This window comes from Microcaecilia unicolor, chromosome 9 (assembly GCF_901765095.1).
Source record: "Microcaecilia unicolor chromosome 9, aMicUni1.1, whole genome shotgun sequence".
In the NCBI taxonomy this organism is placed as follows: domain Eukaryota; kingdom Metazoa; phylum Chordata; class Amphibia; order Gymnophiona; family Siphonopidae; genus Microcaecilia; species Microcaecilia unicolor.
In genome coordinates, this window is record NC_044039.1 from 26473489 (window position 1) to 26534436 (window position 60948).

The 60948-nt window shown below is 44.0% G+C and overlaps 1 protein-coding gene across 4 annotated transcripts; it reads left to right on the forward strand.

Moving 5' to 3' along the window:
- Positions 1 to 4792: 4792 nt before the first annotated feature.
- On the forward strand, positions 4793 to 56385 carry TMPO (thymopoietin). 4 transcript variants are annotated; one of them, XR_003943385.1, is made up of 9 exons: positions 4793 to 5228; positions 17964 to 18090; positions 30088 to 30246; positions 39672 to 39769; positions 46554 to 46694; positions 47924 to 48046; positions 48136 to 48225; positions 48415 to 48510; positions 55002 to 55088. XR_003943385.1 is itself a non-coding variant. In XM_030214954.1 (9 exons), exons 1-9 carry the CDS (start codon positions 4998 to 5000, stop codon positions 55300 to 55302), a joined length of 1362 nt encoding a protein of 453 aa, XP_030070814.1. In that variant the 5' UTR covers positions 4795 to 4997; the 3' UTR covers positions 55303 to 56385. The 4 variants fall into 4 exon arrangements, 1 of the variants encoding a protein (XP_030070814.1); XM_030214954.1 differs by having other exon boundaries at positions 4795 to 5228; positions 48136 to 48229; positions 48423 to 48510; positions 55002 to 56385; XR_003943386.1 differs by lacking the exon at positions 48136 to 48225 and having other exon boundaries at positions 4795 to 5228.
- Positions 56386 to 60948: the final 4563 nt, after the last annotated feature.

Genomic DNA, 60948 nt, shown 5'->3' on the forward strand with positions numbered 1-60948 from the left:
GCGTTCTTCTAGTACCGTGGCCAACACATCTGCCTTCTCACGCATCCGTCTGGTCGACTCCTTCCGGGCTTCAGTCTTCTCTTCTTGGTCACGGTATCCAAATACATGATCAGCTATAGCTTTCAGTTGGCTGATACTCATCCCTTCAAACCCCTCAGTTATCTGGAGCTTTCTTCGTATATCCGGTGCTGACTGACTGACAAAACTCATGACCACTGTAGGGAGGTTCTTGGAGTCTTCGGGATTTATTGGACTATGTCTTCTAAATGCTTCCATAAGTCGTTCAAGGAAATCCCCTGGACTCTCATCCTTCTGTTGGACTACATTGTGGATTTTTGCCATATTGGTAACCTTCTATTTTCCCTTCTTAAGGGCCGCCAGGTACGCCTGCTGGTACCGGCTTGGCCTTCAGCGGTTCGGTAGTCCCACGCAGGGGCAGCAGTAGGTGCTTCCGCCTGTAAGAGGTTCTGTAAGTTGGCATGGCCCGGGTTCGCGTCCCGGACAGCTTGCTCCATATTCTGTTGTAAGAGGCGGCGTTCTTCTGTGGTCAGAATGTGGGCGCTCAATTGTCTAAGGTCACCCCATGTCGGATTATAACTGTATATGATGCCTTCCACCAATTCTATCAGCTGTTCAGGTTTCTGGTCGTACGAAGGCCCATGTAATTTCCAGTTATACAAGTTGACACTGGAGAAGGGAACGTGGCTGTAAACGGTTGACTCGATGGGCTGGCCCCCTTCTGCTGCCGGGTTAGGGGTATAGGTGGTAGATTGCCGGACCGGGTATAGGTCAGTAATTCCCGCCCTTCGGCTGGAGGGGAGGGTGTTGCGTGGACTCGATTGGGGAAACCGAGTGATTTTCTTCACGACCCTTTGGCTCTTCCTCGAGGTTGCGGGGCCTGTTGACTCGGGCGAGCCTGGTCGGGATGCGTCTTCAGCGTCCGACTCTGACTCGGAGGCCTCGGCGTTATTCTGGCCCTCCGCCATGCCCGTAAGGTCGGGGTATATAGGGGCGTAGGGAGGGGGCGCAATATCATCTTCGTAAGCCTCCGTCGTAGCAAGTATCGGGGCCTTCGGACGCACTTTTTCGGGCAAATCCTGAACTTTCCCTCGGGTTTCCTTCAGGGGTCTCATTCTGGGAAGTGTGTTGGTAGCACGGGGCGTGGCCTCTATCTTAGTGGTAGTAGCACGGGGCGTGGCCTCTATGGCTTCGATGCTAGGGGCGGTCGGCCTTGTGGGGGCGGTCCCTGCAGCCTTCGGAACGGCAACGGTTGCCGGGGTTTGGAGAGTGAAGGCATGGGTCTGCAGGGCTTTAAGTTTAGTTTTCCGCCCCTTTCTCTGGTTTACCACCATGAGGGCGGCTTTTTCTACCTTATGTTGGGCCCAGTTCGGCGGGTTTCGGACTACATTCAACCACGCTTCTATATACGGTATGTCCTCGGGACAGCCTGGGTTTCCCTCAACTATAACGATATCCATCACTGCCGCCACCTTCTCATACTCAAATGACCCCTCCGGAGGCCATTCGGCAATCCCCAGCCCAGGCCACATAAATTGACATCGCTGTATCATCCCGGCCCTACTACATTTATCTTGGTCGAACACTTCGCTAAAGTGCTCCGTCATTAAATCTAGAGGTGTGGATCCACCCCCGCCCATCCTAACCTGAGTGCCAAAGGATAGGAGACAGACAAAGGGGGAAAAGGATGGTGGAGGAGTAAGGGGTCTCGTTCCACCAGACACGGAAGGGTCAACACTCGGCCTGACCGGAACGCGGTCGCCCGGTCCGGAAATGCAAGCCCACTCACACACTTTCATACGCCACAAGAAACCCTCCCGTTCGGTTTCTTCGCCAAGCCTAGTGAGTTTCGGGACCTAGTCCGTATTAGTCACTGGCTAAAAGAGGGTGATCATGCCTCTTCTTCGGTCCTTACTGGGCCGGTCACTACGTTGAGTATACTCGCCTGTCCGCCGGGGTCGCAGGCCGCGCCGTCGGTGCGCTTCTCTCCGGAGTCGGAAAGGTGCCTTGCCAGAACCACGCAGCCCCCTTTCCAGCCAGCCGGAATTGATCGACCCTCCTCCGGGAGATGGACACTGAAATCAGCGGTGGCCACTCACCACCTTCTCGGGAGGGGATCGATGACCCGGCCCGACTGCAATGGGGGAGGGGAAAGAATATAATCCGATTTTCCCTTTTGTAAATCTCTCCTGGCTGGCTCGCCAATGAAACAGGCTAAGTGAATCAGGAGACAAAAGGCCAAATTGGTTCCAAAGCAATGCAACTTTATTGCTAGCAATGAACAGCACTGAGTTCTCTCAGGATACTGTGTGTCATAAATCATCTGACACTTACATTTATACTTCCCTGCGGGGCCTGCGCATTAGGCCCCTTATACATCACAGTGGACATGCGCAGTAAACACTTGTAGTTCTTACAGTACACATTTGTAGTTCACAGTACATACACACGTCATAATACTGAAATGATACTGGCAAGGGAAACGAAACTTAGTATCTTGCTGTACACACAATGCTCCTTTCTAGCAAAGGAGATAAGGTTCGTTAGGCTCAGAGATGCAGGTTGGGGGGGTGACGACACCCTCCAAGGCCATCTAGTCATGTGGCACCTACGTGCAAGCTGGTTTCTGTGCAAGCCTTGCTTATTACTGTTACAAGCTATTTACCTAATACACCTGCATCCCGTCTTATACTAATAGGCAGCAAGCAGCACAAGCTGACAAGTTGTAGTTAAGGCACAGTACAAGAGAGCTTAAATGTCCAATACATTCAAGTATGGAGTATGCCAAAAAGGCAGAAACAGAGGTAGTATACACAAGGTAAAGTCCATCAGTATGCACAAAGCTTGAGGTTGTTCTGTTGGTCCAGTAGTATCCAGTGTTCCACTCCTACAATAATGCAACTGTAGCCACCAATGTAGCCGCAGTTGCTAGTTCGGTATCAGAAGTCTCAAGCAAGAGAGAGACATTAATCGAAGCTTCGGGTTGAGAGGTTCCTTTCCCAGGAATATAATAAACCATAGTCATTGGTGGCAAATTCTTTTCGGAAATTAGTAAATTTTCACGCATATAGCGTTTCAGCATATCCATAGGAGTAACATTTTGAAGTCTAGGAAAGTTGATAAATCTTAGGTTATGATTTTTAGTGTAATTATCAAAGATTTCCATTTTATCTCTAAGACTCGTCAAATCTTTCACCATAGTAGGTTGTAGCGTTTCAAGCTTCATAATTATCTGATCCAAATTAGCAAATTTCCCATTCAAGTCTTTAATCTGTTCCTCTTGTACCCCCAAATTGCTTTCCAAAGATTTAACTTTAGGCTGAAGGTCATTTATCTGCTTAAGGAAAACTTGTCCTAGATTGGAAACCAAATCCCACAAAGCTTCTGTCACATCTTTTGGTCTAGTCATAAATTCTTTAGGTAGTTCAAACCTTACAGGCTGGTCTCGGTCCTCACTCTGCCCCTCTGCTTCTCTCCCCTCAGTTTGCGACGTTTCCACGAGCAAACTGCTCTCCAGTCCCACCTCTGTAGTAAGGGAGGCTTCGATTCGGCGATCTTCTGGGCCCCTAACCTCTGCGGGAGTGGACCCCGTCGAATCCAAGAGGAAAGAGCTGGCGCCTATCGGCTGGGGAGGAGGAGTCGTTCGGCGGGGCTAAGGGTCACTTCAAAGCCAGAGAGCGCCGAAGTCTCCGTTTCGCCGGCGCACACCTCTGGAAGCAAACCGCCGTCTCGGTGAACTCCCTGCGATCTCAAATATCGATCCATCGGACCAGGTAATGAGGGAGTTAGCGGGGAAGCCCTACCCGCTAATCTCCCTCTTCGTTTCGGCATTTTTTGGGAGCGTGAGTCGCAGCAACCTAACAGCTTGCGGCCATCTTGGATCTACATATTATTTTACTCTTAACTCCAATTATTGCTAACTAGGTTTCACTGAATAAAATGAGTAGAGAGGTGTGGTAGCTGTGTTAGTCCACTTTTAAAGGTAATCAATAGAAATAAAACAAAATAAAACATGGAAAAGAAAATGACACCTTTTTTATTGGACATAACTTAATACATTTCTTGCCCTTCTTCATCAGGTCGGAAATAAGCAAATGTTGGTAGATGACAGTATATATAAGTGAAACATCAAAGCATTTCAGTGCCAGTCTAACAGGAAGGGGTGGATGGGTGAGAGACGGGTAGATATGCATGGAGACAAACCATAAAGTTGTAATGCTCTGTTTGTCTCCATGCATATCTACAACATTTGCTTTAAAAAGGTATCATCTTATTTTCTTTTCCATGTTTTATTTCTAGGGATTACTGAATAAAATAAAACCTGTGGTAAAATAACACATCTTATCGGTAACTCACATTGATTAACTACATCCCTTCGTGACGAATTCCTTGTGATTCTACCAAAGTTCATAAACTTAGGTGATAATACCTTCGGGGACTGGGAAATACCTAACGTAACTCGCTTTGAACTAGAAAGCAAGCGTGAATTTAAAACAAGTGTATCTAAAGTGTCCTAAAACCGGAAAGGTTTTTGCGCCTTCTTTTAGTATCTGAAACTAAATCCCATCTCCAGTCCCAGCCAATTCCAGGAGTCAGGACGAAGTACAGCCAGACCCACAAATAGCCGCGAGGGAAAAGCTAGACGCATGCGCATTTCCGTCCATTTAAATACACAGCCTCCTCCACCCCATGCTCCCGCCGTCTCCGCGGCCACCTTGCGTAGTCGTCATTTTTTTTTTTTTTTAAACTGTAACTGAACCAATCCGAGGCGGCCTTCATTTTGTCAGTATCCAATAGCGTGCCGCGTTGCTAGACGGTGCGCCGAACTCGGCCCCGCTTGTTTCTGTAGAGCGGTGTGTGTGGGGAGTTTGGACTTGTCTTTTGGCCCGTTGTTGTTGTTTTTTTTTCCCCTCGCCGGATTTGTGCCTTGTTGGCCAGGATAGCGGTGTTGAAGAGCGGCGGAGAAGGGGGGGCAGGAGATGCCGGACTTCTTGGAAAACCCGTCGGTGCTGACCAAAGATAAGTTGAAGACCCAGCTGGTGGCCAACAATGTGAGCCTGCCGGCGGGCGAGCAACGCAAGGACGTGTACGTGAAGCTCTACTTGGAGCACCTCACTCCCCGCAACCGCATTAAGAACCGCAACCCGGACTTCTCCAGCGACGAGGAGCGCGAGGCCACCCCGCTCCCCAGCAGGAACAGACCGGGCAGGGTAAGGATGAGCTGAGCTCGCTGTTGTTGAACCTCTGCCCTGTCTTTACTCACTGGGCTGGCAGCAGCGGCTGTTTATGAGTGGCGGCGCTCGAGGAGGAGGCGGGTCCCCGTCCTCGTGTCTCAGTGACTTCTGTCCATGGTGCTCACGGGAGAGCAATAACAAGAGAGAGAGAGAGCCCGGGGTCCCGGTGTTCCCCCGTCTTTCTGGCCTTGCTCCGTTTCCGTTGTTTTGCACCGTGGCGGAGTCTGGGCCGTCCCTTGGTCGCAACCGTAGCTCAGGTCTTTAAATCTTTAAAAAAAGGCTTTTATGGAGAAAGAGCGGAAATATTTTATTCATTTAGTTTTCCGTTGTCACTTGTGAATTTGGGAAATAAAAAACGTGCGATGGTGACGTTTTTGGTCCGTTCTTTTTCTGGGTCTCAACTCTTGCGTAGATACGGCGGTAACACAAAGCGGCGTCTTTCGCAAATATAATTTTCAGCGCTTGGGTTTTTTTTTGGTTTGTAATTGGGGTGCAGTATGAATAAAAATGGCATTGTTTTTCTTCTAACTATTTAGTAAGAGTAACGTGCAAGAAGCGTGGTGGTTTGCTCAATTTATTGTGGGAAGTGGGGCAGGGGTTTTTTTTATTCGCATTGTATCAGTTTCCCGCTTTAAATAGAGATTGTACTGGAGAGCGCCCGCTGCAGGTAGAAACTATGTTGCTATTTGACGTTTAAATTTCGAGAAAAACAAAACAAAACCTTAATCCCGCCTTTTTACAATCGCGATTTGTAACATTGTTGAAGCAAAACTAGCAAAAGCAACATTATTTAAAAAAGAAACGTCAGTAGTTGATAACGTTGCTTTTATTCAAACTATAGCTTTACACTGTTGCCTTTTTTTTTTCAAATGGAGTGCTCTGGAATGAGGGTGCATACCACAAAGTAGAGGGAATAGGTTTAGGAGTAATCTAAGGGTGGTGGAGGCGTGGAATGGCCTCCCGGTGGAGGTGGTGAAGTCTAGGACTGTGCCAGAATTTAAAAAGGCATGGGATAAGCATGTGGGATCGCTTAGGAACAGGAAGAATTAGGGGTTGCAGACTGGATGGGTCATATGGCCTTTATCTGCCCTCATGTTTCTGTTTCTTCTAATGTAAAGCTTTTCTTTTACACCCAATCATATTTTGCAAGCCCAGTTTTCTAAGGAAAGAAATATGTTTATGTAGTCTCCTAGTCTGATTTTCTTTCCCGAAGTTTTGTGACATGACTATTACGCAGTCTTGCTGCCAGAGGTTCTGTTTTCTTAGTTCTTACAAATAAAGATAACAGCATAGGAGCGACTAGCGTTTCAGAATTATTGGGGGTGCTAAACCCGATGGAAATCGCCTTTTCCCTGGACATAGTCAAGGAGTTTGTTCAATATTGGGGTGCTCAAGCACCCACAGCACCAATAGAGCTGGTTCCTATGGCTAAAATGTATTCTAATTCCGTTAGGTGTTTAGAAATAATAGTAATAAAACACACATTACTCCATACTTGCGTTTTTAATTTGCGATCTTTGGACTATTTTAGATGGTTTTTCTAGTTTGCTAAAAGAATGCAGAGGTATAATTTTATATTAGTGATAATCACTCACAGAATAGTAGTTTTAAGTTTTGTTTTGTTTTTTTTAATCCAGGAAATGCTTTGTCGCAGTACTTTATGATGTTTTGACCTTGCTAGATAGCCAAATGAATGTGAAGGAGATTTTAATTTAAAAAAAAAGTGGTTTAAAGATTTTTATGCTTATTTTAGTGTCAAAAAGTAACATGGCAAGTTGTCAGTAAGGTTTAATAGTTTATGCATATAGCAGAGCTTTTTTTATGAGAATTTGCTCACATGGGGGCCCTATTAATGAAAATTTGTGTCCGCTTAATAAGAAGCCTATTCCATATCAATCTGCTTCTTATCATTTAGCATGTGCTAACAGAATTAGCGCATGCTAAGTCTTAATAAAATAGCTGTATAGTAATTCTGTATGGTCAGTGTGGATAGTTTATACTAAGGAAAATTTGTGAACTATTGCCAGCCAACACACGAAGCAGATAGAATAAAGTCATACTGGCTGATGCTGAAAGCAATCGAAGCCGGAAGAAGAGGCTCCTGCCGGCTTAAATTGCCCGTTAGTGCCTAATCCACGATATTCAGCGGCACTAAATCAGGCAGTGTAGCTGAATATTACCTCTCACCAGTGCAAAAAAAGGGGAGAGGCAGGTCAGGGGAGTTATAGAGAGTGATGTTAAGGAGGAGCCCAGGGTTATGTGAGTGCCAGCACGAAATATTGGCCAGCACCCACATAACCTTTTGCCTAAAAAAGCCACCCAATCCTCCTCCTGCCTGGATTGGCCATTGGAAGCAGGATACAATGGTATCCTGGTATTTCATCCCAGAGTACTGATAGAACTGAAAAATGAGCTTGCTGAGCTATTGTTAGAAATATGTAATTTATCCTTAAAATCGAGCGTGGTACCGGAAGATTGGAGGGTGGCCAATGTAACACCGATTTTTTTAAAAAGGTTCCAGAGGAGATCTGGGAAATTATAGACTGATGAGTCTGACGTTGGTGCCAGAACAAAATTACAGAGCATATTCAAAAGCATGGATTAATGAGAAAAAGTCAACATGGATTTAGTGAAGGGAAATCTTGCCTCACCAATCTACATTTCTTTGAAGGGGTGAGCAAACATGTGGATAAAGGTGAGCTGGTTGATATTGTGTATCTGAATTTTCAGAAGGCGTTTGACAAAGTACCTCATGAAAGACTCCAGAGGAAATTGGAGAGTCATGGGATAGGAAGTAGTGTTCTATTGTGGATTAAAAACTGGTTAAAAGATAGAAAACGGAGAGTAAGGTTAAATGGTCAGTATTCTCAATGGAGAAGGGTAGTTAGTGGGGAACCCCAGGGGTCTGTGGTGGGAATGCTGCTTTTTAACATATTTATAAATGACCTAGAGATGGGAGTAACTAGTGAGGTAATTAAATTTGCTGATGACACAAAGTTATTCAAAGTCGTTAAATCGCGGGAGGATTGTGAAAAATTACAAGAGGACCTTACGAGACTGGGCGTCTAAATGGCAGATGACGTTTAATGTGAGCAAGTGCAAAGTGATGCATGTGGAAAGAGGAACCCGAATTATAGCTACGTCATGCAAGGTTCCACATTAGGAGTCACGGACCAAGAAATTGGACCGGAGAGAGAGAGTTTAATGGGAGATCTTTGACGAGCAGGTTGAAGTCCTCCAAATTGGAGGTGAGGGGGGGTAATTGTGTTTTTTTATAGAATGTTGGGAAACAGAGGGCCAGTTCTAGTGATTTTTGTTTTCTTTGACATGTTCTAGCACTATTGTGGACGTTCATAGAGAAGGGGAGAAAAGAGTCATAACCCCAAGATTAGGGGTTGAGAGGACTGGGAAGATTGCATTTTGTCCCCCTTCCTCAATTTCTGTGAATAAATAAGGGGAAGTGAGTTTGAAGGGGCAAAGATGAAGAGTTCTGCCTTGGCCATGTCTAATTGCAGTGGCAGACAAGCAGGCTGAGATTTTGACTTTTTCTGATGAATTGTTTTGATGTAGAGAGGTATAATGAAATCATGGGAGATCACAGTATCAAGAAAATGAATATATAAGGGGGGGAGCTTTCCTCGGACAGGGCTGACCCACAACAGATTTTAGGGGGATGACAGTGAACATTTTCGAAAGTGATCGCCGGCCATCTTCCGACACAAATCTGAAGATGGCCGGCGATCTCCTGAAACCGGCCAAATCGGTATAATCAAAAGCTGATTTTGGCCGGCTTCAACTGCTTTCCGTTGCGGAGCCGGAGAAATTTCAAGGGGGCGTGTCGGTAGGGTAGTGAAGGCGGGATGGGGCGTGCTCACGAGATGGCCGGCTTCGCCCGATAATAGAAAAAAAAAGCCAGGCTTGACGAGCATTTCGCCGGCTTTACTTGGTCCCTTTTTTTTCACGACCAGACTTCAAAAAGGAGCTCCAAATGACCATCCAAAGGAATCGGGGATGACCTCCCTTTACTCCCCCAGTAGTCACCAATCCCCTCTCACCCAAAAAAAAAATCCAAATGCTCGTCAGGGTCGTCCTAAATCAAAACTATTTTTGCTCGGCTTTTTCAGTAGTACCAGTGGGATTTGAACCGGCCACCTCTGGATTACAAGACTGGTGCTCTAACCAATTGGCCACAGTTCCACTTACTTGGGATGCCCCTCCCTTTTGATTATGCCCCTTCAGGGCTCTCTCAGCCAATCACAGACAGGGGTCTCTCTCAGCCAATCACAGCGCATTTAGCTGTCTGTGAGTGGATGAGAGAGACCCCTGTCTGTGATTGGCTGAGAGAGACCTGAAGGGGCATAATCAAAAGGGAGGGACATCCCAAGTAAGTGGAGCTGTGGCCAAGTGGCTAGAGCACCAGTCTTGTAATCCAGAGGTGGCCGGTTCAAATCCCACTGGTACTACTGAAAAAGCCTGAGCACTTGGATTTTTTTTCCACTTTTTTGAAGCCGGCCATCTGTAAACCCGACGATCTCAACATTTGACCTAAATGTTGAGATTTAGCCGGCCCTAACCGTATTATCGAAAGAAAAGATGGCCGGCCATCTTTTTTGATAATACGGTTGTCACCGCCCCTTTGATTATGGCCCTCTAGGTGAGACATCAAAAATGTGATGGGAGAGATACAAAGTATATAAGAATTGCCATACTGGGACAGACCGAAGGTCCATCAAGCCCAGCATCCTGTTTCCAACAGTGGCCAATCCAGGTTACATGTAACATAGTAGATGATGGCAGAAAAGACCTGCACGGTCCATCCAGTCTGCCCAACAAGATAAACTCATATGTGCTACTTTTTGTGTATACCTTACCTTGATTTGTATCTGCCATTTTCAGGGCACAGACCGTAGAAGTCTTGCCCAGCACTAGCCCCGCCTCCCAACCACCAGCCCCACCTCCCCCCACCAGCTGTGCCACCCAATCAGGTACATATATGCTCTTGCATATATGCACCTGGTCCCAAAACAGTACAATACGTTTTATGCTGCTTACCCTAGAAATAAGCAGTAGATTTTCCCCGTCCATCTTAATAATGACTTATGCACTTTTTCCTTTAGGAAGCCATCCAAACCTTTTTAAACCCTGTTAAGCTAACTGTTTTTACTATATTCTCTGGCAATGAATTTCAGAGTTTAATCATACATTAAGTGATGGAAACATTTCTTTGATTCGTTTTAAATTTACTACTTCGTAGCTTCATTGCTTGCCCCTTAATCCTAGTATTTTTGGAAGGCGTAAACAAGCGATTCATGTCTACCCGCTCCACTCCACTCATTTTATAGACCTCTATCAATCTCCTCTCAGCCATCTTTTCTCCAAGCTGAAGAGCCCTAGCTACTTTAGTCTTTCCTCATAAGGAAGTCATCCCATCCCAAAATCTGAGAGCAAAGTATCAGTAGTTTTAATATTTTAATTTGGGTTGTTTTATTGGGGGATTGGTTTTGAGAGAGTGTGCTTTTCTATCTAATTTTTGGAGGTTTTTTCTGTTTATATTTTACTATTGTACACTGCTGTGGTGGTATTGTTTTAAGCCAAGAGGTATATTAAAATGAACTGTATGTTAAAAAAAAAAATCAGATTTAGCCTTGAACGATCATCAGAGACTTTTTGCAAGAGCTTTTTCTGTGGAATGTAAAAGGCAAGAAATTGGAATGGACCAAGAATGGTTCTGAGAGGGTCAAGACAGCAGAGACTAATGATGCATTCAAAAGTTTAGATGTAAAGGGGATCGAGGAGGTGTGATGCTGGTAACCAAGGCAAATAGGATCTAGTGAGGGATTTCTTAGTCTGATCACAACATGTTGAGGCATTAGAAAGCAGGGCTTTTGCACCTGCTCCTTATTTGAGATCCATATAGTTTCATTAAAAAAAGAAAGAAAGCAGGGACTTTATGCTCTTGCATATATGTGTGTGTGTGTTGCAGAGCTACCTCCATAGTAGCGCGCCTCCCAGATCTGCACCACAATTAAGCTGAATGTAATCTTGAGCCGCGCAGTGCAGGAAATTTCGGAAGTTTCATGAGATTTCAAACCGTGTGACCAGCCTGAACTTTCTGCACTGCGTGATTCAAGTGAATTGCTTTGCTGAGCTGGGATATGTTCTATTTGTGAGTCAGCTCTGCAGACAGCAAAGCAAGGGCAATAGGCGGCAAATGAGCACATTAAGGGGTGAATTCTATAAATCGCACCTAAAAAATTTTGTGGAAAAAAAGCTGCTTAAGTACTATTCTGTAAGCTGCGCCTAAAGGTAAGGGAGGTTTACAGAATAGCTCTTAAGTGCAGGGGTTGTGTGTAAATTTAGGCACGTCCATTTGCATCAACGAAAACATGGTGCAAATGCCCTGCTTAAATTTGTGTGGAACTCCCTTATTCTATAATTACGTATCTAACTGGAATCCATGCCCACACTCCACCCTGAAATGCCCATGACCTTCCCATTCCCATGTCCCTTTTTTCAGGATGTGCATAAGATTTGCAGCTAAATTTATTTGTATACATATTGATTTCAATTAGTGCCAATAATTGCTTGTTAAAGCCAATTATTGACCCTGCTGATTGGCTTGTTCAATTAAATTGAGCATGTACCCAAAATGTTATGTGCCATTTTTGGTGACTTTTATAGAATTAAGGGGTTGTTGCCTGGGAATGACACATGAGAGAGAACTACAGAGATGGGTAGAGGGGGATGCTATATGAGAGAGACTTGTGGGGGGACCCGGGCCATGCTGATATGTGAAATAGAACAGCAGTTGCCACTTTTTTTCCCTATCAAGGGGATGCTGTGAAACAGTTAAGAACTGTGTTCCTTCCCAAAGCATGCTTTTCTGCCAGTGATTTTGCAACTTAAAGTGCCGATTTAAAGTTTGCCCACAGACAGACATAGTAGGAAAAGAACCTTGGTAAATAACTTTCTAAAAGCTACTGCTAATCTGGGAAAAGATTGCTGCCCCCTCCTCCAAAATTTAATGGGGACATTATTGAAGGGGTGGGGAAGGAGAAGCGAGAGTGGCTGGCTACTAAACTTTTGTGCTATCTTCTAGATTTAATGAAAATTTATCGATGCCTAGTAGAAAGTGACAAGTAGTCACAGAGAGCATAATGTGGGGAAAGCCCATGTTTGTTTTCAAATTTATATCCCCCTTCATCCAATGTTCTGGACAGGTTATAGTAAAACATGATACAATAATTACACAGTACAATGTCACTGTGGCATCCCTTTAAAGCAACACATTCAGATGGCCCTGTGTCAATGAGAGCAGGCTCCTTTTTGGCCTGGGTAATCACAGTGTTCAGTCTTTGCTGCCCTAAGCATTTGCCTATGCTGCCTACTTAAGCCTACACTTGAGATGCAGGGAATAGAGCTGAGGAGCTGGTCAGCAGTGAAGTCAGATGAGTGGATAGTGCGTGTGAAAGAGGAGAGGTTGTTGGTGTGCCTCCTGATTTCAGGAAAGGATGGGAGGTGGATATGACCTTATCATGGAAATAGCCATAGTCTAGAAAGGGGTTGGGGGAGGGGAGGGGGACAGAGGCCATTTGAAGAAGGAAGTGAGTATGGCAAAGAAGCTGTTGGGATCAGAGATGGACATAATAGTGTTGGCAAATGGAACAGCAGACTGGAATGAGGTCAACGTGGATTTGAAATGTATGAAGTCAGTGTGGGTATGGCATGTTAACCAGAATAGGTACAGAAGGAAGTAAAGTTGGGGTTTAGTGTGCATTACAGAATGAGTAAGAAGAGGGACAAGCATGTACAAAGTAGAACAGAGTATAGTAGAGATGTGTATGGACAGAATTTAAGGGGGGGGGGTTCAGACTTTTCTCAAATTTAGATTTTTTTTTTTTGGGTGGGTGGAGAGGTTGACATTTTGTTTTTAATAAGAATAAAAATTCAATCCTTGGTGTTCAGCTCCACCATCTTGATAAGTGGATTGTATTCCCCTCCTACCAGCAGATGGGAATAGAGACACTGACTTTTCCTGATGATATCTCTGGTGTAAGAGCTGGTATTCTGTGGACAACTCCAGTATTTTCTCTATCTGCAGCAGATGGTAGGTTGTGCTGGCCGATGTGCTTGGTTCCTGGCTTAGCTCCCAGCTGTGCAGGCTAGAATCAGAGGAGAAAGGACCTGATCCATCTTATGTCTCAAGCTTAGAAGTATTGCTGGTGTATATGGCAGATGCCTTATACCATTTGCCTGTCCAAACTGTAGGTTTATTTTAAAAATCTGTTCCAAAGACTCGACGCAATCCTGCGTTTTGGTGCTAACTAAGTCTGATTCAGGAGTCAAACAAGATAGCTCAGCCTCTGATGCCAAACAGGGGACAGTCATTTGGCTCTGCATGTGCCGTCTGGTTTAGTTTTCACTTTATAATACTGTACTTTGGATTCTGTAGCCAATTTGTGTTATCAGTGGCTGAAATGTCTTGTTTGACTCCTGAAGCAGGCACAGTTAGCGCCAAAACGCAGGACTGCATTGAGTCTTTGGAACTGATTTTTTGTATTAAGCTTAATTTTTGGAACTGATTTTTTAATAAACCTACCTCTTCTTTTTTTTTTTTTTTGTGCACTGTGTGTTTTATGGTTAGGGAGGCACTTTTGTTTGTCTTGTACCATTTGCTCCTTACCTTGGCCTGATACACTTCTTTTGCTGTAGACAGTGCATCGTCAACTGTGGTTGAGAAATTGATCTGACTCGGCTGGTTAACCACTTGCCCTGAAATGGCAGCTTCTCCAAAGGCAAGCAAGCTTGCTTATTCTCACAAGTGGGTAGACGCCGATCTGCGTTGCCCGGTCCGGCATTTATACCGTAGAAAAATCTAGAGCTTTGAGGAGCACGAGCTATGCACCGTGCATGTGCGAGTGCCTTCCTGCCCGCCGCGTGAACGCGACTCCTTCAGTTTCACTTTTTCCACGTGAGAAGCAGCTGCTTTTTGTGGTGTCTCCTCACATGCCCAGTTTAGAGCGATAGTGCTTATTTTTTTGAGTGCCTTCGGCTATTTTCACCTCATTTTGTTTTTCTTTTCAAAAAAAAAAAAAAAAAAACCTCCACTACCTTGCTAGTTTGTCCCACACTGTTCTTTGGCGTGGGCTGGTTTTAGGTCTGTCAGGGCGGGTTTCTTTTTTGTGCCTTTACCCCTTTTTTTCAGTAACCATCGCATGGCTTGATTTGGCCAGTGCAGTTTTTCCTTCCATTTCCACGAAGACTCCCAGTGGTTTCAAGCGTTGTACCCGGTGCAACCGGACCAACTCAGGGAAGGACACTCCTTAACTCAGTAAGGTTATTATGAATTTGCCTACTATTCAATCCCAAATGGAAATACTTTTTGCAATTGGGTAAATCTAACATTGGGGCATGCAAGGGAGGTAAAAATTTCTTGATTAAATCAAGGACTGCTTTATGGAGCAGCTGGTTCAGGAACCAAGAAGAGGGAGATCAATTCTAGATCTAGTCCTTAGAGGAACACATGATCTAGTACAGCAGGTAATGATGCTGGAGCTGCTTGACAACAGTGATCATAATATGATCAGATTTGACAAAAGCTCTGAAGTACACACAAGAAATCTACTATGTTAGCATTTAATTTTCAAAAAGAAGACTATGATGAACTGAGAAGAATGGTATATTTAAAAAAAAAAAAAAAAACCCTTAGAGGAGCAGCTGCAAAGGTCAAAAATGTACATCGGGCGTGGATGCTGTTCAAAAATATCATCCTGGAAGCTCAGACCAGATATATTCCATGTATTAAAAAAGGAGGAAGGAACGCCAAACAGCCAGCATGGTTGAAAAGTGAGGTGAAGGAAGCTATTAGAGTTAAAAGAAAATCCTTCAGAAAATGGAAGAAGGATCTGACTTAAAATGATAGGAAACACCATAAGAAATGGCAAGTCAAATGCAAAGCACTGATAAGGAAAGCAAAGAGAGACTTTGAAAAGAAAATTGTGTTGAAGGAAAAAAACACATAGTAAAAACATTTTTAGGTACATTAGAAGCAAGAAGCTGGCAAAAGAATCGGTTAGACCGCTAGATGACAAGAGGTGTAAAAGGGGCACTCAGGGAAGACAAGGCCTTAGCAGAGAAATTAAGTGAATTCTTTGTTTCAGCCTTCACCAAGGAAGATGTGGGAGAGGTACCAATGCCAGAAATGGTATTCAATGCTGACGAGTCAGAGAAACTGAATGAAATCTCTATAAATCTGAAGATGTAATGGAGCAATTTGACAAATTGAAGAGTAGCAAATCGCCCGGACCGGATGGAATACACCCCAGAGTACTGATAGAAATGAACTTGTTACTAATACATAATTTATTTTTTAAATCAAGCATGGTACTGGAAGATTGGAGAGTGGCCAATGTAACGCCAATTTTTTAAAAAGGTTTCAAGGTGATCTGGGAAATTATAGACTGGTAAACCTGATGTTGGGCAGAATGGTAGAAACTACAACAAAAAACATAATTACAGAGCATATACATAAGCATGGATTAATGGGACAAAGCCAACGCGGATTTAGTGACGAGAAATCTTGCCTCACCAATCTACTACATTTCTTTGAAGGGGTGAACAAACGTGGATAAAGGTGTGAGCCAGTTGATATTGTGTATCTGGATTTTTCAAAAGGCATTTGACACAATACCTCTTGAAAGACTCCTGAAGAAAATGTCAAGGGATATGAGGTAATGTCCTACTGTGGATTAAAAACTGGTTAAAAGATAGAAAATGGAAGTAGGGTTAAATGGTCAGTATTCTCAATGGAGAAGGGTAGATATTGGGGTTCCACAAGGGTCTCTGCTGGGACCACTGCTTTTTAACATTTATAAATGATGTAGAGATGGGAATAAGTTGAGTTAATTTTAATTTGCAGATGGCACAAAGTTATTCAAAGTTGTTGACTCGCAAGAGGGTTGTGAAAAATTACAAAAGGACCTTACGAGATTGGGACACTGGGCATCTAAATTGCTGGTGACATTTAATCTGAGCAAGGTCAAAGTGATGCATGTGGGAAAGAGGAACCCAAACTACAGCTATGTGATGCAAGGTTCCACGTTAGGATTTGCTGACCAGAAAAAGGATCTAGGTGTCATCATTGATACTTTGAAACCCTCTGCTCAGTGTTAAGCGGCGGCTAAGAAATCAAATAGAATGTTAGGAATTATTTAGGAAAGGAATGTAAAGCAAAAATGAGAATGTTATAATGCCTTTGTATTGCTGTGTGGTACAAAAATACTGTGTGCAATTCTGTTCGCCATGAACTAGAAAAGGTGCAGAAAAGTGTGACAAAAATAAAAAGAATAAGAAGACCTCACTATGAGAGAGCTAAAGCGGCTAGAGCTCTCAGCTTGGAGAAGAAATGGCTGAGGGGGAGATATGACAGAGGTCTATAAAATGAATGGAATGGGTGGATGTGAATCGCATGCTTACTCTTCCAAAAATATTAGGACTAGGGGACAAGCAATGAAGCTATTACGTAGTAAATTTAAAACAAATGGGAGACCATAATTTGTCACTCAATGTGTAACTAAACTCTGAAATTTGTTGCCAGAGAATGTGGTAAAAGCAATTAGCAGGGTTTAAAAAAAGGTTTGGACGGCTTCCTAAAAGAAAAGTCCATAAGCAATTATTAAGATGGGTTTGGGGAAAATCCACGGCTTATTCCTAGGATAAGCAGCATAAAATCTATTGTACTGTTTTGGGATCTTGCCAGGTACTCGTGGCCTAGATTGGCCACTGTTGGATACTGGGCTTGATAGACCTTCGCTCTGTCCCAGTATGGCAACACTTATGTTCTTATGTTCTAACTCATTGATAAAGTAAAGATGATACATTTTTGAAAAAAAATAAGTTTTTATATAAACTTAATATTAAAGTAAATTCTGTATATAAGAATATTTTATATTTCCCTTTCATCTTTTTTAACAATGAAATACTTAAGAATTTTTTGTTCAGCTATGAATTAGTGTTCAGTGCGTCACAGCAGAAAGGTTGAGCACTGCTCTAGATCAAAGCAGGCTATACAGTGGGCTTCTGCACATCTTTCCTCCATGGCCCATGTTGGGTTGCGTTACCTGGAGAATCGCCCTGCATCTGGGCCTGGTGATCCTAGTTGATCCATATTGGCTGAGGAGACCGTTGTATGTGGATCTGATCTACCACTTGGTGGATCAACCCCTCAAGCTTCCCAGGAGTGGGACTTTTTGCATCTGGATTCAGTTCTAATGGAGAGTCTCTCCCCCTTTGGTCTTATACTTGGCTCTTGAAAGACTTAGATGCAACGGTATTTACAATCTGTAATTATTACCTTGTTCAGGCATGGGAAGCATTCTATCTATTCTTTTTACTCAGAATGCAGCAAATGGCACACACTTAGCACTGCTCTGAATACTGTGTTATGGTTATTTGATACTGTGATTTCTTTAATAAAATCTTACTGAAACAAAAAAGTATGTATTTCACTTTTCTTGTTATAGAGAGTTTTGCACTATCCATTGCTAGCACGGGTGGCAGGCTTCTGATATTTTACTTTGTGTCCAGGCTTCTTATGTTGTACATTTCTTTATTCTATTTACATGTCTTTTCTCTTGAGCCTACGTAGCAAGAAATATTTGTCGCTAGACATGAGATCCAATAAGCCATCTCATGAATTTAATTTCTTCACAGAAAGCAACAAAGAAAACTGATAAACCCAGACCGGAGGAGATTGTTGATTCAGATATAGCCAAACTCAGTAATGAGGATCTCAAGGAACAACTTCTTAAATATGACGTGGTCCCTGGTCCTATTTTAGGTATGTTTCTAAAACTCTGCTGTTGATTCATTATATATTGGCTTGGTACACACATTATATGTACTTAAAGCTTGTGTCTAAGGTGTAAATATCCAAGAAACAAAAGGAAAATGAACTTTTGAATTCTAATTATAAATAAAATGTTTGTCTTATTGATATAAGGCACTAAAAAGATATATAGCAGGATCCTTGGTTTTCAGCAAACCTTGGCTACTGCTATGGAATTCCCACTGCAGCTGAAAAATTGTGAGAACCAAGTACAGGGTTAATGGGAGATGCACACACATGTTCATCCCCCTTCCCCTCTGCCCTCTGTGAATAGGATCTTCCTTCTCTCTCTCTCCTGCTCATACCTTTTACACTACTGATGAATCCCTAGACAAAGAAGAGTGCCATCCAGTCTGTGGTGAGGGGGAACTAGAGAATAAGCAATAATTTGAAGTGAAGAGGGGCAGTTAAGCAGTGGGGTATGAGACTAGCTGAAGAGTCATTTAAGTCCACATCACATTCTTTATCATCCTGCTAGACCAGCCTATACCAGTGGGTTATATCCCTGACCAGCATATGGAGTAGAGAAGTCGTTGCCAGTGATATCACTGATATAGTAACAGATGCAGCTTGGAGCTAGTCAGTATTTTCCTACATCCAGCAGATGGTGCAGGTTGGATTGCTGCAGATGGGCCTTTTTTTTTTTTTTTTTTTTTTTCACTCCACCAAACCCAGGTTACTGCCAGTAGGTGTTTGCATCACTCCTTGGTCTTTACTTCCCATGTAGAGTTCAAAGCAACTTACATTAAAAAACTGGGTACAATATGAAAGTTATGGGAATTATAACAGACATTAGTGATCACTGGAGATGAAGGCCTTAAATATCGGCTGACTGTTCAGAGTTGGCACCTGGTGTGTGATTTGTAAGACATGTGTTTTCGAATAGGTAGGCTTTGTCCTTTTCTCTCGGGTACGGTCCACGTGCCTCTTCTGGGTGAGTTTGGGTGGGGGGTCACCCCTCACGCTTGGTTCCTTTGCCTGCAGGATAGGACCCTGGAGAAGTTCACACAGCCCTTAAGGGGGCCACTGCCAGCTAGGGCTGAACATTTTCCCCTCCCTTCCACTCTGTTGCTTAGGTTGTTGATAAAGTTTACCAAAAAATAATAGAACTGAAAACAAAACCTTAGAACTGAGCCCACAAAGGGAAGTAGGTTGGGTTCTCAGTCTTTGGTGACTTTTAACTCACCCCAAAAGTACAAAGACTATGGGACACTTAAGGAAGTTATATGGAAATACTTTTAAAACAAATAGGAGGAAATATTTTTTCACTCAACGAATACTTAAGCTCTGGAATTCTTTGCCAGAGGAGGCGCTAACAGCGGTTAGCATATATGGGTTTAAAAAAGGTTTGCTCAGCTAGAGCACTCAATACAGCAAAGAGCCACATACAGCCAATCCAGGACGGGGGTACCTTAGGGTGTGCTTCCTTACCAAAATAGGATGCATCTGCTTGACTCGGGAGAGGGTCACCAAGCTGAAGTTTCAGAAACTGAAGTTTTGTGCTTAGATGATCTCTAGATCGTGGGACTACTTGCAGCTACTGGGACTGATGGCTACCATACTCGAGGTAGTCCTTTGGGCATAAGTACATATGTGTCCTGTTGGAATCTCAAGTCTCAGAACTTTGAGGCCCGTCTTCCACTGATGCTCTTCTTCCGACGGGAACTGAGCTAGTGGGATCACCCAGCTCGTCCCTTCAAAGGACTGGTCACAGATGCCAGTCTCAAGGGTTGGGGGGTTCTTTATCAGACCAGCACATTACAGGGCACCTGGTCACCGGTAGAGGCTGCTTAGACCATCATCTGGATGGGGTCACAGTGATTTTTGCCTGGCATTGCAGGGTTTATCTCCATTCGGGGGAAGGTGGTTCAGGTTTTATTTGACAACTGCGGCTTTTGTCAGCAGGTAGGGTGGAACCAGGAGTGAAGCAGTGGCACTGGAATTCCAATGACTTTGTAGCCGGGTAGGGAGAAAACCATCTCTTGGTGATGCATATTGCCAGGGTGGACGATGTCTGCTGCCATGCTCTGGGCCTAGGGGAGTGGACCCTGAACTAGTCAGCCTTTTAGCTAATTGTGGATCCCTGGGAGATGCCAGAGTTTGATCTGAGGGCATCTCTGGCAACACAAATTTCTTCAACCGCAGGTCTGCAAGAGGCTTCGTGCGGATTGATGCTGTGATGCAGGCTTGGCCGGCTCAAGTCCTTCTCTTTGTTTCTCTTTGGCAGTGGGCAGCCATGGGTGGGCCTAGGCCCACCTAGGAACACAGCAGCAGCAATGTGGCTGGTGGGGATCCCCAAGCCCCATCAGCTGAAGTCTCCTGGAATCTCTCACACCAGGAGGTGGGGGAGGGGGGTGTCTCTCAATTCCTCTCCCCTGACCCATCCTCCCTCCCCCTGGTACTTTTTAAATCCTTTATTTCTTCGCGGGCAGTGAGTAGGAGCACATTTCCCCTTCTTGCACTGGCTCGATCCTTTTCTCTGACATAGCTTCCTGTTCTCAGGACCCCAGGATGTTGCGTCAGACAGAAGGCTCTGAGCCAGCGCGAGCAAGGGGAATGAGTTGCTGTCCGCTGCCAGCAAAAACCTAGAGGATTTAAAGGTATTAGGGGGGAGGGGTTGGGGGAGTGGAGGTAAGTGGCCCATCCACAATGGGCTGAGTCCCACCCGTATTTGGGTGTCTGGCTACAACCCTGCTCCCTGGACCCTTGGTGGTCTGACTTTTATGGAGAGTGGTATAGGATCTATTCCCAATGATCTGTGTGTCACTGGAAAGGCTGAGTTGCCTGTGGTATACAAGTCTGATTCAGTTTCTTGCAGGGGAGCATCTCCCTTACTCAAGAGGGCAGGGCCTTCTCTGACAGGTACTGGTTGTCGTGTGATCAGGCTTTTTGGCCTGATTGTTGAGAGGACATATCTGAGGCTCAAAGGATACTCAGCATCGGTTATCAAAATGTTATTCCAGGCCAGGAAGTTCTCTACCTTTCCGGCATATGTGAGGGTGTGGAAAGCTTTTGAAGTGTGATGTGGTCAGAGGTTTACATAGAGGCATATTTTCAAAGCAGTTGGACTTACAAAGTTACATGGTAACCTATGGAACTTTTGTAAGTCTAAGTGCTTGGAAATGAGCCCCATAGTAGATGATGGCAGATAGATATGTATATTCCATCCAGTCTACATATGTAACCTATTTAAGCAGAAAGAAAGCTAAAATTTTATTTACCATATTTAATGTACTATCAGGCAAGACATTTAGAACTAAAAACCCCTTTAAAAAAAAGTCTCCCCCCCCCCCCCCGCATCCCTTTCAGCACAAGCGCATTGTGACCTCCCACTGGCCACCTTTTTAAATTTCAACTCTTGCACACAACGCTGCCTTCAGCGGTACATGCTTCAGGTATGCTCCACAGTGCACCCTCTGACGCGCCCCACCTTCGGCAACAGGAACTTGTCAGAAGGCGCACAATCTGGAGCAGTGTACTGCTGCAGAGCTGGTGCTGTGTTCAAGACACTTCAGCTTAAATGTACCACGGGGTGGTGGGGAGACAGCGGAGAGCGCATATTGGGTCTGTGTGTGTGAAGGTGGGGGCAGCAGAGAGGGCATGTTGGGTCTCTGTGTGCCCTGAAACGTAAAGGTTGAGAAATTGCAGTAGAAGACAAGTTGGAGGGTAGAGAGATGGACTCCTAAATGGACACTGCATCCATCTGGGAAGCTGCGGGTTTTTTCCTGCTGTAGTTTGTGTATGTTTGGAAGTATGTCACCAAATAGGATTATGTTTTAAGTCGAGTGACACTGGACAAAGTTGAACTATTGAGGGGAAATGGTTGACTTTCTCCGTTTACCGGGAGCACGCTTGATTGATTGAAGACCCTCCTGACTCCATTACGCTAAGTGCCTTTATTCTATTTATTCTATTTCAGTAGATTGTTTCTTTAAAACTATCGATACAGTATTCATGCACTTAAAGACTTTTGGTGCATGTGAGGTCATTGGAAACCAGTGACGGAGCTGACCAGTATACTGGTAGCCTATATTGGTGGAAGGAGTGTGCCGTAGGAAGGTTTGAACTGTATTATAGCACGGGGGTGCATTTGTAAGCATAAAAATTATATATAAAAATATATTAAGGAGTAGACCAGTGATTGAGATGTTTGTCCACCTTTTGTGTTGATTTATCTGGGTGAGTTTTTACTCTGAGGTCTCTCCTAATATTTGATTACATAGGCACTACCCTGATTTGGTGTACCACTGGGTCAACTTCTTCACTGAGAATATTTCCAGGATATTATACCCTGGTTAGCATTATTGGTGTTTATAATTTTTTACCAGAGGTAATTTGGGGATATTTAAAGTTTTTTTTTTTTAGTTTATGTGCAGCATGAGCCTTCATAGTCCCCATCAGACTTGGAGGGGGGATTTCTCCCACACCTCCGTAGCGTTCAATTGCAGGGGGTGAGTCCCAAGAGGGCCCCAAGCCTTTTTGGGTGCAGAATTTGGTGTAAATGGTCAAGCAGGCCCTGCAAGTGGAGGCTGGCTTCTTGCCTAATTGGGGGGGGGGGAGGGGCAAATGTCATAAGTGAGATATTTATTTATTTGTTACATTTGTATCCTACATTTTCCTACCTATTTGTAGGCTCAATATGGCTTACATAGTACCGGAGGGGCCTTTGTAGGCTCTGGTGTGAACAAATACAGGGTGATGTTGTGGTAAGATCATGTGGCACAGCCACATTAGGGAATTGGAGAACGGAAGAGTTGTGTTATGTCTATTACGTGCTTTAGTTTGGTTGTGTTGTGGAGATTAGGCATTTAAGTTGGATCGGTAGGGTTTGCCTTTTTACAGGTTGGTTTTTAGTGATTTCTGGAAATTTAGGTGGTCGTATGTTGTTTTCAAGGCTTTTAGTAATGCATTCCACAGTTGTGTGCTTATGTAGGAAAAACTAGATGTGTAAGTTGTTTTGTATTTAAGTCCTTTGCAACTTGGGTAGTGCAGATTTAGATAAGATCGTGTTGATTCGGATGTATTTCTAATTGGTAAGTCGATCAACTCTGTCATGTAACTCGGGGCTTCTCCATAGATTTTGTGAACCAGGGTGCAGTTTTTGAAGGTGATGCGTTCTTTGATTGGGAGCAGTGTAGTTTTTCGCAGAGGGGTTTTGCGCTTTCAAATCATGTTTTACCAAATATAAGCCTAGTTGCCGTGTTTTGAGTGGTCTGAAGTTTCTTTAAAGTTTGTTCTTTACATCGCGCATAAATTCCATTGCAGTAATCTAAGTGGTTTAGTACCATTGATTGTATCAGGTTGCGATATGTTTCCCTCGGGAAGAATTGCTTCACGCGTTTGAGTTTCCACATTGAGTGGAACATTTTCTTTGTTGTGGATGCCACTTGGCTCTCTAGTGTTAAGTTACGGTCCATTGTAACGCCGAGGATTTTCAAGCTGTCTGAGATAGGAAGGGTGTGATCTGGGGTGTTGATACTTGTGGGGATGTCCGCGCTGTGTTGGGATGAGACAATGAGTTTTTTTTCTTTATTGAGTTTTAGTTGAAATGCATTTGCCCATAAATCCATGATGATCAGGCCGAGCTTGATTTCGTTGGTGATTTCTTTGTTTGGTTTTGTAAGGAATGTATATTGTGACGTCGTCTGCATATATGAAAGGGTTAAGGCCATGGTTGGATAAGGACTTGGCAAGTGGGGTCATCATTAAGCGGTGATCCTTGCGGTACTCCACAGTCTGCTTTCCACGGTGATGATATGTTTGAATTTGATTTTACTTGATATGTTCTTGTGGTTAGGAAGCCCTTGATCCAGTTAAGTTCAGGATTGGTAGAAACATACTTATCTAGTAATCTTATTAATATATTATGGTTTACCATGTCGAATTGGAGGAGAAGGATGTTTTTGCCTGTTGCTATTTCCTGCTTGAATTTGGCTAGAAGAGTGAGTAATACTGTTTCCGTGATGCACGAGGGGGCGAAAGCCGTACTGTGATTTGTGTAATATTGAGAATTTGTTTATGTAATCTGTAAGTTGTTTGGTTACCATGCTTTCCATCAGTTTGACCACCAACGGGATAGATGCTACTGGACGGTAGTGGCGGTGAAGGCCCTCTCTGTAGGTTGGAGTTGCCTCTGGAGGATCCAAAGGATCTGTCAGATCCCCCACTCTTACATGGGCACTGAGTCTGAAGCCGAACCCTCGGGAAGAGGAGGAGGGGTGGTTCCATGTTTGGGTTATTTAGGCAGGAGGAGCTCTCCCACCTTATTGATTTGTCTTGAAGGTTCTCAGTCCCCCCCCCCCCCCCCCCCCCGGGCTCCCACCACTGATCCCTCCAAGGATTACCCTCTTCTGGTGGGTGGTGGGGCTCCCAAAGGATTTTCCACTTCATAAGGTGCTTTCATGCATGATAGTGGAGTGGGAGTCCCCGGATGGAGTTCTTCGGGAGGGGGGGAGGTGTTGCATTATACTTCTTTTCTCCCAAGGTGGGGATAGGAAGGAAGGTTGATGCCGGTAACTAAAGAGATTGCTGTGCCTGTACTGAGGACTCTGCTCTCTGCATGTTGCACAAGAAGAGGGTACAACAACAATTTAATCTGGTCTTTGCCTCTAAGACTGCAAGTGTGCAGGCTGCCATTTGCGGAGGACTAGGGGGCATAGGACTAGGGGGCATGCGATGAAACTACAGTGTAGTAAATTTAAAACAAATCGGAGAAAAGTTTTCTTCACCCAACGTGTAATTAAACTCTGGAATTCGTTGCCAGAGAAAGTGGTGAAGGCAGTTAGCTTAGCAGAGTTTAAAAAGGGGTTGGACGGTTTCCTAAAGGACAAGTCCATAAACCGCTACTAAACAGACTTGGAAAACTCCAAAATTCCAGGAATAACATGTATAGAATGTTTGTACGTTTGGGAAGCTTGCCAGGTGCCCTTGGCCTGGATTGGCCGCTGTCGTGGACAGGATGCTGGGCTCGATGGACCCTTGGTCTTTTCCCAGTATGGCATTACTTATGTACTTATGTACATGGCTAGGGTGATGCTGTGTTGCTGGAATTTCCCTGAGTTGAGCTGTAATCCTGACTGGAGTTGAGCACGGCCTTCCTAGCTGATGTTTTGTATGATGTGGTGCAGTTTTCTTCCCATTCTGTGGCCTCTGTGACTGCGCCACTGGAATGCAGATGCAGGTTCCAAGAAACTCTTCAGTCAGCTGCCCTTTCGGGGGCGGCTGATGTTTGAGGAGTATATGGGAGAAGCTCAGCCCTCCGGTTATAAGAGGTAAGACAGGGTTTCCCCAGTGGGAGTCATTTTCGAGCAGACAGGTGGCTGCAGGCACCAGTAGGTCTTTCAAACTGGGTTCCTTTTGAGGCCCTAAAAGGACAGGGGACTGTCTCCTCCAGTGATGCTCAAGGGCCCAGGCCTACCCAATAAGGGTACGTCAGGCCCCTCAGTGGCTTCTGTAGGAGGCAGGCTGTCTTTTCTGCCACAAGTGGACCCGCATCACCTTGGATCAGTGCATCCTGGAGGTAGTCAGGTTACGCCCCAGAGCTGGCCTCCCATTCCCGATGCCTTCATGATTTCTTCTTATGGCTCAGAGTTAAGTGGCAGGCTGGTGCTCTTACCCTGCAGCATCTTCTAGAGGTGCAGCGAGTCCCACCAGCAGAGCAGGGTTTTGGGGCAGTATTCCATATATTTTGTGGTCCCAAAGAAAAGAGGGTCCTTTCGGCCTCTCTAGGTTCAGCATTTTCAGATGGAAACTCTGCTCTGTGATTGACTGACTCAGTTTGACTGGGCAAGTTTCTGACCTCACAGAGTTATATTTCCACGTTTCCCATTGTGGAGAATCAGAAGTGGTACCTCCATATTTGTGTGATGGAATACTGTGTTTTATGCTCCACACTTTGGGGTGGCCACAACATCCCATACCTTCTCCAAGATGATGGTAATGGCAGCTCACTTGTGCTGCCAGGGCATTTTGAGTCTATCCCTGTCTGGATGGATGGTTCAGGCTGAGTTAGTTGCAAATTCCAGGGTTACCACCTCTCAGGTCATTGGACTCCTGGAAAGATGGGCTTGGTGGTGAATAAAGTTGTTACCCCCTTCCCACCCAGGTCCTGAAATATCTGGGAGTCCAGTTTGACAAGGCCTGGGAGGGGTACAGTGTCCCTCCTGGAGGATTGCATGGCCAACTCCATACCCATAAGCACAGATTATACGAGCTTTGGGCTCCCAGAGCCTGAAACTACCTGCAACTTCTGGGTGCCATGGCAGTGAGACTGGAGGTGGTGCTTTGGGGCACAAGTGCATATGCAGGTCTTCAATTAGTACTCTTGTCTTGGTGGGCTCTGGTTTCTCAGGACTTCAGTTGCCAGCTGTCTGTCCCTTCCAGTACAAGGCACAGATTGAACTAATGGAAATAGTACTTGTCATCTTGGGGGGGGGGGGGGGGGGGTGAATGGTAGTTACCACCAATGAGTCTCCTCAGCTGGGTAGTCCACTTTCTTGGCTGAGTGGTACAGGGGACTTGGTCCCTGCTGGTAGTCTCATGGTTGATCAACTTCCTGGATACTCTGGCAGTGCACTTGGCTTTGCCAGAGTTCCTCCCTCTAATCTGGTCATAGGTAGTTCAAGTGATGGTGGACAATGTCACGACAGTGGCCTACATCAATAAGCAAGGTGGCACCAGGAGCTGGGCAGTGGCTTAGAAGATGGCAGACCTCTGCTGTTGGGTGGAAGTGAACCTGCAGGCCCTCTCAACGGTCTATATTACTGGCAAGGACCGTGTCCAGGTGGACTTTCTTAGCTGTTCTCTGTCAGATCCAGGGGAATGGGGATCTTGGGCAGGTGGCCTTTCAACTCATTTAGGACCATTGGGGACAGCCAATGTTCGATCTGATGTCTCAAGCAGCAGTGCCAAAGCGGAGCACTTCTTCAGTTGCAGGTGGAGGTGGCCTCATTGTGGAGAGATGCCCTTGTTCAGCTGTGGCTTGCAGAGAAGCCCTTGAATGTTTTTCTGCTGTGGCCTCTGGTAGGCCCGCTTCTGCACAGGATTGAGCGCCATCCCTATCCAAGTGCTCCTGGTGGCTCTGGATTTGCCTCGTCAGGCATCATATGTGGACCTGGTATGGCTAACTAATGTGGACGATCCACTCCCCCTTCTCAGTGGCTGCACTACTTTTAACATGGTCTATTGGAAATGGAAGATCTGGATCCCTTGTGGCTTATAGTACTGCCCTTGAGAGGCAGCACCTAGTGAAGAAAGGATTCTCACCCTCTAATCTCTGCCTTGCTTGAATTCCACAAGTCCTCCACTTCCCTAATCCATGTCAGAGTATGGAAGGTTTTCGAGGGCCGATGTGCCCGAGACTCACTGTCTCCCTGGAAGGTGCTGGTTTCCAGCATCCTGGGGGTTTTGCAGCAAGGTTTGGATCAAGGGTTAGTGAAGGTTCAGCTAGTAGCCCTCTCCAGCTTTCAGAGTAAGGGGCTTTTTCCTCGCTGCACTTGGGGATGTTGCTTGATTTTTGAAAGGGATTGCTTATTTGCATCCTCCAGTTTGGCCATCTCTTCCCTCATGGGATCTGAATTTGGTGATCACTGGGCTCTTTTGAATCCCTGAAGTTATCTTCGATTAAAGCTCACTAGCTCACTCTTGAGTGGTCTTGTAACAATTACCTCGGTTAGGAGAGCTTCATGCTCTATCTTGCTTTGTCTTATTAGGATCTATACCTCCTCCTTTTCAATAGATTTAGTGTCTATTCCCACTGATCCCTCCTTTCACATGAATCAGGAGGTGTGTTTGCCTCCTTTGTGGAAGGGAGATCTGGTGCTTTGGCTAGGAGGCATCACAATCTGGGCGTCTTCAGGGTACTGTTCCATTACTTGAAGGTAACAAGTTTTATCTCTCAGATTATCTTTGTTCTCTTCCATGGCCCTCAAAAGGGTCATCAGCATCGTGAGGTGGATCGAGGCTGTCTACATTTGTAGGCGTAAGAAAGTGCCAGCTGGGTTGAGAGCTCACTCAAGCTCAATTTGGCCTCCTGGGCGAAAGCCCGGTTGGTTTCTCCATGGTCACTACTTCATTACTTTGTGAAGCATTACAATTTGAATGTGCTGGTCAGAGCCCAGAGCTGCTATTAAGAGGATCTTGACCAGACTCAACCATTGAGTCTGCTAGGATACATCCTGCTTGTTCAGGCAAGTATGGCTCAGACAATAACAAAGATGAAGTCGTCATCCTTGCTATTTGTTTTCTTTTAGTTGGGCTGTAATGTCCTGGGACTGACCCTCGAAAAACTAAGGCCTGGGACTCTCAGGTTGTTCTGCTTTCTCTCCCGCACAGTTATTAAAAAAATAAATGAGAGAGATGAGTACCACATCTTGTGTTGATGCTTATTTTATAATAGCTGCAGTGGTTGATGGGGCATGGTGTGCTTTTACAAAAGGAACCTTCTGCTTTGGCAGATGCATACTGGAGTTTTCCCACTGAGCACCAGCAAGTTATACCAGTGAAGTCACTGGAAAAGGTTAGTTTCTTTACCTCCAACTGCTGGTAGAAGGGGGTGGCCCCTGCTTGTTCTGGATGCAATGGACCAACTAAACAAACCAGAGTAGACCAGGAGTCCAAAAGAATCTTTTAGAATAGATCTGACATGGTCATGTTTCGCCAAATAAGCTTCATCAGGAGTTTACTAAACTCTATGCAAAATGCAAAGAAAAATATAAATAATAGTTAAAATACAATCCAAATTATTGCACATGAACATGCAAAAATAAAATATACTCAAGGTAAAAATCTGAAAAGTAAGAATAACATTTTTAAAAATGTCACTTTTTCCCACAAAAAAAACGTACAATTCATGGCTCAAGAGTTGTCGGAAAATATCAGAATGAAAGCAGCAACAGAAACCAACCAGTGGCCATAGGTATATATAACTTTTATTAAAAGAGCAACCTCTGATGTGTGTCAATGCTGGACATCAAATACAACAACTAAATGGTAGGATAACGTGTCTCGACAGTGGAATGTCTTAAAAGAGAGCACACAATGCTTCAAAGATTGGCTATATGGTTCCCAGAACCCAGTATGAACTCCTTCAGAAAACCTTGAAAAACATTGGTGATCTTGATGGCTCACATCATAGGAGTTAAGCATTCAGGCAGACTCTGAGTTGGATTTCTTTGGATCTGGGAGAATGGGAGTTGAGCCTGGAAGCCTTCCGGCTAGTAGTGTATTGCCAAGGGCTCTCCTTGCTGTGACTTCGCTGCATCGAGCCAAAATGCAAAATGTGTCCTCTAAAGTTGGAGCAGGAATTAGCACGACAGGGATAGACTCTGTATTTCATCATTGGCCAGGCAAGAACTTTGCTGTTTTTGGAACTCCAATCAGTAGCCAGCGGGTTTAGAAGGGCTGATGCTCATCCCCTTTTGGTCATCCTGGTGGCTCCAGCCTGGACAAGCTATCCAGGTTATGCATATCTGCTGCATCTATCGGGTTCCCTTCTGGTGTTTTTGTGGGAGCTGAGAGTCCTGAAGTAGGGTCTAGTCATGGAGGACCCAGATCCTTGAGAGGTGCCACCTGACCATCAAGGAGTACTCTGCACAGGTTATTTCTATGTTGTTAAAAGCTCATAGGCAGTCCACGTCTCTGGCTTACGTTCAGGTGTGGAGATGTTAGCACTGGTCCACAGACCAGAAACTTTCCCTATGGTGTTCTTTCAGGTCCTTTCCATTTTGGCCTTTTCTTTAGAAAAGACTGGGAACATTGATTTTTTTTTCCCAGCCCCTTGTGTCAGAGGATCAAACTGCTTTTAGTTTTCAACAGTTTTCATTCATTATCTTTTTAAATAGGGTTCCTTGATAACTGCTGTTGTAAAGTGTATTTTGTATGCTCCCTTGATACCCCTACAAATTTTAAAAACATATTTTACGAGCTTTTTTTTTTTTTGCTTGTTTACAGCAAGTACACGGAAGGTGTATGAAAAAAAACTGGCAAAAAAGATGGTGGAGCAAGGTCCAGAGATTCTGTCCTCTACTCTACCACCCACAGTTTCGTCAACAGAAGACGACACCAAACAGAATGGAAATACTGATTCTGAGTATAGTGATAATGAAGAAGGTATAAATTTTTACTTTTGTTGAAACTGTAATAGGAAATTGAATTTTCACTAGTGTTTCCAGTGTTCATGCAAATATTGTGTATAAACAGCCAAGCAAAGAATCACCGCTGCTTGGTATGGAAATTGTCAATTAAATTTACACTGTACTTACCTCAAGAAGGGAGTATTCCAAATAAAGTATAGTAACATTACAGATGGTGAAAGGAAACTTTTGAACCAAAGGGTCATGGGATGAGACTGAAAGGTCATAGGTTTTGGAGTAACATACAATGACACGAACAAAGCTTTTTACCCCCTTCTGATTTCACCTATTATTGTATATGTCACACTGAGTTCTTTAAACAAAATGTATTATTAGACAAAGAGAACCTGAGTAAATATATATGTTTTCAAATTATTACATCCTTTATTTAAGGAACAAAGTTATGCAGTACCCATATCAGCCATAATAAAAATAACAGGAAACACTGCGAAGGTGTTCAAAAATCCTTTTATTCTTGAAATTCAAGATTCGACATGAGCCATGTTACTACTACTACTACTACTACTATTTAGCATTTCTATAGCGCTACAAGGCATACGCAGCGCTGCACAAACATAGAAGAAAGACAGTCCCTGCTCAAAGAGCTTACAATCTAATAGACAAAAAATAAATAAAGTAAGCAAATCAAATCAATTAATGTGAACGGGAAGGAAGAGAGGAGGGTAGGTGGAGGCGAGTGGTTACAAGTGGTTACGAGTCAAAAGCAATGTTAAAGAGGTGGGCTTTCAGTCTAGATTTAAAGGTGGCCAAGGATGGGGGCAAGACGTAGGGGCTCAGGAAGTTTATTCCAGGCGTAGGGTGCAGCGAGACAGAAGGCGCGAAGTCTGGAGTTGGCAGTAGTGGAGAAGGGAACAGATAAGAAGGATTTATCCATGGAGCGGAGTGCACGGGAAGGGGTGTAGGGAAGGACGAGTGTGGAGAGATACTGGGGAGCAGCAGAGTCCCGTGCCCTCTGCTGCAGGGAGAAAGACAGAGAGAGACCTAGTGCCCTGGACACAGAGAAGTGCCCGGGGACAGAGAGAGGGGGGGCAGTAGACCCCAAGCTGAGCTCTGTGCTCTGCTGCACAGAGAAAGACAGAGAGCCAATAGGCCTGCATCAGGATTCTGAACGTATAAAATAGATTTCGCACCTCCCGAAAGTATCGTGTAAAATAGAAACTCCTCCTCCTAAATTCCCATGAAAATCTAGTGGTAGTAAACTGGTAGCAGGTTCAAGAGTTTTGCATATAGCTCACCATAAAATTCCTCACCATAACATCATGTGATGCTGAAAAAGCTTTCAACAGGGTGCAGTGGCCCTTTATGTGTGAGGTTCTCCAACGAGTAGGCGTTGTGGGCCATTACTTAGACTGGGTACAGCTGATTTATAGACAACTGCTAGCATTCCTTTACATCATAGTTTGAGCTACATGGTGGAACCTCACAGTGTTGTGCGCTTTCCTTGCTTCTTTTTGCTCTTGCAGTAGAGCCTTTAGCTTGTCAAGTACGTGCCAATTTAGATATTCGGGGGGGGGGGGGGGTTTGGGGTATGTTGTGAAAGCATGGACCACATTATGCTTTTGCAGATGTGCTCCTCTCAGTGGTGACGCTGATAGTTCTTTGGCTCATGTGATATAAACATTGCAAGATTCCTTGTCACTTGTAGCAGATGAGTCCAGGAACTAGTGGGTTAAGTCCGCCTACCAGCAGGTGGGGATAGAGATAAACTAAAGGCAGTGATGCCAGCTCCTTTCTCAGTATGTCTCTATCTCAGCAGGTGGTAGACTGCTTTTTCTCCAGCTCCTGGGCCCAAGGCCTCTGAGGGTGTTCCTGGGCCGGTGGCCAGTTTGAGCCGGAGGGTGGCGGACTGGTGGTGTCCCCTTTGGCAGCATACGCAGTTGCTGGGTCCTTGCTGCACCTCAAATTCCCTCTGAACAGGCTTTTGCTGTTCCTTTCCTTCCCTGTTTTTCTGCCTCCTCACTAAAAAAAATAAAATAAAAGAGAAACGGAGAAGCACAGGGAAGTGTGTTTTTGCTGAGAGCAGGTTTGTGTTACTGCTGTCCGAGTCCTGTTTTCTGTTGCCTGCTTGTCTGAGCCTGCCTCGAAGTGGAGTTGGAGAGTTTTTTCTTCGGCTCAGCTGTCAGTCCCGCGTTTTCCCAGTCCGGGGTAAGTCCTGCTTGGGGTCCTGTTCGGGGGCGAGCGATGGCAGTGGAGGCGATAAAACGCTGTTCCTGATGCGGGAAACGGCGTTTGGCAGCGGGCCTTTGCAGCGCGGTGCCCCCCACCCCCCGAGAGCGTGCTTTCCTGCCTGGAGCCTGGCGATTCTCGCTCCATTTTGCGATCAGTCGTGGAGCCGACTCCGGTAGCAGTTTTGGGCAAAGCTGCTCCGCTGGTAGGGGAGTCGGGGGGACCATCAGGCAGTGGTGCAGGTGCCATGGCTGTGACCTCCGTTGCAGGGAAGGGGTTTTCACCAGAGCTATCAGTTGTTTTTGTTGAAAAGGGCCTTGCCCCCCCCCCCCCCCCCCCTCATGCAGCTGCGACAGCTTTGGCCTTTTATTCTCTCTAGGGGTAACCGGGGTTTTTCCCCAGAGGATTTCTCCTCCCTTAAAAAGCCAAGGCTTTCTTTGGGGTCTGAGAAGGGGTCCTGCATACGGTTGCCTGCATCTTCCTCTGTGGTGGCTCTCTCGGAGCAGATGGGGGTGGAGGACGGTGTCCTCACTGACCAACCAGAGGACTCTTCCGCCGTGAGGATTTTCCATAAGGAGGAGTTGTCCTCCTTTATCTCTCAGGCGCTGGAAGCCCTGAATATAGAGGACCCTGAGGTTGCGGCTTCTCAGGCGGTCAACCCCAAGATGGCTAGTACCAGATAACCTTCTAAGGCCTTTCCGGTACATGAAGCTATTGAGTTGATTTCGGCCCAGTGGGCGGATCCGGATGGGAGGCTGAAAGTAACCAGGGCTATGGCCAGGCTGTATCCGGTTACAGCAAACCGTTTAGAGCAGTTTGCTCTACCAAGAGTGGATGCCCTGGTGACGGCGGTCACTAAGAAGACTACTCTTCCAGTGGAAGGTGGTGTGGCACTTAAGGATATGCAAGACAGACGGCTAGAGGCCTCTTTAAAACGTGCCTTTGAGGTGGCCGCTTTGACACTTCAAGCTTCTGTTTGTAGGTCTTATGCGGCTAGAGCTTGTCACAGTTGACTACATTCTGTCATGGTTTCGATTTCGGAGTCTGATATGCCAGGAACTCCTCAGATGTCGCTGATGGATATTGGGCTGGCGTACTTGGCGGATGCCTTGTATGATTTGGTCCGTGCTTCGGCCAGACTCATGGCCTTGACCGTTTCCTTTCGGCGTCTTCTGTGGCTCCATCATTGGGCCGCAGATATGGCCTCTAAGCAACATTGCTTTTTGGAGAAGACCTAGAAAAGTTTGTTAAAGATTTGGGGGATTCCAAATCTTAGCGTCGTCCGGAGGATAGACCCAAGTCTACTTCCAGGCAGGGAGCCTCGAGGTCAAGTTTCAGAGAGACGCGACGGTATCGCCCTGGGCGGTCAAACGCAGCCTTTCAGCGTCCTTGTTTTGGGCAGCATTCTTCCTTTCGCAACGAGAAGCGTCCAACTGGACCCCCCTCTAGTCAGGGGGCTTCTTGGGTCTCCCAATGATGAGGCATAGGTCCACTCGGGAGGAGAGCAGATTGGTGGTCGGCTTTCTCTGTTTCTTCCAGAGTGGGTCAGACTTACTTCGGACCAGTGGGTCCTCGATGTGGTGCGAGAAGGTTACAAGCTACAATTCTTCTCTCCCGTCAGACTTTTTTCTGGAGTCCTGCTGTGTATCGCGGGCCAAGAGGACAGCGGTTCTGCAGTGTTTGCGAGACCTGCTAAGGATAGGGGCTGTCGTGCTTGTTCCTCCTCTCAAAAGGCGCACAGGTCGGTACTCCATCTTCTTTGTGGTTCCAAAGAAGGGAGGGGCTTTTCGGCCTATTCTCGATCTCAGAAAAGTAAATGTTTTTGCGGGTTCGTCACGTCCACATGGAGATATTAAGGGCAGTTATTGCTGCTGTTCAACCAGGCAAGTTTTTGACGGCTCTCAATTTGAGGGAAGCTTTACCTGCACATTCCCATTTGGTGGCCCCATCACAGATTTCTCAGATTTGCGGTGCTGGGTCAGCACTTCCAGTTTCGGGCCCTTCCTTTCGGAATGGCCACTGCCCCACGCACTTTTTCCAAGGTCATGGTGGTGGTGGTGGCGTTCCTGCAGAAGGAGGGGATTCGAGTGCATCCATATCTCGACGACTGGCTGATTCGGGCGACGACAGCAGAGGAGAGTCGAGTTGTCACCGACCGAGTGATTGCGGTGTTGCAATCCTTAGGTTGGGTGATCAATATGAACAAGTCATCTGGTTCCTACTCAGTCTGGAGTATCTTGGAGTGCAATTTGATACAAAGCGGGGGAAGGTGTTTCTCCCCGGAGGCAAAGGATCAAATTGCTTTCTCAGGTACGGATGGGAATATGTTCAGCTCCTCGGTTCCATGACGGCGACCTTGGAGGTCATTCCATGGTCAAGGGCTCACATGCGGCCTCTTCAGAATTTCTGCAAAAGAGAATCCGGAAGGAAAAATAGCCACACTGCGCGGAAAATGAAAGAAATGTCGGCTGAACTAGGGAGGGATCCTAGATTCATCTGCTGCATTAAAGGAAAGAAAATTATCAGGTAAGACAATTTTACCTTCCTTGTCACTTGCAGCAGATGAATCCAGGAACTAGTGGGATGTACCAAAGCATTTCTTAAGTAGGGTGGGAAGCAGACGCTCCCCGTGCCAACACTCCCGCCCCAAAACTTGCATCCTCCTGAGCAGATACATCTAGCCTGTAATGTTTCACAAAAGTATGACGGGACGCCTAAGTAGCCGCCCGACAAATCTCTTCCAGAGATACGGCTGACGCCTTCGCCCAGGAAGCCGCCTGTGCCCGAATAGAATGTGCCTTCAGGGCCATTGGAGACGCCTGCTTTTATAGCAGATACGTCGCTTCAATGGCTTCCCTAATCCAGCGAGCAATGGAAGCCTTAGAAGCCACCTCACCTCTTTTCGATCCCGACAAGAGCACAAAGAGATGATCCCAGCGTCGAAACTCAGAGATCTGCAAGCACCAAAACAAGGCTCTCTGCAGGCCCAGAAAATGTAGCGAGGCAAACTCCCCCGGATAATCCTCTCTTTGAAAAGACAGAAGATAAACTGCCTGACATGGAAAGCCGAAACCACTTAAGGTAGAAACGACGGCACTGTCTGGATCGACACCCCTGCTTCAGAAAACTGCAAAAAAAGGATCTCTGGAAGACAAAGCCTGAATTTCAGAAATCCTCCTAGCCAAAGCAATGGCCACCAAAAACCTGTCTTAAGTGTTAGATCCTTCTCTGAAACCTTATTCAGCAGCTTAAACGGTGGGGCCTGGAGGGCTCGCAGTACCACATTCAAATGCCACGCTGGGCACGGCTGCCACAGAGGAGGCAGAAACCGAAGAGCCCTGTGTAGGAAACGGACCACATCAGAGTGAGCTGCTAAAGAGGAGTCGTCCAGTTTGTCTCTAAACAAGCTAGCGCAGCCACCTGCACTCGAAAGGAATTGTATGCCAATCCCTTTTGAAGACCATCCTAAAGGAACTCCAAAATAACCGGAATGTCTGCCCGAAAAGGTGATTCAGCACGCAAAGCACACCACGCCGAGAAAGCTTTCCACACTCGCGCGTACGCTGAAGTAGACTGCTTCCGTGCCCCCAAAAGAGTGGCAATGACTGGTCCTGAAAATCCCTTAGCTGCCGCCTCTCAATAGCCAGGCCGTAAGACCAAAGCGGGAGTGATTTTCCATTTGAACTGGCCCTTTATGCAGCAGATCGGGAGTCACCGGAAGTCGCAATGGTGGCTGAGTGCTTGAACGAGATCCACATACCACGGCTGTCGGGGCCAGTCTGTGGCCACTAGAACGACCGGCCCCTGACACTACCCTATGCGACAAAGAACTCTCCCTATCAGAGGCCACGGAGGAAAAACGTACAGTAGCTGCTGTTCCGGTCATGGCTGGAAAAGAGCGTCCAATCCTGTGGATCCTGGCTGCCGTTTGCAGCTGAGGAACTGGGGAACTTTGCAAGCCATGGCCATGAGATCCATTACTGGTCTTCCCCAACATTGACAGATCAGCCGAAAAACCGAGTCCGACAGCGTCCATTCCGCTGCGTCCAAAAGAGTCCGGCTGAGAAAATCCGCTTGAACATTGTCTTGACCCGTAATGTGCGCTGCCGTCAAAACTCTGAACATGCGCTTCTGCCCATAGTAGAAGACGATATGCTTCCACTGCCAACGGAAGACTGCAAGTGCCCCCCCCCCCCCCCCCCCGCCGATTGATGTAGGCCACCATCGTGGTGTTTGAGAATACACAAACCGCCTGCCCCTGCAGAAGGTCCTGAAAACTCCGCAGCGCATTCACGACTGCTCGCAACTCCAGAAGATTTATCGGCCACGTCGCTTTGAGAGGGGTCCTCGATCCCTGGGCTACTCGATGAAGACAATGGGCTCCCTAGCCCACAAGGCTGGCATCCGTCACGACTATCACCCAATTGGGAGATGCCAGAGAAACACCCTTCTGCAAATTGGCTGACTGGAGCCACCACGCGAGACTGTCCCTGGCCCGGCTCAACCAAGGAAGGCGTCGATTATCCAGCGACATCAGCGACCAATTTGTTCCCATATGGATTATTATGGGAACATTGGGCACTAATGGGTTAAGAGCATCCGTATGACTTCTGTGCATCAGGAGATTAGGGATATTCACATCTAGTGGATGGAAGGTCCCTGATGCCCCTTTTCATCTGGCACATTCTATGGTTTATCTGTACCCCATTATAGAGGAAGATATGGAGACCTTATGTCCTCTGAGTGGATGTTGTGGTGTCTGTGGTCACAAAAAAAATAATAGTCCTGTTGACGGTGGCACGGCTCTCAGGGACCCACAGGACAGTCGGATGGAGACCCTCCTCAAGGTTCCGCGTTAGGAGTTACGGATCAAGAAAGGGATCTGGGTGTCGTCGTCGATGATACGCTGAAACCTTCTGCTCAGTGTGCTGCTGCGGCTAGGAAAGCGAATAGAATGTTGGGTGTTATTAGGAAGGGTATGGAGTCCAGGTGTGCGGATGTTAAAATGCTGTTGTATCGCTCCATGGTGCGACCGCACCTGGAGTATTGTGTTCAGTACTGGTCTCCGTATCTCAAAAAAGATATAGTAGAATTGGAAAAGGTACAGCGAAGGGCGACGAAAATGATAGTGGGGATGGGACGACTTTCCTATGAAGAGAGGCTGAGAAGGCTAGGGCTTTTCAGCTTGGAGAAGAGACGGCTGAGGGGAGATATGATAGAAGTGTATAAAATAATGAGTGGAATGGATCGGGTGGATGTGAAGCGACTGTTCACGCTATCCAAAAATACTAGGACTAGAGGGCATGAGTTGAAGCTACAGTGTGGTAAATTTAAAACGAATCGGAGAAAATTTTTCTTCACCCAACGTGTAATTAGACTCTGGAATTCGTTGCCGGAGAACGTGGTACGGGCGGTTAGCTTGACGGAGTTTAAAAAGGGGTTAGATAGATTCCTAAAGGACAAGTCCATAGACCGCTATTAAATGGACTTGGAAAAATTCCGCATTTTTAGGTATAACTTGTCTGGAATGTTTTTACGTTTGGGGAGCGTGCCAGGTGCCCTTGACCTGGATTGGCCACTGTCGGTGACAGGATGCTGGGCTAGATGGACCTTTGGTCCTTCCCAGTATGGCACTACTTATGTACTTATGTACTTATGGCTGCAATTGGAGTTCAAGCTGCCATTTGTGGGGGCTTAGTCGCTCGCACTTGCTTTCGTTGGGCGGATCATGTTCTTGACCGGGACACGGTGGATTACTCCTTTGTGGATCAGAAGGTGTCCAAAATAGAAATGGGGGTGTCATGTTTTTCAGATGCTCTCCATGGCTGTTAGTATGGCGGCCAGGAGGTCGCCCTGGTTTTGGGTTTGGTCTGCTGATGCGTTCTCTAAATCAAAGTTTCCATTTTTGCGGTTTGCTCCTGTTTAGCAAAGATTTTGACAAGCTAGTCAAGTTTTGAGAAACTAAGGTTCTCTGTCTCCCGGAGAATTGACATCATTTGGACTCTAGGGTCTTTCTGCTCGGAGATGTTTCCAGGATGCCCGTTGATATCACACAGGTAGGGGTGGAAGTCAGCAGCGCTCTCATTTCTTCTTGAGGGCACAGTCCCTTTTTTGGGAGCCGCAGAGGCAGACGGGATTCGGGTTCCTCCGTCGCCTCTGACCACCCGGCCCACTGAGGGTGTAGGGGTCCAGCCTCTGGTTCCAATGGGAGCCCGGTTACGGGAGTTTTACCAGAGGTGGACCTGCATAATCTCAGACCAGTGGGTGCACGAGGTCATTTGCAAGGGCTACACCCTGTAGTTTGCTTATCCTTTGGCAGTTATGTTTCTGTGTCGGGTACGATGGAAGGTATGAGCAGTCCATGATATTGTCATTTCGTGTTTCTTCGAATGGTGATGCCTGTTCCGGTTAGCGAGAGGTTCTGGCCAATATCTACTTTGTGGTATGGGATCCTACCCCTTGTGTCAGGAAGCAGTTGGTATATCGCAGCGGGCCCTACTTCACAGGATGAACCTCTGTACCACTTACCTACCTGGCAAGGACTGCCTGGCAGACAGATTGAGAAGGATACTTCCACCTCACAAGCAGTCTCTAAATATGGTCTTAGCCTTTTTCCTAGCATTACTACTTGGACATAGTGGCTCAATCGGAAGTATTCTTTGCATCGGTTCTATCCACAGGTGTTTGTTTCCTGCCCTAGGTGAGAACTGCTTTGCTACATCCCACAAGTTTGAGTTCATCTGCTGATGAAAAGGAAGGAAAAAGTGTCTTACCTGATAACTTGCTTTCCTTTGGTCATTGCAGATGAATCCTGGTTTCCCCCCACCCCCACTCTGGGGTATACTATTTAGTCTGTTTCAGCTTCTGGATTCCTGGTAGATGGTCATAACCCACAAGTTCCTGGATTCGTATTCTGCGACTAAAGGAAAGAAAATTATCAGGTAAGACATAATTTTTCCTTATTTACTATGTGTTCACCCAACTGGAGAGGACAAAGATCAGATCTCAAGTCGTAACAAAAATCACTGTCTAATGCAGTGGAATTCTGATCCACTTCTATTTCTTTCACCCTTTTTTTTTTTTTTTACCTTTGTCTATTCTTTTAAAGGCAAAGAACAGATCAGTTTGAGCTGAGACTTTAAGAAGCAGTATTCAGAATTCATGAAGGGCTTTCTATAGCTTCTGTAGGGTAATAGCATTCATTGTTTTCCCTAGAACCTAGGATAAGCCTAAGGCTTGAGAAGAGAGAACCTCTGAAGAGCAAGTTGAAGACTCCAGTGACATTCAGCCAACAAAGAGTTGAGCAAAATGAGGTATTTTTTTTAATAGTTGTTAATGTTTGCTAACAGGCTTATTTTCAAAAGTGATCGCCGGCCATCTTCCGACATAAATCGGGAGATGGCCAGCGAGCTCTCAAAAGCGGCCAAATCGGTATAATCAAAAGCTGCTTTTTTGACACCATTGCCGCTTTCCCGTCATCGAGCCGGCAAAAATTCAAGAGGGCGTGTCGGCGGCGTAGCGAAGGCGGGACATGGGTGTGGTTACCAGATGGCCAGCTTCAGCGCATAATAGAAAAAACAAAAGCGGCGTTAATGAGTATTTCGCCAGTTTTACTTGGTCCTTTTATTTTCACAACCAAGCCTCAAAAAGGTGCCCCAACTCACCAGATGACCACTGGAGGGAATGGGGGATGACCTCCCTGTACTCCCCCAGGTGTCACCAACCCCCTCCCACACTAAATAAAAATAAAAACCTTTTTTTGCCAGCCTGTATGCCAACCTCAAATGTCATACCCAACTCCCTGACAGCAGTATGCAGGTCCCCAGAACAGTTTTTGTTGGTTGCAGTGGACTTCAAGCAGGCGGACTCAGGCCCATCCCCCCCCCCCCCCTGTTACACTTGTGGTGGTAAGTGTTGTGCCCCCCTTCACCCATAAGGGCTATGGTAGTGGTGTACAGTTGTGGGGAGTGGGTTTTAGGGGGGATTTGGGGGGCTCAGCACCGAAGGTAAGGGAGCTATGCACCTGGGAGCTATTTGTATATAATTTTTTAATTTTTAGAAGTGCCCCCTAGGGTGCCCGGTTGGTGTCCTGGCATGTCAGGGGGACCAGTGCACTACAAATGCTGGCTCCTTCCATGACCAAATGCCTTGGATTTCGACTGGTTTGAAATCGCCGGCATTTTTTTTCCATTATGGCCGAAAACCGAGGCCGGCCATCTGAACCCCGGCGAACTCTGACATTTGGCCGGGCCCAACCGTATTATCGAAGAAAAAGATGGCCGGCGCCGGAGATGGCCGTCCAGCTATTTCGCCGTCGCCTTTCGATTATGCCCCTCTAAGTTACTTTCCTTTATCATGGTATCCCTTTATTTTTAAGCAGATGGATGTATTTTCCCTTTGTGTGTTAATCAGCGGGCTTCTCTTACAGTGTAGAAACACTGAATATCAGCACTTAACCGATTAAGTGCTAACTCAGCCTGGACGACCATCAAATTATCTGGTTGTGGCTTAGATGCTAACCGAGGATATTCAGCGGCGCCAACTGATTATGTGCTGCTGAATATCCGTGGTTAGCCCTGGACAAGTGATATTTAAACAGCCAGAAGTCTTTGCTGGCTCTTTAAATAGGTTTGAATATCAATCCCAACGCTTTCTGATATGGGGAGAATTACTGGTTTAACTTTATTTTGTCAGTAAACCAGCGGTTCTCAGTTTGCTGGCAGGAGTGCATAAAACAGTGCCTCTGGCCTGGACTGAAGGGACAGTGAGATGCTTCAAAGCCCCTTGAATGTGAAACTCCACACATAAGCATTAAAGAAATTTCAGTCATCACTAGACGTTCACTCAAATCATATGACCTGCTTGTGAGAGTACTGAACCTACATGAACAGATGACTATTTTTTTCCTTTATCTGCAAAACATAAGCCATAGTTTATGCTAGACTTTTATTTATGCATTCATTAAGTTAAATAATGTTGCAGTTTTTAGAACTTTGGGAAAAATGTACTTAGTCTGGTTTAGGTAAACCAGTGCAGCCTGTGACTGGCCTGGAGAGTTCTGGTGATTTGAGACTGATGGTCACACTTCTTGTTGGGGTGCTCTGTTGGTTGCTCTTCCTTCCTTCCTTCCTTCCTTCCTTCTAGAGTGTACAGCACTGTATGTGGTGTATTTAGATTTTAGCAAAGCCTCTGACACCGTTCTGCATAGACTAAAACTGAGAGCCTTCAGTATGGGCCCTAAGTGATTTAACAGGGTTAGGAACTAGTTGAGTGGAAGGTGAAAGAGGGTAATGGAAAAATGGAGCTCAGCTGCAAGGTTTGATTCTTGGGCGGGTTCTTTTTAACATTTTTTGCAAGCGATATTGCTGAAGGGTTGTGTTTTAAGGTTTGCCTCTTTGCGGATGATACCAAAATCTGCATTAGGGTAGACACCTGGTGTGGATAGCATGAGGAAAGACTTGCCAAATGATCTAGAATTTATCAGCTAAGATTTAATGCTAAAAAATGCAGGGTCATGCATTTGGGTTGCCGTAACCTAAGGGAATGGTATAGTTTAGTGTGAAGAACCTTCGTGCACAAAAGAGGAGTGGGACTTGGGTGTGATTGTATGAGATAACCTTAAGGTATCCAAACAGGTAGAAAAGGTGACGGCGAAAGCTATAAAGATGCGTAGGTGCATAGGGAGAGGCATGGCCAGTAGGAAAAAGGAGGTGATAATACCCCTGTATTTCCCCGGTGAGACCTCATTAGAATATTGGGTACAATTCTGGAGATTGCACCTTCAAAAAGATATAATCAGGATGAAGTTGGCCCAGAGGGTGTAAATGCAAAGGGGCGTTCATATGGGCGGAGCATGAGGGCACAGGCAGGGCTGCTTCTTTGTAACTTTAAGAAAACTGTTAAGTTTACTTGCACCCTTACTACATTTGGGTACCTACAGTTAAACCAAGGCACACCAGTACTGGGCTACTCTAGTATTCTGTAATGGAATTTGGATACCAGTGGGTGGTCTTCATCATAAAGCATATGGGTACAGAAAGATCTCGATATGTATTCTTTAGAAGAGAAGAGAGATATGATACACATTTAAATATTTATACGGCATAAATGCACAGGAGGCAAGTCTCTTTCAATTGAAAGGAAGCTCTGGAACCAGGGAGAATAGGATGAAGGTGAAAGGGGATAGACTCAAAAGTAACCAAAGGAAATACTTTTCACAGAGAGGGTGAATTTGTAGAACAGCCTCACGGTGGAAGTGATGGAGATGAAAACAGTATCTGAATTCAAGAGAGCTTGGGACAAGGATATAGGATCTCTAAGGAATTGATGAGGAGAGTAAATGGCATGGATGGCAGACTGGAGAGGCCATATGGTCTTTGCCTACATTTTTCTATAGGTGTCTTGTTTCATAAAAGATCTCCCCTTTCTGTTCAGTTTCACCTAGTTCATACTGGAGATGCTTCCAACAGGAGTCAGGGGATGGGGGCACATCTACCTCTTACACATAGGACTACTGATTGAAAACGGAACTACTTCATACCAACCAATTAGAGCTAATGGCAATTTACAGCACTGTAGGAGCAGCACAGACAAGGAATCTGAGAACAGTTACCCTTTTAGCCTCAGAAATGGCAGACATACTTTCAGAAGTTCCCATTGTATTAGCAATGAATATGTCCTGATTTGGGTCAGAGTGTAAGGAAAGCCAAAAGGACATTTGATTCCTTTTTTTTGTCGTCTTGCTTCCTCTTCTGGTTCCTGATCCATAATGGGTTTATTCTGAGACTTTCTGATTCCTGTTCTAGTCCTAGTTTTGTCTCAAGACCTCTTTGTTCCTGACCCATGCTTGGCTCTCCACCACTCTACTCCTCCCTAGGCCTAACCTCACCAGATACACTACCATGTTAGGCAGAAATATCCTCTTGGTGGGGCCCATATAGCTTGACTAACCCAAGCCAAAGAAGGATCCAGAATAATTTCCTTGCTTCTAAGTGCTAGACATTTAGAGGGCAATTTTATAATTGAGCACCTCCTTTTAGGTGCCCTGATGTTGCATTGAAAGAGCCTATTCTATAACGGTACCTGGGTATCCAAATTCTGTTATAGAATACTAGCGTAACCCGGTACTGGTGTGCCTTGGTTTAACTGTAGGTGCCCAAATGTAGTGCGGGTGCATGTAAACTTACAGTATTCTGAAAGTTACACAAGAGTAGTTCTCTGCACACATCCTTGTTCCGTCCTATGGTAGTATCGGAGTTCCATCTTAATCAGTTGTTCTACCAACATTTGTCCTGAAAGCGCACTGTACACCTTGGACTGCAAGTAATCCTTTAGTCTTCTATCTGGAACGTACTAAAGCCCAAAAAGTCCACCTAGCTTTTTTTTTTTTTTTTTTAACCCAAGCAGGGTGGGGGAAGCCATCGGTAAGCACACTTAATTGAATTGGATGGCAGATTGCATCTCCTTCGCTTATGCCCAGACTGGACTGACTCTCAAGGGTCATGTCACGGCTCAGTGTCTGAGCCATAGCTTCATCAGTAGCCCACTTGAGATCAGCCACCATTGAGAAGATCTGTAGAGTTGTATCATGATCATCAGTCCACAAATTCACATCTCACTTGTTTTGATCAGAATATCCGATTCAACGCCAGTTTGGCTAGACACTTCAGCAGAAATTGTTTGGAGTCTAGAATCCAACTTCACCCTCCTAGGCCCATTCTTTTCTGTTCAGGCTATACCTTCACAACAGGCCTGTTTATGTAGCTAGTTATTAGTTCTTGTTGGCTTGCCGTTGCAAGTCCCTATTGACTGATTGTTCTTTTTGGTGAGCCTGGTAGCTAGGTATTCCTACATGTAAGAAGGTAATGTCTTGCTGGTGTCAGACAAAGTGAAGTTACATGTAGCAGATGTTCTCCGATGAGTGCAGGACATATATTCTCACATACCTTCCCTCCTTCCCTAGGAGTTGTATATCTACACTTTATTTTAACCAACTGCAGATCCCGTGTTGGGCAGCTTCCTAACCGGGACTCCATGAATGGTGTCACCCACATGTGAAAATGTGTGTCCTACTGTCTTCTGAGAACATCTGCTACAGGTGAGTGCCTTCATATTATGTAGAAATAACCAAGTCTAATTTGAAAAGACTGCAGAGTTTACAAAATACAGCAGTTAAGTTTCTCTGTAGAGTAAAGAGATTTGATCATGTGATTCCTTTCCTGATGCAAAAACATTTATACCAGGTTTCTTTTGGATTCAATCTAAATCCTCACCTTTTTTTCAAAGCTTTTTGTTTTGGTTCTCTTTTTTTACCTTTGTTCTTTAACCGTTCCTTATTTGCCTCCATGGGCACTTTGACCTCTTAATGATCATTGCCTAGTTTTTCCTGCCCCCATTAAAGCTTGTCTCAAATCAACAAGTCATTCAATCTTTTACCGCTTAGCCCCCCACTCTTTGTAATTCTCTACCTCACCATACCAAGCTCAGTTTTGTATGTTTTAAAACCACCTAAGACATTTGTATTCAGGTGAGCTTACTTGGAGCCAAGCGGCGAGTTCTAATGTTTCAGTGTATGTTCTTGACTGACTGTAGCCTTGTTTAAATAACCTTTTTGCCTTACTACTTTATTATGTCCTGTGTAATTGTGCAGTTTTTGACTAACTACAGTACTTTTCTATTTATAATTTTTAGAGTTCTTTTCTTTTCAATATTTTAGTATTCTGTAAACCACTTTGACCTATGTGTTAGTAGAATGTGGTGTAGCAAGCTTTTAATAAACGATAAACCTGCTGCCAGGTCTGATGGCGGTGTAGAGCTCTTGTGGTCAGCATCAGCCCCATCTCTCTCCCCTTATATGGCAAATTGTGGCTCCATTTTGAAATCGAGTTGGGGGTGAAACCAGGAAAATTTCTTTTTTTAATATCGGGGGGGGGGGGGGGGGTGAGGAGAGGAAGGGCGTTCATGGGGCTGATGCAGACTACTGGCAATATTACTTAAAAAGAAAAGTCACACTTCCTGGGAGTGCCTGAGACAATAACTGCTCAAGTACTGACAGGATGACATTTCACAATGAGCTGCTGATTACTGCCATGACCTTAATGCGGCAGATATTTGCATGCTAATTGCTTGTAGCATGCAGCGGTATTTTTGGAGTGATAGCTTTGCAATAAAGCCATGAACTGAGCCGTCACTACCACTAGGCTTTTTTAGTCAGCCCCTGAGTCACTGACATAGGGATATAGATATGCTAAAATGTTCACACATAATCTCTTAAGAACATAAGAGTTGTAATTCATCTTGATGCCAACAGATGACGTCACACGCTTGTGTTGCATATTTATCCTATTGTATACAGAGAACACTCAATTATAATTAAGCAATTTTTCTATTTACTCTGGTAACTTGATTGTCTAAAAATTGTCAAATCCCTACCTAGTGCATGCAGGACCCCTACTTAGTGTAAAGTGTATGCAGGGATCAACAATATGCATACTTTAGCAGGCCCAGACTGCATAAGCTGGGAAGGAAAATAAAATGAATAGATTATATATTTTCACATTTATATGTGTTTTTATGGTAGAGATACCCACAGAAAGGAAGCACAGATTGCTAGGTACTTTTTCCTAGAGCAGTCTTCAAACGCAAAATGCAAACATACTTTCATTTTGAAAACTGGGCTAAGTCCATGGGTAAATATACTTGAATACTTTGTGTCTGTGTGGACAGATATTGAGATTTTTCTTCCATTGTCGCTGTTCCCACATATAATTAGCATGTGTTTAGAAATTTGTCGTCATGCTGTTGAGGTAAATGATAATGACAGTTGCAATAAATGTCAGACCTTGACCTTTTCATGTAGTGCTAGAAATTTCACGTGCAAGGCTCCTGTTTTCTAGTGTCCTTTTAAACTACAAGTTATACCATGGAATATTATTTACCTACCAAAATGTTTATTGAATATAAAATACTAAAATATCATGCTGTGTGTTGTTGGGATTTAACTGTCTTTATGAAGAGATTCACCCCCAGGCGGTAGTTGCAATAAACTGATAAGAATTCTTTAACATGAACATTTTCTTTTTGTCTCTGTTTATGTAGGCTCATTCTGAGTATGAACAGTTTGAATCTCGGCAGGTTATCAATAAGGTGCCTGGAAACTTCAAGCCACAGGAGCTGTCAATCAGTGAATTCTCAGACATGTGTGGAAGGACATCAAAGAAACCACTGATGAAGGAAGAAGTAGGGTCGCAATTAATACATTAAAAAATTTAATCACGATTTCTTCAAACATCTCTTCTGCTCCCAACCCGTACCCTCAGCACAATCCAGCATCTCTCCCCCCACCCCTATTCCATTCTACCTTAAAGGTGGTCTTCTGCTGGTCTTCGACAGTGTTACACATACACTGCGTCAAATCTTTCCCTCTGGCTTGTCTCCCTTCCTCTGGCAAAACTTACTGTTTTTGGCTGGGTGGGATGGGTCAGAGGAAAAGCTTGGGACCAGGCTTCAGGCAGCATGTGTACAACACTGCTGTTGCTAGAGACCAATAGAGGACTATCTTTAAGGTAGACCAGATGGGGGGGGGGGGGGGTATTGAGGGGAGGACAGATAGTGAGCTGCAGACCTGTAAGATTGTAAGCTCTCTTGAGCAGGGACTGTCCTTCTCCATGTTTTAACTTGTACAGCGCTGCGTAACCCTTGTAGCGCTATAGAAATGCTAAGTAGTAGTAGTAAGCAGAAATATAAGGGCCATCTGTGGAAGCTATGACTGAGATGGCGAGCTCCAGCAGCTACGAAAAGAGCTTGGTGCTGCTCATATTGTAAACTGCTTAGATTTTGATTGAGTGGTATATCAAATTGTAAATAAACTTGGAGGGGAGGGAGCATGTTGGACAATGGGAAGGAAGAGAGAAATAATGGAGAGGGAAGAAAGGAAGAGAAGCAAGAGATGTTGGATCTGGGGGTGGGACGGAGGGAGTTTATCAGTTCTTTAGGGAAAGGAAGGGGAATGGGATTTGATATACTATATTTCTATAATTACAATCAAAGCGGTTTACATATTATATACAGGTACTTATTTTGTACCTGGGGCAATGGAGAGTTACGCAACTTGCCCAGAGTCACAAAGAGCTGCAGCAGAAAATAAAATACTTTTAATTGTTCATTAATTACGATTAAAAGTTGTAATCAAAATGTAGCCCTAATATTTAGATATACATGCATATCTATAAAAAGATTTATATATATATCTGTGTGTATACAAATGTCCATGTAGTCTGAAGATTTTATGATCATTTATATTTGAGGGAAAGTATTTTTTTGACTGTACCTTGGATTTCATCTCCCCCTTGGTTATTTTAATTATGTAGATCCCTGACCTGAAATAACCTAATAGTTTGAACTATTAAGTATAATAGGTTTATATTCTAGTGTCTCTTTTAATATTGAAGCCTTTTTCCTTGCCACAGCAAGAAGAAATGGGTTGTCTTTGTCCTAAAAAACTCGTGGATGTTGATAATATTGGTCATACAAAATGCAGTGATCTTCTAAATACAAAATGCAGTGATCTTCTAAATACAGCATTGATAGAGGTGATGATTAAATTATTGTATCCTCTGCACATTTATCACTGGTAGTGATGTTATCTGTGTAATCAAATAAAGATTTCTTCATATTGAAGGAAACTAAGGACATGATTGAAGACTCCATGGAGACGACAAAAATGACAAGACAAATGAACATGAGCAAGTTTGTAACACCAGTTAAACAGGGAAGCAGATTCTTATAATGCACTGGGTGATCCAAATTGCTTTCTGTCCAAATTCACACAGGGCTATCTATGTCTGTCCCTTAAATAACCATTGCCACCTTGGACATGAGATCTCTGTATAGGTAAAGAACTGTGGAATGAGCTGAATATACATTTTTATAAATATCTATGGGTTTTTTCCTTTTTCAGGTGGTGAGAAAAAACAGTAATTGAAGAGAGAAGAACTGATAAAGACATTCTCAAAGAGATGTTCCCTTTTGAAGTATCAACACCAACTGGAATTAGGTAGAAAAAGGCAAAATACGCCTAGATTTTAAATCTGTAGTATTTAACAAAAATGCAAATAGCTAACTTTCTATTTTTTTTTTTTTTTTTGGAGGGGGGAATTCCCTTTATAGATCAACCAAGTTAGGTGCTGGGATGATCCATGATGAGCTAGTATTCTGTGAAAGTTGTTCCATGCAGAACAGCCTTTATAGAATACTAGCTTACCATGCATTTTGCACTTAATTTTGGGTGCAAGCATTTACAACCTGCCAAAGGCTGGTGTAAATACTGGCACCCAACTAAAGGCAGTCAGTATATTCCTTTAGTCAACTTGTTCCAAGGTAGAGTTTCACATATAATTTTTGCATTTTTAATACCCTAACACATGGCACTTTACAGAAAACTACATAAATATATACTGGGATTTTCTACCTCAGTCTTAAGATGAAGATAACTTGCCTAATGTTACAGTGGCAGAGGCAGGTTCAGAACACAGGTCCAAAATCATTTTTTTTTCTAATCACGAGGCAGCGAACAATTTGAAGTTTTTATAGACACTCCATATATAAATATATGAAGGGGATAGAAAAATTCCAGAATAGCTGGCACCAATCCCAGACCACAAAGGGGCTGTTAACTGCCTGACACTAATGCTGTGCTATGCAGAGTGGAGAATCAGTGGAGTTTGGGGGGGGGGGGGGGGAGGAAGGAGGGAAGAAGAAGTTGAACTTGGATGGGGAAAAAGTGAAGCAATAAACAAAATTTGCTTATACAATAAATGTTCTCCAAAGAAGGCAGAATATAAGTATTTACAAGTGAGTGATGCCATCTGATGAAGCCTAGGATGGAGAAATGTAACAGTGTTTACAGTCTCTAAAGCAGTACATGGAGTATGTACATGGCTTCCTGCATGAAAACTGTTGTGTGAGGCTACATCAGTTCTATATAAAGCTATTAATAGGAGAAGGAACTCTTAGGTTGGTTTAGAGAAGTGATATCTTTTATCAGAACACAAGTAACAGGTAAAACAATTTTCTCTTGAGTAAAGCTGGCTAATGTTCTTACAACTAGGAATCCATAGCTACAGGTTGCCTTTTAACTCCCCCCCCCCCCCCCCCCCCCCCCAAAAAAAAAAAAAGAGGCAACTTATGTTGGTAGAATGTGGCCATTTTTGTCTTTAAAAAGGGCAATTTGGAAATCAAATCAAAACACTGAAGGAGGTGGAGCTGGATTTTAAATCTTAGATTCCAAATTTCAAATTCCAGAGGACATACTGATCAAATCTACTGTTGGGGAATTGTTTGCCAAACAGTAATAGGATAGGAATGTGTGAACAGAAGTCCATGTCACATCCTTGCAGATCTCTTCCTTTTTCAGATGGGCTACAGCCACCATGGCACCAACATGTATGAGCCTTGATGTGCCCCTTCAGAGTTGAGCTTGCCTAGGCATAAGCAGAAGTAATTGACTATCCAGTTAGATGGTGTGTGCTTGGCAGTAGCAGCCCTAAGTTTAACTAGTGAGGTAATTAAATTCGCCGATGACACAAAATTATTCAGGGTCGTCAAGTCGCAGGAGGAATGTGAACGATTACAGGAGGACCTTGCGAGACTGGGAGATTGGGCGTGCAAGTGGCAGATGAAGTTCAATGTTGACAAGTGCAAAGTGATGCATGTGGGTAAGAGGAACCCGAATTATAGCTACGTCTTGCAAGGTTCCGCGTTAGGAGTTACGGATCAAGAAAGGGATCTGGGTGTCGTCGTCGATGATACGCTGAAACCTTCTGCTCAGTGTGCTGCTGCGGCTAGGAAAGCGAATAGAATGTTGGGTGTTATTAGGAAGGGTATGGAGTCCAGGTGTGCGGATGTTATAATGCCGTTGTATCGCTCCATGGTGCGACCGCACCTGGAGTATTGTGTTCAGTACTGGTCTCCGTATCTCAAAAAAGATATAGTAGAATTGGAAAAGGTACAGCGAAGGGCGACGAAAATGATAGTGGGGATGGGACGACTTTCCTATGAAGAGAGGCTGAGAAGGCTAGGGCTTTTTAGCTTGGAGAAGAGACGGCTGAGGGGAGATATGATAGAAGTGTATAAAATAATGAGTGGAATGGATCGGGTGGATGTGAAGCGACTGTTCACGCTATCCAAAAATACTAGGACTAGAGGGCATGAGTTGAAGCTACAGTGTGGTAAATTTAAAACGAATCGGAGAAATTTTTCTTCACCCAACGTGTAATTAGACTCTGGAATTCGTTGCCGGAGAACGTGGTACGGGCGGTTAGCTTGACGGAGTTTAAAAAGGGGTTAGATAGATTCCTAAAGGACAAGTCCATAGACCGCTATTAAATGGACTTGGAAAAATTCCGCATTTTTAGGTATAACTTGTCTGGAATGTTTTTACGTTTGGGGAGCGTGCCAGGTGCCCTTGACCTGGATTGGCCACTGTCGGTGACAGGATGCTGGGCTAGATGGACCTTTGGTCTTTCCCAGTATGGCACTACTTATGTACTTATGTACCTTATTGGGATGACTTTCTGAGAGCTTTAGTCTGCTCCAAGTAGAAGATTAAGGCTCTCTTGCAATCCAAGCTGGTCAAGGTATGTTTACTTTCATAGACAGGTGGCCTGGGAAAAAATATTTGAAGAACAATTGGCAGGTTGGAACTTGGGTTGAATGTGCAGTACCACCCTATTGTGAAATCTTGTATAAAGTGGATAAGTCACTGAGTCCTGGAGCTTGCTGTCTCTCGAAATGACTGCCATCAAAAATTGAATCCTTGATCTGAGCCAATAGATATTGTTTGAAGTTCTTAATGCAATTGAAGCTTCCCATATGCAAGGTGGGGTGGGACTTCAATGAATGGCTTTATTATCCAGCTAGACCAGCCAGACAAGTGGGGTGAATTGCCCAACCAGTAGATCTCAGAGGACACTGCGTACAATTCAGTGTAATCAGTACAAGGAGCAGTACAGCTCAGGATCTTGCCAGTATTTCTCTTGTTTCCAGCAGATGGTGCAGTTTGAATTGGGGAAGCAGGATTCTTCTAGGCAGGCCTGACTCCCAAGGGTGCTATCCATAGCCTGTGGCCTTGACTGGCTCCCTGGGATTGGTCACGGGCCTTGTGGTAGAGACTCATCAAATAGCTTCAAGTGCTTTCTCTGACTCCAGCTAGCATGTTTATTAAGGGTAGTAATTTCAGATTTTTGACTTTATTTAGGGACTAGTCAATACAGGAAAGAGAGGCTGTAGTCAGGGCTCGTCAGATGTGGAATCTCTACACTGATTATGCTGGAGCTTAGAGAAGTCATTTGTTTCCTAAAATGTGTCTTCTGGCCTTAGACATCAATGACTCAAGATCACACTCTCAGTATCCAGATCTGCTGTTTCTTTGTCCTTCCTGAGAATGGTCCATTCTTTATGTCCCAGGCATGTGTATTCTCTCTGGATCCTCAGCTGGTGATTTGGGGAGTGCTTCACAGAAATCAGCCTGATAGACTTGAAATTAAGGACTGGGGCAGTTGAAACAGTGACTGTGGTCATGGTAGAGAACTAGCACTCCAGCAGTCCTTGTCTCTAGCTGTAGCACACATGTGAGATCTGTGAGACTCTTTTTTTTTTTTTTTTTTTTTCCTCTCCTTTTCTTTGCTTGCATACATGACGGATACCATTATCATTCAGATACATTTTTGAGCCAACATTTGGGGCCCTGAAGGTGTAAGTATAGAAATCATGGCTTATACTAGGAATCCAGTGCAGCATTTCTGAGTGGACCTCATGTTAGCTCAGTGAAACTCCAAGGCAAGCAAGTTCTTTAGCCAAAGAAAGACAAACCGTGCCAGGGAGATAGACATCCTGATAGAATCAGGGATGGCATCCAGTCTCCTGCACATAGTCCTGCTGAGAGCCTGGATAACCTCTGGTCTGATTTCTGAAAATGTCAGTTAGGAATGGTACTTTTTCCCAGCTAGAGGATTCCTCCTTTGAAGATCCCTTTCATTCTCTTTTTATAGCCTTGGATGTTGAAGATTAAGGCAACATAGTAAGTATATTTATTGTCAGGTGATATAGCCTTTGATTGTACAAAAAAAAGATCACATAGTGGACTTATGTAAGAGGGTTTTGAGGAGACACTGTTTCCCCTGAAGGGATCTATCAAGTCTACCTCATAAGAGATTGGAATAAAACCAAACTCACAACTCTGAGGACAGATACTGGCTCTAGGATACACATGGAAGTTTCCTCACTTTTCTTCAGATAGGATACTGTCCTCCAGGGAATCAAGCAAACAAGACAGACCATTATTTTGGAACCTGAGAGCTCAGTTCTCCCTAACTCTGTTTAGATCTTTATGTAGTGTTAGTCTCCTTGGGTAGTTTTAAAACAAGGGTACCTTTTTGCCCAGTACTCTCCCTTTCTAAGGGAGTATGTACTTCTAGTAGAATCAGAATTGGACTTTCTTCCAGTGATAAAGAACTGGGGTGGTATAGGTCAGGGCAGGGTTGGCCATTCTCAAATCAGTTGTTAGTCACCTTGAGGTGTTTGTAGATAACTCACTTCTTCTGAATTTTGGATAGGTCTTTGGTCTGTTTGGTTTCTCAGGAGGAGTTATGGAGAAGATCACCTCTGATACCAGCAAGAGCTGGCAAGTCCCAGAGGGCTGGTGAGTCTGCTTTAGAGTACAAGAATCCTCGTAAGCAGAGTTTGAGTCTGTCTTTCCAGAGGATAATGGCAGGGCAGTGCCCTTGCCTCCATTGCATCTGTTCTCTAAGTGCCTCAGAGTGGGTAATGCAGGTCTTGGAGGGTCTGCATCTTAGGTGTAGGAGTCCTGAGCGCTATTGTGGTTTCTTTCTGTCCAGTCTGGATGGAACTTGGGTATATCCCACTGGTGTGGCCTGAACTTCATGGAATAAATTAAAAGAAGGTCCAGATTTGACTTTCAAGGTATGCCAGACCAGTCCAGAACACACCTACTGAATTGAAGGCATTAAGGGCTTTCAACAGCAAATGTGTTTTATCCTGTTCTAAAGGTAGTTGCACCCTTGATATATGGCATGGTCATTCCTGGGTTAGTGACCATGAAACATTGTTTATAACTGCATTAGGTTTAGCATTGGTGGTGAATTGGAAACTGAAAACATAAGTTGCCTTTTGGATTTTTTAGCTTTGATATTACTGAGGAATCGAAGGTAGTAACAGACCCTTATAAAGGGAGTGGTGAACTCAACTTTTTTTTTTTTTTGCCCCCCCCCCCCCTTCTCCCCCCCCCCCCCCCCCCCCGGTCTCTATCTGCTGACAGGAGTACATAACCCACTCATTTGGACTGGGCTGATATGACTCAAGGAAAGGGAGGTAACAAGTACATCCAAAGTTCACCTTATATTGCCATTTTTAACTTTTTTTAAATTTAATTTTTCACAAGTAACATATCCAAGAAAGGGAAATTACATTATGCAAATGAGCAACAGCATATAAAACAGATGTCAAAAGAACTTCACCTTCCTGGAAACACTCCCCCCTGCCCCCCTTTTTTCCCTCAAATGTTATCGAGCATAAATGCTTTCAAATGGATAGGATCAGAATACATATATTTAGTGCCCTGTGGTGAAATCAAATATCACAGGGAAAATATTGATTGAAAAAAAAAAGGCACCATCACTGCCATTTTTAGGTGATAATTTGTAAATCTTGGAAAGAGCTGTCTTTTCAAATACTTATAAGCCACATGCATAGAGGGCAATTTTCAGACTGTTTATGGAGGTAAATGAGTTTATTCATGTCTAATATATGGAAAATTACCTTCTGTAATCTGCATGGTTTATTGTTGATTATCTGATGTCTGTCTCTACCTTCCTTTTATTTTTGTGTTAATCACTGTGACAAATCAGAACAGATGTTTGCGAATTATTTATGTATAAGCAATATTGGTTGATCATTTGCTAGTAGCCACAGTAAAGGTGTGATAATCACATGAAGTGAAAGGGAAAGTGTGAGAATATTGTTACTATATATTCATTATGAATATATCATTGAATAATGAAATGGATATTCAGCATAATTTCGGTTCAGTGCAGTAGCAGAAGCTGGGAAGGGGGGAATGTTGGTATCAGACTATAGTTGCCAGCATTTCAGTCAATTTATAAATGAAGAAGCCAAGCATATGCTGCTTTGATGCAGTTAAATTTCACAGTATTAGCTTTTGTTTTTGTGTGTGTTCTATTATGTTGTTGATTTGTATCTACTCTGTATATCAGATGTTTTGAAAAGTGATTCATAAATCTTATAAAATGAAATAAATAGATAAGATAGATGCCTTTAGTAATAGTTCTTCTCTCCTTACACTGTCCAAAGTTCTTGTTTAATTAGAATTCAAATTGCTGAATGTAGGCTCTGGCCATATCCAACACCTGATTTAAAATGTGTAATTTTGAAAAGTGTGTTCAGTTCAGAATAATGTACAGCTGTGGCAATTGTTTTCACTTTTTATGTTACGCTTTTGTGTTTTTGCAGTGCCAGTTGTCGCAGACCCATCAGAGGAGCTGCTGGTCGACCCATAGAACTTTCTGACTACAGAATGGAGGAAAGCTGTTCATCCAGGTTTGCTCCGAAATATGGTCCCCTGACAGATGTTAAACCTGAAAAGGCAAAAAAAGGACGTTCAATTCCCATCTGGATAAAGATCCTCCTATTTATTGTTGTGGCAATTTTCTTGTTTTTGGTGTATCAAGCAATGGAAACCAACCAGGGAAATCCCTTTGCTCCGTACCTTGGTACCTCTGATGGAAGCAATGTGGGGAAAAATGGCGAGTGATTGTCATCTTCCAAAGTTAACTCAACTTGGTTGTCTATTTTTATATTAATTTTAGAAAGAAAGACCTCTTCTACCCTTGAGTTGGCTCAAGAAATACTTAAAATGTGATCGCGCTTAATAAATTTTTATCTGAATGGGGAGGAGAGACAGTACAAAAGGACATCAGGTTAATTGAAGATTTTGTGCCATATGCAGTGTAATCTTTTCTAATTAGATTATCTATGAAACTTTTTGTAGACTGTTATTTTTTTAACGTGGACATCTTAATTTGTTTCTGAAAGGTAATAACTTTTTTTTGTTTTGCAAACTTGGAAGATAGAGGGCAAAACAGTAGAATAATGTGAAGTTCTTTGTTTATAATCGTTGATTACCTACAGAAAAAAATGCATTGAAAAGCTTTCACTCACTACTATTTTGGGTTGGGGGATTCTAAGAGGGAAAGAATGCAGATGGTTAAGGGAAGGATGGCTATTGCTATGCTTGTGGAAGCCATGTTTGATATCTAATTGTTGCTTGCAAAAAAAAAGTAGGCAATTTTTTTTCTGTAGAATACAGTAACTTTAGTAAAATGATGTATAACTGTAATTCTGTTGTATGCATTTGTGTAATGAAGATTTCTTAAATTCCAGAATTCTACTACTATCATCCTAACCTAACATCAGCATTTTTTTTGTTGTAACTCACAACATAGTGCTAATATATATACTGTGATAGAAGCTTGGTAAATGCAGGTATTGATTTGGCAATAGACATGTCTTTCTCTTTTTATAGAAAAAAAATTATTTATTAGTAATGTGTGAAAATAAATTTGCATCAAACAGTTTGGTACCAAAATGTTCTATCCAATCATGTCTTAAAAGTTGGTTGGTTTTTTGTTCAGCTGCACTGTGTTCATTTTCTACATCAACACAAAATGACCTACTGTTTACATTTTATCAACTGTAGCATTTTAACAAGGATGTTTCCAGTGTGGTCTGGTACATATTTTACTTCTGCTTTGTAGATTTTCATTATGTACACAGTTTACTTAGATTTTGCTTTCTTAACCATTTGCTTATGTAATTATAAAACTCCATTGCTAATTAATACTTTTTTATTTTCTTTTTTTTGTATTAGTGAGAAAATTGAAACCACTTTTGAATTCATTAATCTTGGCTCAGTTTATTTTTTCCTATTTAAATATCTAAGCATTATTGTGTAGTACCTGAAAACAAGGCAAGCTTAATATTTTATACTGCCATAAAGAGTACAACTTTAGCAATAGCTTTTAATTTTTGTACATACATTTTCAAAATAATGCAGTTTGGTGTCATTGCAGCCATAGTTAAATGTATAGCATTACAAAGCAGTGCTTCATAGAGAGATGCAAAATGTTAGTGTGTCTACTCAACTGCAGAAGTCTGCCCCCACCGTGAGTAGGCTTATTAAGGGTATGGGATAGCCATGCTTATTGTATGTCTAATCTCCCTAGACCCTTGGTCTTCACTCCCAGTCTTTGAGAGCCAACCATGGCTCAGGCTTTCAGGTTTCCTCCAATGAATTTGCATTAAAAAGTTTTCATGTGTAAAAAATTTTTATACCCCACAGCTAAAATTCTGTGCAGTTTACAAACTATACATGGACAATAAAAAAATATATATATATGTCATACAATAGTACCATCATAGATATGATCTCTTAGAGCTTAGAAAACCTAAGAGTTTTTCTAAGCATATGTGGATATAACCATGCATCTGCCACTATATTATATTGGGCTTCTCAGTCATCTTGCTCATGCTACTGCATGAATGAATTTATCTGCTCTTTATTTCTGCAGCCTGTCTCCTAGCTTTTCCCTTGTTTAATTCTGCCAGTCCAGCCCTTCAAAGAAAGAACCTTAGTAACCTCACCAGACCGTCCAGAGCCTTGGGTTGTGCCCATTGTCTAGTGAATGGTGACCGGGTGGGGGGGGGGGGGAGAGGTGGGAAGGAATTGTGTGCTTAGCCTAGTAAGTGCACCATGCGGCCTTAAATGCTGAGCATTTTCTCCGTCTCCAGCAGATAATGACAGGAGGAACCATGCAGCTCCTAGATTGGTTACTGAAGTAGCTGTGACCCAGTTGGAGAATTGGATGTGTTGAGCAAAGGGTACCTCGTTAAGACGATATATAGCAAATTTTATTTGTTCTGAAGTAGGGAAGATAAAGGAGTCAGAGTTCTTCTTCCCCTCCCTTGTTCACTGCTGTTTTCTTCCTTCCCTGAAAGGGGTTTAAGTAATTGGATGGGAAGTTGCTTCCTTACCTCAAGGCATCAGAAGAACTCTTGTTCCACCTATAGCCATCTAGGAATATCTATGACTCCAGAACTACATAACCATTGAGAAACATGACGTAAAATAAATGCTTTATGATAACTCAAAATATCTGTACAATTTACTCCAGGTTGTTTGGACAATTTTAAGTTGCTTAGTGCAATCCTAGAAGATGTATTGGACCATAAAAATTTCGCTAACGTTTCCAGTGACATAAAATTTGTGTGGAAAAATTATAGAAAACATGCTTATGCCCTACAGGTGTCTCTAATGTTAGTGTGTGCTAAAGGTTTGTGCACCTGCAGTGCAGTTTAGTTTACAGGGCCCTAAATATATAGGTAATTTTAGGCACCATCATCATTTTATTAAGGTGTCAAGTCTCCCCCACCAATATTTAATAGTTGAAGTAATATAATATATACAGTGCTGAGGTATATTGAAAGGCGTACATGAATCATTAAGGGGCATAATTTTAGGGTTTTTTTCCCCCAATTCACTTTATAGCCAGAAAAGGCAGAAAATCTTGTAATAATTAGTTCTATAATCAAATTCTTGGTATTTGAAAGATATAGAAGTATGTCATCAGCATATGCTGATCATTTTATATCTCTATTGGCTATAGTAATACCTATAATTATAGTTGATTGATGTACAGCTGCTAACAGGCTCTAGAGCCAAATTAAAAAGAAGGGGTGACATAAGGCAACCTTGTGTGATACCATGAAATAAACCAACAATGGGAGAACAGCTGTTATTTGCAACTATCTTTGCAGTAGGGGAAGAGTATAATAAGGTCCCTGTTTACTAAGCAGTGTTATAGGTGCGTTAACATTTTTAACGCGTGTTAACCATGAACGTGGCTACAATATCCCTATAAGCTTCTACGTGGTTAGTGCACACGCTACGTGTAGGTGCGCTATAAACACGCACCTTAGTAAACAGGGCCCTAAATGCACTAAACTACGAAAGTAATCAGGACAACCAAACTATTGCGAAACATGAGAGAGAATTCCACTCAATCAGATCAAATGCCATCTCCGCATCCAAAGAGGCTGATAAAATAGGATAAGACACTGATTGGGCTGAGTGGAGTACATGGCAGAATAACCTTGAATTGTGTGAACTATAATGACCCTTGATGAAACCAGCTTGACCAGCGAGTTCTGATTTTGCCTTGAAGTGGAAAAGTATTGGGAGGTTCCCACTGTTGGATGGTGATGTTTTATGGGACTACAATGCAATCTACATGAACCTTGAGGAATTACAACTATTGAGGAACCTCTTCAGGATTACAAAAAGATGTCAAGTTAGGACTACAAAAGACGTTAAGTGCCTAAATTTCACATTTTGCATTTTTCTAATATATGATTGAGCACATGTTATTTTGAATGTGCATTGAGGTTTTTATTGGAGTTAGTGTAGGAATTGACTCATTTAGGCTCTAAGTTAGATAAGGTATTAGACACATCTTTATAAATATTTGATTGGCATGTGGGTGTGTTTAAAAGAAAAGTTTATATATAAAAATACCTTAAGAGGAGTTCTATGATTGAGAAGCTTATCCACCCTTAGAGGTGCTACTTAATTCAGTGGCACCATGCTTGGGTGAGTTTGTTTATTTATTTTTTGTTACATTTGTACCCCGTGCTTTCCCACGCATGGCAGGCTCAATGCGGCGGGCAATGGAGGGTTAAGCGACTTGCCCAGAGTCACAAGGAGCTGCCTGTGCCGGGAATCGAACTCAGATCCCCAGGACCAAAGTCCACCACCTTAATCACTAGGCTACTCCTCTAGTCCATAACTCTAAGAACACCTCTATTATCAAAAAGATATATTACAAACTGTCATTTGTTTTGAACTGGGTTTCACTGGGTCAATTCCTTTACTTAGGTATCTCCTAAAGAATTTTCTCTGGTCTCATACTTATTGACACATTCACTTGGCACAATAAAGCATCTTAGCATATTTTAACTTGGTTGGCAGTAAAGGTGTTAATGCAGTAATTGCCTGTGCTTGTTCCAGAAGTAGATTCTTCAGTGGATCTAATTTAAGCTCTGCTTTTGTGTACCACCTTCCACCTTTCTGGTTCATCAGTTGCAGTTTGCAACAGGGCATAACAAAATTTTGTGCAAGCATGACAATATAACTTCAAAACAATATATAAAGCAAAGTAAAATGATCCCCTCTGCTTGTTGTTTTTCTTGATCCCTCATTATCGGAGACTTTAACATACACACTGATGACCCATCCGACTCTCACGCTTCTCAGTTCCTCACTCTAACATCCTCCTTCAACCTCTAGCTGTGCTCCACCACCCCTACTCACCAAAATGGCCATTATCTCGACCTCTTCCGGCTCACCCTCCAATTTCCACGCCTCAGCCCTTCCTCTCTCTGATCATCACCTGCTCACCTTCACACTTCTTCACCCCCCCTCAGCCCCGCCCAACATTAACCACTACTTCCAGGAATCTCCAGGCTATTAACCCTCCCGCCTTATCTTCTAGTATTTCTAATCATGTCCTCCGAGTCTGTCGACAAGGCTGTCTCCGCTTACAATGCCACTCTCTCCTCTGCTCTGGACACCCTCGCACCATCCGTCTCCCGTCCCACAAGGCGTACTAATCCCCAGCCCTGGCTGATCTCTTGCATCGGTTACCTTTGCTCCTGCGCCCGATCTACTGAACGCCTCTGGAGGAAATCTCGCACCTATTCAGATTTCCTTCATTACAAATTCATGCTATCCTCCTTCCAGTCCTCCCTATTCCTTGCCAAACAGGACTACTACACCCAATTGACCAATTCTCTAAACTCCAACACTAGTCATCTCTTCACCACCCTTAACTCCCTCCTCAAAGTGCCCTCCGCTCTCTGAGCACACCACCCGAACTCTCATCCACGCTCTCATCACCTCTCGCCTTGTTGCACAGTGCAACAGCTCCCAAAGTGGACATACATCTTCATGCAGATGACCTCAACTACTGTCTGCTGCTATACCAGTTGTTGCATACAGCCAACTTGGGATGGGGAGCACACATTCTATACCTTCAAACACAAGGGACTTGGCTGAAAAGTTGCAAATAGTATTGGAAATCTACCACCTGGAGTGAAAGCAATATTCAGCAAGCTATTATCTGACAACATAGATTCAAATAGAAAATGAAGTTGCCATGTTCTGCATAAATGAAGAACTGTCTCTTATGCCTAGTGTATGGAGGCCTTAAAAACTGAACTGGACAACCTTTTGTCAGATGTTCCTTTTAGTGTCATAACTCCTGGGAAAGCAGAATGTGATCAGACAGACTTAACTGATAACCTGGAGCCTCACAAATGGCCTTTATATCAGGAAGTCCTAGAG

Bases quoted from the DNA above. Each gene is read 5' to 3' on its own strand.
- TMPO (XM_030214954.1), top strand. From the start codon at position 4,998: ATGCCGGACTTCTTGGAAAACCCGTCGGTGCTGACCAAAGATAAGTTG. The intron at 5,229-17,963 runs GTAAGGATGAGC...ATTTCTTCACAG, and splicing joins GCAGGAACAGACCGGGCAGG to AAAGCAACAAAGAAAACTGA. The intron at 48,511-55,001 runs GTAGAAAAAGGC...GTGTTTTTGCAG, and splicing joins TCAACACCAACTGGAATTAG to TGCCAGTTGTCGCAGACCCA.